We start from the raw sequence: 70473 nt of genomic DNA on the forward strand, positions 1-70473 counted from the left end.
TGCAAAGCGTGCCTGTGCTATTCAATGATAGGCCTTCATTTAGTGAGATGGTTGCAAGGGCTCGGGAGGAGCTGCACCTAGGTTGGATTGTCAGAGGAACAAGAAGTTTTTTGACTGGGAGAGGCACCACCAGTCCTACATTGAGGAATGGGAGGAGATGCACGACAACGTGGACGATAACAACGAGCCGCACACGAACCGTGAGTTCAGGCGGTACCAAGGTTGGTACCAGTGTTCGACACGGTGCAGGCTCAGGCTATAGTGGACCGAAACTGACTACGCCGACATCGAGTCCTTCGACGATGAAGACACGGCGTACGACCAGTCCACTCGTGCAGGAAGGCAGGTGGAGGCAAGACCGATCTTGGACAGAGTGGTAAGCCAATCGCCTTATTTTATTATGTTCAATTACATAACAATACATTAGGCGTTCTTGGACCGACATTAGGAGTTATCTATTGTAGTTATTGCAACCTTCGAGCCGTATAACCCTTATAATAAGTTACATTCTTGTACAAACGGAAACAAAACTAAATGTTATCTATTCAGAAGTCTTATTATTGAAAACTTTGTTGCAGGGCAATACATTGAAATGCTCAGTTAAAGAGATCGAGCGCGTTCGGCCGAGAGTCAATGACGACTACATGCTTGGCTTCCTAGACGTAAGATTTAAAATATTCTTTCAAATATATCATTAATATGTTATATTCTTTTAGTTAACATAGTTTTATACAACAGAGACTGTCACGTCATCTACGCCGTGCGGCTGGTCGTTGTGGTTGCAGGACAAACACGACGCATGACATGTACGATCCTTCTGTAGGAAGAGGAGCCTTAGGTTCCTCTAGTCAAGCAGCTACAGGGGATGGGGACGAGGACGAGGAGGACAACGACGATGATGACATGGGTAAGAGGCACGATGAGCTTGGGCCCTCTCAGCTCCATGACGCTCCATCGACTCATCCTACACCACCTCTAGGCACTAGGCGACACCGTCCGCGTGACCCTTACACTCTAGGCACCAGCGCTCTGGGCCACAAGGGTAGGGGCAAGAGTTGGAGATAGTGAGGGACATGGTAGGTGTTACTATGAACTATTGTGAATTTTGTATTTACTTTTCTGTAACTATTCGGGACTGTATGGACATTGTGGACTATTTGGACTTTGCATGACATATTATGTTGGTTGTGATATTCGTTGTGGTTGCATTATGCTCGTTGGATGATTAAATGTTTGGAATATATATTGATGTCTCTGTTTGTAACTTGGATGCTCCTAATACAAGACCGTATCTTGTGAATTTTTTACGTGAACCTTTAATCATACTACACTTGTACAAAGGCACAAATGTAGTACACAGATTAACTATAAATTTATTACGTGTATAATCCAGAAAATATTGTACATACGCTTTGTAGAAGAATCTAGGATTACCAAGCAACAGTGAACGAATCTATGCTTTTCAGACAATAAACATAGACTTTTCAGATACACGGACAACATCGAATTATCACATCACTGATATAGGCTTTTCAGATACACAGACAACATGCAAGGAAGCACAACTCCACTCTATCTCCACCATCCATCTTATGATTGTTTGATCCAAGGGCTAAGGTGAAGAGGCACACGGATCGCTGACATGGCACATTGAGAGGCCTCCATTCCTCCTCTTAACCTATAAATAACCACTCACTCTCTCTCATTCACACAAACAACAAGGAAGAAGAACACTCCTCAGCATTTGCTTTCGTTGCAGTACCAATGTCTGGAGGGTCGTTCAGAGGGAGAGGAAAGGGGAAGGAAACTACCTGGGGATGAGAGGGTCCTCTTGGTCCTGATTTCTTTGAGGAAGCTCTTTATGAGAGGTTTCCAGTTGAGAATAAAAGTGATTTCACCAAAGAGACACCACTGAGAGGATACGATGAAAGGAAAGAAGAGTGACTAAAATGCATGCATGGTGAGGACTGCCTAGTGCAGATGTTCACCGAGGGAATAGATGGTGGTCGTCGTTTCTTCAAATACCCACGAGCATGGGTAATTGCTATTACTATTTGTTTCTTTAATATGTTTGTCTTGTATATCACTTACACAACATACTTATTGTAGTCTTCCTTGGCCGAAGAAAACTATGGGTTCAGTAGGTGGGTCGATACTCGACCTATTTATCCGCATGCGGAGTACATCTACTACCTACAGGACCATATATTCGATCTAGAAAGGAAAGTTAGCAGCGATTACAAGAACGACGAACAGGACGACAACAACAATGGTGCCGATTCACAGGAGGCACTCTGCAATGATCCATATTGCACCTGCCCTAACCACAAGAAGAAGGGGCCTCCCCCGTCACCCCCGCCACCACCACCACCACCAACAACAACAACGGAAGGCTACTATGGAGAAGGTGCAACATAATTTGCTATGTGGCCACACTACTAGGATGACTTTATCTTTTTCAGATGTACCCAGGTCTAATTACCTAAGGCATGGTTTAATTACCTAAGGCATGTTAGGTTTAGTCAAAGAAAACTCTGTACCCAGGTTCGGTACATGTAGTCACATGCCATTTAATGTGTTTCATGTGTTGATTTCTATAATGCCGTACGTCGTTAAGTGTTTTTGCAGTACATGTTCAAATTTAAATATATACGTATCATTAAGCGGAATATTAAGACCATTGATAATGAAAACAACCACATAATGAAAAGTTTGATACTATGCCACATTACACAATATATTAATACTACAACTACGTGCCAACAGTAGACATAGGGGCAAATGCACTTCCAAATCCTCAGTCTGAAACGTACTAAGTAAGCAACTCATCATCCGAGTACCAGTCCTCTACTACAACCCTGTTGCTATGGCTAGGCTCAACTGCGTTGCTCTGACCTACCTATCGCTTGTAGTAAGCGGCCTCCGCTTCATGTGCGGCCGCTGCGACCTGAGTGAAGAACGCGTCGTCATCCTCATCTGCCTATAAGCCTACCTCTGCTAGAGCGATGAGCTCGCTCAGTCTGCTAGTGTCGTCCTTAGTCTCCTACGCCTGTATGCCCGCCTCTACTAGAACAATGAGCTCACTTAGTATGCTAGTGTCGTCCTCATCCTCGTCTCCGTCATCACACAACACAATCGGTGATTGAACGTGTCGGTGTTTCAGACCAGTGGGTCCTCAACCAACCAGTGAATTTGAACTGTGTGCCCCTAATCCTGGATGGTGATGCAAAGAGATACAAAGTTTATACTAGTTCAGGCAATCGATGCCCTATGTCTAGTCTGAGAGATCGATCTTGTATTCCTGGCACCAAAGTGCTTGTAGTAGGGGGTTACAAGCTAGGGGAGAGAGGGAGCTAGTACCAGATCTCAGCAAGGTGTCGTGTGGGCCGCTTGAGACATTGCTGGGCCTCGGTGGCTCGGTGCCTCCCTACGGTGGGATCCCATTCGGAGACTTCCCTGCCGGTCTTAGACACGACTTAGGACGCCCCGAGCGACTGTTCGCTCGGGCCTCGGCCATTCGTAGGCTCGCCCCGAAGTCGTCCCTGACTCTGTTGCCCTAGGGCGGCTGTCAAAACCTCTTGGAGGCCCGGCCTTTGAACCCTTGGACCGTAGCGCGGACTTAGACTGTTTGTCTTTGTCTTGGGTGTAGGAGCCCTCGAGCCTCCGCCAGGAGCAGGAGGGCGGTCAGGGGTCCCCTGGCTTTTTCATCCGACCCTCACATATCCTTTTCGTTCGGACGGAGGGTTTGTTTGCCGAGCCCATTCTAGTCTCGGTAAGGTTGCAGGAAGAGCCCCTAGCCTCTATGTGAGAGGGCCGTCAGGAGTTCCCCTGGCTTTTTATACGCCCCTCGCGCGTGAGGGTTTGTTTGCCGAGGCCCCTTTGGGCGCGAGCCTGGGTCATGGGGTCTCGGCATATTTGCAGGAAGAGTCCCCTAGCCTCTACACAGGGTGAGAGGGCTATCAGAAGCTCCCCTATCTTTTTGTATGACCCTCACGCTTCCTTTTCGCTTGGAAGGAGAGTTTGTTTTGCCGAGCCCCTTTGAGTGCGGGCCAGGGTCGCTGGGTCTCGACAAGGTTGCGGGAAGAGCCCCTTAGCCTCTGCATAGAGCGAGAAGGCCGTCGAGGGTTCCCCTAGCTTTTTATACGACCCTCACGCTTCCTTTTCGCTCGGAAGGAGGGGTGGAATGTGCCTCGCTACCCTCGGTGGGCACGAGCGGTGGCACTTCCGGTGAGCTGTTATCGGGTAGTCCAAGTGGAGGCCCAAACCCCGTTCGCTAGGGGATGGCTAGCGGTCTAGAGACACACTCCAAGAGTACCAGAGGATTTCTCTAGTGGGTGCCAAGGCCGTTCGCTGGGCCTCGATGGCTCGGTGCCTCCCTACGGTGGGATCCCATTCAAAGACCTTCCTGTCGGTCTCGGACATGACTTTGGGCGTCCCAAGCGTTTCGCTTGCTTGGGTCTCGGCCCCGTATAGGCTCGCCCATGGTGGTCCCTGACTCTGTTATCTAGGGGCGGCTGTCGAAACCCCTTGGGGCCCAGCCTTCGAACCCCTAGACCATAATAGGCTCGGAGCCTGGTTCCTTCATATGAAAGGAATAGGCCGTGGGGAATATCTTCCCTATTGGCTCGGCAACGGATGGCGTGCCTTTTGAGGCAGTTTCCTAGGGAGGCGAAACGATGCCTGCTGCCGTAGTGGCCGAGCATGACATGGTGGATGGGACGTAACTGCTCCCGCATTTAATGAGAGAGACGTGGGCGCGTGGGCCAGCAAAATCGGCTCGTGGTTAACTGCACCGGATCGGGGGGGGGGGGGAACTTCCCCAATTTCGTCGCTCAATTGTTTCGCCTCCTTCTTGCATAAATACCCAAAGAGTCTCGCCCCTCCTCGTCTTACTATGGCAGAACCTCCTAAGTTATAGGGCCCACATGCATCTGTCACTGTCCGACGACCTTTGACATTTATGCATATGTTTCCATTAACTTAAAAAGACTGTCGGGTGTCCTTGGGGAACCCCGAATCATCCACGATTTTTGAGCAGGATCACGTTACAGAGTCATTGCAGTATTACAACATTTATTCAAATATCAAAACCAGAGTAAAAACAGCAGAAGTCTTACGATAACATAGTTTACAAACCAGTTGTTTCAAACCTTATAAACTAAGTTCGATAATTATTACAAACCATAGTAGTAGTGGAGTGGCATAATTAATATAGACATATCACACAAAATAAACATCCTGCCCAAGGATCACACATTTACTTCTCATCGTCAGAATGAACGATAGTCATGCAGCACGATCCAAAACAGATCTGCCCATGAGGCTCACCTGCAACAAGGGGTCAACGAACCCTGAGTACAAAAGTACTCAACAAGACTTATCCGAAATATTAACTGATAAACTCAGTAATGCAGGCTCAGGGATTCAAGGTATAGCTTTAACAATGATCAAAGTTCTTTTACGTAAAAGCTCTTTTAACAACATTCTTTATATAGAAAACTTCTCAAGAATTATATACAAAGCTGACACGATCCGCACTGAGATCATGAAACTTCATATTCAGCACCTTCACAAGCCTTATTCTAGTTCCGATTATTAATTCTACGATGATGAACAGTGAGTTGAGTCTCCTTAACCGAGGAGCAACGACGATTCGAACCGATTAAGCCCAGCTGGGAATTCCAGACCACACGACATATGCAGGTCCCTGACCTCCATATACCAACCTACCCTCGGATCCTCTAAAACAAGAACGGGTCTGCGCCACCCGAGAACACAGTACTCCACCATTCCAGCCCATGGCCACGTGGGTACACGCTATTCCCGCCATCTCTTCACTCCTAGTGCGCGAGTAGCCATTCTCGTAATAGAATTGCCAAGTTTAGGCTTACCGGAGTATGTGGTTAGTACTACAAATTCTCACCTCATGCAATTCAACAACGGACGTGCCTTAATCGACACAGGCGAAAAGAACCCGCTCACAAGACCTCCATGTCTGGTGGCTCACACACACCGAGTCCGCCCGGTCTAGATTTATTACTCCACATTCCCATATCACATGCTAACATAATTAACCAATGTTCCATTTACAACTAGCAGGTGGCAGGTAGTCACCCGACTTTCATTGTTCTACGTATAGCTAAGTAAAACTAGGCATATACGAGTTTAAAACAGGTAATATGGTAAATATGGAATAACAAGGGTGGTAATGCACCAATTAGGCTTTTACTTAACTCTTAATCACTTAATGTAGTAACAGAAAGCAAAAGCGAAATTAATTTATAAAATACAAGGTAGGGTTGTATGCATCCGGGGCTTGCCTTCGTTGACGGAAAAGTCCGATTCCTGCGACGGTTCACAAGTATTCGATCCGACCTCAACAGACGGATAAACTTCTTCCACGACTTGATTAACTACCACGTGTTCACCTTCGTTCACTACACGTAATAGCAATGCCATGTTTAACATGATGCGGAATACGAAATATGATGCTCGATGATGGATGCAAAGTTAATAATTTGAATACAACTTTCCTTCGCGGTACAGTTGCAAGTCAAACAAACTAAATCTTTTTCGTAACACATACATCAACTGCCAAGGATCATTAACAACAAATGACCTGAGGTCATCACTCAATCCAAAAGTCAAAAAAAAACTAAATCATTAAAGGTTACTATTTGCTTTTATGAATTAATTATTTAATTCAAAATTATGAAATAAATCAACTTATTCTAATTGAGCTCAAAATTTTAGTACATGTTCATTATATGTTAACTAAGTGGCAAAACAAATTTCATAATTTTTGGATAAATAAATAAGCCTAGAAAAATCATGGAAATCCATTTATGAATTAATTGAGCAATTTTTACCACATTTAAAAATTACTGAAAAACATTATTTCATATTTTTCTTAAATACTATACCTCACAGAGAAGTCACTTAAAAATTTTCATAATTTTTGGAGCTCTAAATAAATCTACACAAAAATAACAAAAACAGACACTATTCATTCAAATCTGAAAATAGAAAAATTCATTTTGAACGTTGAGTCACTGACATGGTGACCCCACCTGTCATCTTCTACCTCCCGCGTGTTGACTATGACGACGACGGCGCTGACCGGCGCAAACTCACCGATGGTGAGATCAACGGCGACGACCAACGTACCAAAATGACCACATCATCCCGGCGCATCGACTGAAGGCGCTAGCTAGACAAATTACTATGAGTTACGAGCTTGGCGTAGGCCATGGCGGACGCGGTGGCTCGGCAGTGCTATGCCGGTGAAACAAAGCCGAAAACGGGGAAACAGAGGGCATGGGAAGGTCCAGTAGCTCACCACGAACACTACAAAGCAGAAAGCAAGGCTGGAGAAGCAGCGTAGACGCGGGTCGATGTGAACAGCAACGGCGGCGGAGCAAGGATCGTTGGTGACGGTGTGCCGGCGACTGCAGTGGATAAAACGGCCAATCAACAGCGAAATGAGCACTATGGCATCGAGACGAAGCTAAAGGTACACCAATCAAGGGCAACGGCTCACCGACGGGCTCTGGCCACGGAGATGCGCATGCGACGGTGAGGTTACCGGCCGCGAGGAAGAAGGCGATGAAACTCGAGTTCCCGGTGAAGACAAACCAAATTGGTGGGTCAGATGGACGCGCAAGGTTCAGGCGGAGCTAGGACTAGCTTATCAGCAACGGTGGAGCACGACAACAACGGCACGGGCTCGCTCGAGATGGAGCAGCGGCGACGGGAAAAACAGAGAACGAAGAAAGAAGAACGGCGGCGGCTCCAGAGCTTTATAGGGCAGCCAAGGAAGCGCAAAGAAGCCACGACGAAGCCTTCAGCGCGCCAACGCGACGCCCAGACGGCCACGCGCGCGACTGGAAGCAAGCCGAAGCTCGCCGGCGGTGTAGCGCAAGCGGAGAACACTGTTCATCGAAATTACAAGTTTGCCATTTGCCAAAATTCATAAATTACTCCCAAATTTTCATAACAACTCAAAAATCTCCAAAAATAAAAGTTGTTCAAAATCAAAAGTTCTACAACTTTGCTTTTATAACCATCTCCTAATTCGGTCTAGATTTTGAAATGAACTTTTGAATTTGAATAGGGAAATTTACCGAATTATGCCTTTTTGATTTACTCAAAAATTTTCTAAACAACTTGAAAAACTCCAAAGATAAACTTTGTATAACTTATTAAGCTCTACACTTTTGCTTTTGGGCCCAGCCCCAAAATATGCTTAGATTTTGAAATGGATTTTCAGGGTAGGGTTTAAATATTGAAAAGCGGGGTTTTCTGGAAAAATTCCAAATCCAAACAAACATTGAACTTAAGTCAAATAATACATTGCAACACATACCACATAAATATAAACTTGTATTAGTGTATGCATCTCAAAGTTTCACCAAATGCCAAATGCTTTGCAATGCATATGATGACATGTCAGATTTTAATATTTAAACACCCGAGGTGTTACACTTACCTTGCCTGCATTTGTACTGCCTCCGCCGAGCCATCGCTAGAGCAGTGGGTGCCGGGAAGAAGAGGAGAGAAGAGCGAGCCTAGGGAGAAAGCGAGAAAAAAGCGAGAGCGTGGGAGAGAGAGAAAAACTCACCGCCGTACCTGATTCCTCCATCGCACCCATGGCCGGCGACATCGTTGTTGCCGAGGTGGACCCCTGGGATCCGTCGGACATCACCGAGGAGATGCTTCAGTCGCTTGTCGACGGTGGACTCCTTCGCTCGGTGATAGACCCCACCAGGCCAGAGTGGATTGCTCCATACGATGAGCTAGAGCCGAGGCCTCACGATGGCTACGTCATGAGCTTTGTCTCCTTTCACGAGCGCGGGCCTCGGTGTCCCGGTGGATCGGTTCATGCGAGCGCTCCCGCACTACTACGGCATGGAGCTCCACAACTTCGATCCCAACTCCATCGCTCAGGCGGCTATCTTTGTTGCCGTCTGCGAGGGGTATTTGGGGATTGCTCCTCATTGGGAGTTATGGCTCCACCTATTTCGGGCGGGGCACACTACCAAGCTGACGGGCATGTCGAGTAAGAGGAAGGCGACGAGGGCCGGTGGCTGCACTCTCCAAGTGCGTCAGGACCGCCTACACCTCTACATCCCGGCCCAACTCGCGTCCTCCAATCGCTGATGGTACATGAGTTGGTTCTACCTTCGCAATGACGACAGAGGACTTCCCCCCCTACACTGGGCGGATTGTGGGGAGTTACCCGGAGAGATGGAAGTACGGCGTCCTAAAGGATGACCAACCCAAGCTGCAGCCGCTTCTGGAGGGGCTGGCGAGGCTGCGGGGCCACGGTCTCACCGTGGCTGTGGTCGTGGCCGCCTTCCACTGCCGGAGGGTGCTGCCGCTGATGGCTCGGCGGTGGTGGCTGTTCGAGATGAAGCCGGGTGAGCTCATTGAGGGCACCCGGATGTCCTTCTCTGCCCTTTCTGATGGGGAAATTCTTCGTCGAGTGGGGGACACAGTAGAGGCAAAGCTGAGGGGCAGCAACTTGACCCCTATCGCGATGCAGCCGTCGCGGGGGTTCCTCTTGCTGGTAAGTCGTGTGCCGTTGTAGCCTCCGAGCCTCCTCAATCTCCACTTACCCCTTGTTTCCTTATGTGCATCCGTCGTTCCTGTAGGGGATGAGGGACGTGTGCTCCTCTCCGCCGCCCATTCTCAAGGATGTGAGGCGGCGGGCGATCAACCACGCGCACGCCGACGCGTCGAAAAAGCGGAAAGACGCCAAGGCGGCGAAGCGCACGAAGCAAATCCTCACGCGCGAGGAGCTGGATAAGCGCCGCCGTCAACAAAGGAAGGATGGTCTCCCGCTGGAGGAATCCCTGTCGACGTCGCTGTCGATGGAGGCCTCGGACAGGGATGACGGGGGTGAGGTGGGGTGAGGTCCCCTAGACCACCTTCCTGACGTAGTGGAGGTGGTGCCTGGGGCGTTGGCAAGCAGCCCGGCACTCCCGGGAGGAGGAGGAGAAGCAGACCTAGGGTCGATAGTTGCCCACTCCGGGGCCGAGGCCGACACGCTCGAGGCGTGGGTGTTGGGCAAACACGCCATCAGCCCGGTGGGCTCGGCGGCGGTGGTTGAACAAGCGGCGGTGGAGGCGATGCCACCGCCCCCGCAGAGGACCGAAGGGGCGCCGGGGTCCATTGGGGACCGACCGGCACCGATGGAAATGGAGGCGATGCCTCTGCCGCAGCCCCCGCCATTGCGGACAAGGTTTGCCATGGCAAAGCGGTTGCCGCCCCGTTCAAGGTAAGTGTATTTTTGGCAAGGTCATAGTGCCTTCCGTTCGCTTTTTGGTCTCGCGCTGACCCTATAGGTTATTTTTCCTCAGTCGGAAGCGGCCTGCGGATGAGCTCCCCTTAGCGCCCCTTAAGGCGCTCAAGGCGAGCCCCGGCTCCTCCGCCCACTGGGTGGCGGAGGCACAAGCCGCTATCCAATATGGTGCGGCATCGGCGAGGGTCGACCCGAAGGAGCTGGCCGCCCAAGGAGGGGCTGCCGAGGCCACCCCTACATAGACGAGGGAGGGAGCGCTTCTGCCCCGCGGGGGCAAGGCTCATGAGTTAGATGGGGCCGGCGTGCCCTTGGTTGCTAAGGCCCCCGAGGTCTCCGAGGCTGAGGCGACGAAGGACAGGGCGCTCAAGACCGCTGAGACCACAGTGGCCGCGGTCGGTGTTTCTGCGTCCTCCGAGGCCACGATGGCGGAGGCTGGAGCCCCCGAGGCCATCGTAATGGTGGTGAGGCCATTTGTCCAGGAGGCGGAGATGAAGACGGCGGAGGCCTCAGTGGCGCCCTTGGTTCAGGGGTCGCCGCTGTTGCGAGAGAGCGCCCGGGAGGCGGAGGTCTATCCGGTCTCCTCCGACGATACTTCTCGAGCGCGGGAGGTGGTCGACGCCGAGGATGCCGGTGCCATGGAACAGCCGGTGCCGGTCTTGGATGATGGAAGCTCGGCCCTCGTGCGGGCGCGACCCGAGCCTCGCGGGTGGGATCACCCACGAGTACTATGGTGAAGCCGAGACGACCCTAAGGGGGAGCCTCTGTTCGCCCTTGAGGACGCAGCCAAGGGCGGGCGCTAGGGCACCTCGAGCAATACCGCTAGCTGGCGGAGCGGTCGCTATGGATGGCCCTATCCGTGGTGGCCGACGTACTACCCGGAGTCGCCCAGGTTCGCGTTTTCCTTTCTCGCGCGATGTTGTCCTTTTCTGGTTTTGTTGCAATCAATGACCCTTGTTCTGCTTCCCTAGGAGCTCGAGACCCGGTCCCTTGGGAAGTCAGTCTTTCTCCAGCGGGAGAGGGGCATCTAGGACCAGCTTTAGCGGTAGAAGGGCCTTCTTGCCGGCGCCAATGAGCTCCTGTCAGCGCGGAGCGCGGAGGTAGAGGACCTCCGCCTTTGTTGTGCCGACGCGAAGGTCAAGGCGGCCATGGCCCAGACGTAGCTCGCCCCTCTAGTGGCATGGGTGAAGGAGTTGGAGGAGGAGCTCACCCGCGTAGTCAGCGATCGGGATGCCTTCAGGGGCCAAGCCATTGAAGCTACGGCCTTGGCCGCGGCTCTCGCGGGGCAGCTGGGGGCGGAACAGGAGTCGCACCAGCTGACAAAAGGTGCCTTGGATGAGGCCCTTGCTATAGCTGAGGCCTCACGAACCGAGGCCGTGGTTTGGAGGGGGACGGTTGAGGGTGAGTTTTAGTCCCCTCATTTTGTTTTCTTTTCCTTATGTTCGCTCCCTAACTCCCTTGTGTGACGCAGAGCTGGGGAGTGAAGCTTCCAGGGCGGCCGAGGCTTCTCGGGTCGAGGCCCAGCGCTTGAAGGAGGAGGCCAAGGCTTCCCAGGCCGAGGCCCTGCGCTGGAAGGAGAAAGCCGAGGCCTGTCAGGTCGAGACCCGACGCTGGGAGCAGAAGGCCAAGGGTGAGTTCCATGGGCTTCCACCCCTAACTTAGGTTGTTTTTCCCTCGCTCGACCTCATTCCATTTTCTGCGGTGCAGAGTCAGAGGTGGAGGTTACTCGGGCCACCGAGGCTTCCAGCGCGGTGCAGACGGTGCTCGAGACCAAGATTGGGGAGCACGAGGTGCTGAAGCATGCTGCCCTTTCCGCCTGCGAGGCCCTGGAGGTTGAAGGGGTTCAGTCAGGTAGCTCCCTGGGGAGCCGTTTGATCACGCTGAGCAACCAGATGCGCGAGTAGCTCCGAGGAGCGCTACACACGGGTGTCAAGCACGCGCTGGCCATCATCTCTTCTCACTATGTCGGCGTCGACCTCCTAGCCATCAGTGATGGGTATGTCCTGCCTGATGATGACGAGGAGGCTAACGCGGCGGTCACGAAGCTGATGGAGGCGGCGGAAGGCCCTGGCATGGCGTTGGCAATGCTCTTTGAAGAGGAGGTGGTTCCTCTCCTACCATCTGCCGATGCTGAAGGCCCTGAGCCTTGATCTGGGCCCCAGGGGCTATGTAAAAATAGAGTAGGAGTTATTTTTATATCATAACGCTTGTGGCCGTTGAGGCTTTTATTTCTGAAGTATTTGTGTTTCTTAGTTGTTTTTCTTATGTTTCCGAGCCTCTGCCCTCTGTTGCTCCTGATCAGATTTCGTTTGCAAAACACCCCCTTGGGGCCTAAGCCATCCCTTGGGCGAGAGGTAGTGAGGGAGTGACATAGCCTGAGGGCGTAGGCCGTCTCGCGACTCTACTGGCCTCTTGCTTAGGAAATAGACCTTGGTCCGAGGGGTTTTTACAACTGATTTGTCAGAGCCTGCTAGAGTCTTGGCGTAGGAATTTTTGCGAAAAACAACTGAAGAACGGTGCGTGGGACCTAGGGGGAGTCCCCCATCTAGCCCCCGAGGGAGGCTTGGTTCTGCCGAGGCAGAGCCGAGTCTCCCTTGTCGTGTTACTGTATTGCCGAGCCCTACAATGGGCTTAGGGGGTTTCTCGAAAAATTAGACCAACTAAAGAACGCTTTTTAATTGTATTTCGAGAAACGACATATACAATGCTTGGAAATTTAGGGATAAAAGCGTTGTAGCTGTTCTATGTTCCAAGCGTTGGTGAAGACTTCGCCCTTCTCGTTGGCCAGCTTGTAGGTCCCAGGCTTTAGTACCTAGGCGATGATGTATGGTCCTTCCCATAGTGGGGTCAGCTTGTGGTGGCCCTTGTTGCTCTGTGCTAGCCTCAACACCAGGTCGCCTACCTTCAAGTCTCGGCCTCGAACGCGTCGGGCCTGATAGCGCCGTAGGCTCTGCTGGTATTTAGCCGAGTGTAGTAGCGCGACGTCCCGGGCTTCCTCCAGTTGATCAAGGGCGTCCTCTCGGGTGGTGCGGTTACTTTGTTCGTTATAGGCTTGTAGCCTCGGGGAACCATATTCCAAGTCGGTGGGGAGGATGGCCTCGGCCCCATAGACTAGGAAGAAAGGCGTGAACCCCGTGGCTCGGCTTGGAGTGTTCCTCAGGCTCCAGATGACTGACGGGAGTTCGGCGAGCCATTTTTTGCCAAACTTTTTCAACCAGTTGTGAATCCTTGGCTTGAGGCCTTGTAGGATCATGTCGTTGGCACGCTCTACTTGGCCGTTGGTCCTTGGGTGTCCTATGGCCGACCAGGCCACACGGATGTGGTGGTCATCGCAAAACGTCAGGAACTTTTTGCCGGTGAACTGTGTCCCATTGTCGGTGATGATGGTGTTGGGGACCCCAAATCTATGGATAATGTCAGTGAAGAACAGCACCGCTTGCTCGGATTTGATTCGATTGATCAGACGAGCCTCGATCTATTTGGAGAACTTGTCGATTGATACCAGTAGATGGGTGTCGCCCCCGGGGGCCTTCTGTAGAGGCCTGACCATGTCGAGCCCCCACACGGCGAACGACCACGTGATGGGAATGGTTTGCAGGGCCAGGGCCGGGAGATGTGTCTGCTGAGCATAGTACCGGCATCCTTGGCAGGAGCGTACTAGCTTGGTAGCGTCGGCGACCGCCGTCGGCCAGTAGAACCCTTGGCGGAAAGCGTTCCCCACGAGCGTTCGAGGCGCCGCATGGTGCCCGCAGGTGCCTGCGTGCAAGTCCCAAAGCAGGGCTCGGCCCACCTCAGCAGTGATGCATCGTTGGAGGACACCTGAGGGACTTCGCCTATACAATTCGTCATTGTAGAGGGCGTAGGTCTTGGCTCGACGCGCAAGCCGTCGTGCTTCGATTCTGTCACCAGGAAGCTCCCCCCGATCAAGCCAATCGAGGAATAGGATTCACCAATCCACGTCCTGATTAGTCTGTGGAGGCTCGGTGTTGACTTCCATGACCTCGGGCTCGGTCGAGGGGGTCTCGATAGTGGAGGGGGCGTTGAGTTTTGCCATGGTTTCCACCGGTGGGCCCTCCTCTGTTACCAAGGTGTAGTTAATGGAAGGCCTGTGGAGGTCTCTGGCAAAGACGTTCGGGGGACCGGTGCTCGTGCCGAGGCCATCTTTGCTAGCTCGTCGGCGGCCTCGTTGTACTTCCACGCGACGTAATTTAGTTCGAGATCGTCAAACTTGTCTTCTAGGCGTCGTACCAACTTGCAGTAAGCCTCCATTTTGGGGTTGAGGCAATTTGACTCCTTCATCACTTGATCTATGACGAGCCTCGAGTCGCCCTAGACATCGAGGCGCCATGCCCCAAGTTCAATGGTGACTTGCAAGCCATTGATGAGGGCCTCGTACTCGGCCACGTTGTTGGAGGCGGCGAAGTGGAGTCGCACCATGTAGCGCATGTGTACTCTGAGGGGCGAAATGGAGAGCAGACCCGCGCCTGCCTTGGTCTTCATCAGGGATCCGTCGAAGTACAGGGTCCAGCACTTCGTCTGAATTTGAGTAGGTGGCAGTTGGGTGTCTATCCACTCAGCCACGAAATCGGCCAAAACCTAAGACTTGATCACTTTTCGAGGCGCAAAAGTCAAGGTTTCCCCCATAAGCTCGACGACCCACTTGACTATCCTGCCCGAGGCCTCCTGGTTATGAACTATCTCGCCCAGGGGGAAAGATGATACCACAGTCACTGGGTGTGACTCGAAGTAGTGATGCAATTTGCGTCGGGCCAGGACCATGGCGTAGACCAGCTTCTGGATGTGAGGGTAGCGTGCTTTGGTCTCGGAGAGCACCTCGCTGATGAAATAAATAGGACGTTGGGTGGGTAGAGCATGCCCCTCTTCCTGCCTCTCTACCACTACGGCAGCGCTGACCACTTGGGTCGTTGCGGCGACATAGAGTAAGAGGGCCTTGTCCCTGGCCGGGGGGTACCAGGACAGGAGGATTTGTGAGCAGCCTCTTGAGTCTGTCAAGGGCTTCTTCGGCCTTAGGGGTCCAAGAAAAATACTCAGATTTTCTCAAGAGTCGGTACAAAGGCAAACCTTTTTCGCCGAGGCGCGAGATGAAGCGGCTTAGGGCCACAAGGCATCCCATGACCCTCTGTACTCCCTTGAGGTCTCTGATTGGTCCCATGCTGGTTATGGCTGAGACCTTCTCTGGGTTGGCTTCGATGCTGCGTTTCGAGACTATGAACCCCAAGAGCATGCCTCGAGGGACCCCCGAACACACACTTCTTGGGATTGAGCTTGATGCCCTTCTCTCTAAGGCATTTGAAGGTTATTCCTCAAGTCGTCGATGAGATCCTTGGCTTTTCTGGTCTTGACCACGATGTCATCTACGTAGGCCTCGATGGTCCGCCCAATGTTGTCGCCAAAGACCTGGGTCATGCACCGCTGGTACGTGGCACCTGCGTTTCTGAGGCCGAAAGGCATAGTCACGTAGCAGTACATGCCGAATGGTGTGATGAAAGAAGTCACGAGCTGGTCTGATTCTTTCATCTTGATTTGATGGTAACCAGAATACGCATCAAGGAAAGACAAGGTCTCGCACCCTGCACTAGAATCAACGATTTGATCAATTCGGGGTAATGAAAAGGGGACTTTTGGACAGGCTTTGTTCAAACCAATGTAGTCTATGCACATTCTCCATTTCCCATTTTTCTTCTTGACTAACACGGGGTTAGCCAACCACTCTAGGTGGGACACTTCTTTGATGAATCCGGCCGTCAAGAGTTTCTGTATCTCCTCATCGATGGCCCTACGCTTTTCCTCGTCGAAGCAGCGCAGGCATTGTCTTGCCGGTCTAGATCCTGCCCGGATGTCTAGGGCATGCTCGACGACCTCCCTCGGTATGCCCGGCATGTCTGAGGGACTCCATGCGAATATGTCGGCGTTCTGCACGGAGAAAGTCGACGAGCACGGCTTCCTATTTGATGTCGAGGGTGGCGCTGATCCTCAGCGCTCGGTCGTCGAGGGCTAGGCGGGGTCGACCGGGACTGAGTTTGATGGCTTCCGCAGGCTCGAACGCCCCCGCGCGATGCTTGGAGTCAAGCGCCTCGCCACTGAGTTGGTCGAGGTGGGCGATGAGGGTCTCGGCCTCCGCAAGAGCCTCGGCGTACTCGATGCACTCAACGTCGCAGTCGTATGCATGTTTCGTACGTGGACTCAATCGTGATGATACCGCTGGGGCCTGGCATCTTGAGCTTGAGGTAGGTATAGTTGGGGACTGCCATGAACTTGGCGTAGCATGGCCGCCCCAGGATGGCGTGGTAGGCTCCCCCGAACCCGACTACCTCGAAGGTAAGGACTTCCTTGCGGTAGTTGGAGGGGGTGCCGAAGCAGACGAGAAGGTCGATGCGCCCAATGGGTCGCGTGCGCTTCCCTAGCATGATGCCGTGGAAGGGGGCGACGTCGCCTTGGAGCCTTAACCGGTCGATCTCCAAGAGCTCCAGGGTATTGACGTAGAGGATGTTGAGGCCGCTGCCTCCGTCCATCAACACCTTGGAGAGTCGGGTGTTGCCGATGATCGGGTCGATAACCAGTGGGTACTGCCCGGGATTCGGAACATGGTCAGGGTGGTCATCTTGATCGAAGGTGATCGCCTCCCAAGACCAGTTGAGGTACTGGGGGGTGGCCACCTTGATCGAGAAGACTTCTTAGCATTCCCTCTTGTGCTGCCATGCCGTAAGGCATGTCGAGGGTCCACCGAAGATCATGAATGCGTTACGTACCTCGAGGAACCCATCATCCTTGTCCTCATCCCGGTCGTCGGCGCCCTTCTGCTTGGCGTCGTCGTCGAGGAGCCTGAGCCTAGCGTAGTAACGTCGCAGCATGGAGCAATCCTCGAGGGCGTGCTTGACCGGGCCTTGGTGGTAAGGGCAGGGTTTCTTGAGCATGTCGTCGAAAGGCCTAGGGCCTCTGGGGCCTCGGGGATTCTTGCGTTCTGCGGCCCTCGACCAGATCGGCCTCCAGGACCTCCTGCTTCCCTAGGCGCCCCTTTTTCTTTCTCTTGGGGAGGTGGGAGGCCGAGGCCTCGGGGGCCTCGTCCCTCCGCTTTCCCTTGGTGTCGCTGTCGGGGAAGATGGCTCCGACAGCCTCCTCGCCCGAGGCGAAGTTGGTGGCGATGTCGAGGAGCGCAGCAGCGGAGCGTGGTACGTTCCGACCTAACTCTCGAACCAGGTCTCGGCAGGTGGTGCCAGAGAGGAAAGCCTGGACGATCTCCGAGTCGCCGACGCTGGGCAACTCGGTGCACTGTTTGGAGAAGCGCCGGATGAAGTCTCGGAGAGACTCGTCGGCTTCTGGCGATAGCTTTTAAGGTCCTAGGAGTTCCCTAGGGCGCACGTATGTGCCTTGGAAGTTCCCGACGAAGATCCTAACCAAGTCGCGCCAGTCGTGGATTTGTGAGGGAGGAAGGTGCTCGAGCCAGGCTCGCGCCTGAGTCTGACAAAAGCAAGGGGAGGTTGTAGGATGATGAGCAGGTCATCGTCCACGCCACCTAGCTGGCAGGCCAGGCGGTAATCGGCAAGCCAGAGTTTGGGGTTGGTCTCGCCGCTATATTTTGCGAGATTGGCTGGTTGCCGAAAACGGGTCAGGAAAAGGACAGCGCGGATGGCCCTGCTGAAGACCCTGAGGGCCTGGCGATTCAGGAGAAGGACTGCGGTCCTCCTCGCTATCATAGCGACCACCTCGTGTGGGTGGTAGCCCTGAGCGGGCCCCTCATTGTCGTGGCATCGTCGCCTGCTGACCACCTCATGATCTCCCTACACCTCGCGTCGATTGCCGAGGCGGTCCAGAAGCATGGGGACCCTATGGGCTATCAGGTGCTTGAGCGGGCTTGGGACGAGCCGGGGCTTCCCTATCCTACCGAGGCGGTGCCGCGGGTAGGTTCGAGATGCCCCCGTGCCGTCGGGAGGCGGAACTCTCGGCCTGCTGAACCACGGCGGTCTCTAGGTGATCCGGAGCTCGCCGTGGACCCACCGCCCCTCCGTGGTAGAAGGCTCGAGCATTGCGTGGACCAGCATTGCCGCAGCCGCGACGTTCTGGCTAGCGCGATTGAAGGACTGGGGGGTTTGCTCACTCCCTTCGTGTCGTCATGGATGCGGTGATGCACATCGTGGGCCCTACCGTCGGGCTCCTCCACCTTCGCCGCGACCCCAGTCGCTGTTCATGTTCGATAGAGTCTCGAAGCTGCTGTAGAAGAAGTTGGTCCTTGTTGACCTTGGGCCTAGAGCTCACGGAGTTGTTCCAGGGTCTGGGCCGTTAGGTCGCGCAAGGGCGGGATCTCGTTTTGTGCGGCCGGTAGGACAATGCGTGGAGGTGTGACGGTGCCTGACCTGGGCAAAGTGGGGAGCGGCTACCTGCCCCCTCGTCCTCCTCACCTGCTCTTGGCATCCCAGAGCCCGACGTGAAAACACTCGCGAGTGGGGTCGTAGGTGCCTTCATCGTCGGAGTCAGAAGTAGCCGAAGCAGTAGTCGCTTGCGGCCAAGAACTGACGCATAGCCCTAGGGTCATAGGAGTCTAGAGAAATCCACTTCGGGCCTATGCCTCGTCCGTCCTCTGAGGAGTCGGCAGTGGGTGCTCAGGTCGAGAGCGAAGCGCTGGCGGCTGTTCTGAGGGATCCTCGTGAGCAGCAGTGTAAGCGTAGGCGTAAGAGGCGGCGGCATTTCTCAACCCAAAGGGGTATGGGGATGGTGCCGTCGCCAGACTCTGCTCCCCGGGATCGGCTCCTCAGGTAGTGGTGGAGCGGAGCTTGATGACTGGGCATCGCTGTGTGCCACCGGCGATTTTCCTTTTATCCAAGCTCAGGCTAGATAGGTCCCCAGCCAGGGACCCTGTGCCAACAGCTGATCGTAGGATATCGGCGGGGAGCGGCATGCCGCCCCAGATTTCGCGTAGCGTCAGGGTGGTCTTACTCGCGTCGTGCCTGGCGAGCGCGGCGAGAGTGGCCGCCCGGGCGCCGCCTGCGCCTGGGCTGCCGATGCGTGACTTCATCGTTGGTTGGTGGGGCTTGAGGAGTGAGGAGTACCATGTCATACTCATGCCCTAGAGACATAAACTCTAGGCTCCCAAACCAAACCATCGTGCCGAGACGCAATGGTCATACCGGGTCTGCCATTCGGAACCTGCTGGGATGACAAAACTGACACGTAGAGGCCCCTACCTGGCGCGCCAACTGTCGGTGTTTCAGACCGGGGGGTCCTCAACCAACCAGTGAATTTGAACTGTGTGCCCCTAATCTCGGATGGTGATGCAAAGAGACACAAGGTTTATACTAGTTCAGGCAATTGATGCCCTACGTCCAGTCTGAGAGATCGATCTTGTATTCCTTGCACCAAAGTGCTTGTAGTAGTGGGTTATAAGCTAGGGGAGAGAGGGAGCTAGTCCCAGGTCTTGGCAAGGTGTCGTGTGGGCCGCTTGAGACGTTGTTCTCAGGCGGCTAAGATGTGTGCGTGTGTGTGTGTGTCACAAGGTGTTCTTCTCTTCCAGTTTCTTGTCTAAGTGGCCTAAGTCCTCTCATTTTATAGTTGAAGGGAGGACAAGGACAGTACATGTGTTAACTATACGGCGTCGTGCCAATAGGGGCAGTGTGTCCAAGCCCTATGGCCTGTTCCTGTGGCAGCGTGGTCGTCAGAGTGGTCCGTCCTTGGAGCACTGGGGTGGCATGCTAGTCCCATCCAATCCTGTGCGTCGTGGGAGCCCCGGGATTGCCTCGGAGTGGGTGCAGTGGTGGACGTGCAAGCCGCTGTGGATGGACCGCTCGCGAGGCTGAGACTTGGTCGGCGCCGAGGCTGCACCGTAGTGGGGGGTCTCGGCGGACACAGACCCCGAGATAGCCGAGTCCTTGGTGCACAGTGCCGAGGCCCTAAGAGGGCGGTTGATCTGGTGCACTGGCTTGGAGGCAGTGATGACCCAGGCCAAGTTATCCGTGCGATGTTGTTTTTGAGGCGGGGATCGCGGGACACAGTCCAGTGTGGGCACTGATCGTGGGCACAGTGTCAGAACACAGTGGCCGGTAATCCCCGCCGGGCCCTGTCCTAGCCAGTATGGCGCTGATGCGATCTCAGGTCCCGTCGGCCATTCTGTAGCGTCAAGCCATCGTCCGGCTGAGATTGCGGGAGTGGTTGAAGTATTAATGAGACATGACGTGCTGTCGAGAAGACCGGCCGAGGCAAGGGCGATGGACTATGGATAAGCTGGCCTTGCGCGATACAGAGAATGAGGCCTTGCGCGAGATGGAGAGCGGAGCCTCGCGCGAGGCGGAGATCGTGTTCCCTGCCGAGGCCTTCCGTGGAGAGCCTCGCGCGAGGCGGAGATTGTGTCAGGATGCTGAGACCCCCTACGCGAGGCTCGAGGTGAGGCGGAGGGCCTGGTGGGCTCGGACATGGCGGAGAGGGGTCCATGGCTTACCTTCTAGCTTTGTTTTTTATGGGACTTTAGCGACCTATTTGATGTTCGCTCGGGGTACCCCGTTCTAAGGTACCCGACAGAACGGTACGACCAGCTCGTGATCTATGGCCATCTAACTTCTTCTCCTCATACCTTGCACGAGCCACCTCTGCAGCATGTTCCCCGCTGCAACCAATCCCTTCATGTATAAAATGCAATCAGTTAGCAACGCGATTATATTACATTTAAAACCAGGCAACAAAAAAAGGTTTTCAAGCACTCACTGGCACATAATGTAGCAACATGCTTATTCAAGACCTGCATCTGTACTCTTGTCTCCTCCCTTGCCTCATTCCTTGCCCTCTCCTCCTTTAACGTCATTCACCTCTCCAATCCCCATTTGTTAAGCCCAACATCGATCGGGTTACAAATACCGCGCTGTCTAGTAAACTCACGCATCTTTTCTTTGTGATGTTTAACGAATAGGTTGACGTAGTCAGGTCCATATCCCCTCTTCCGTGCAATTAGTTGCCTCTTCTTCAGTTCATCTAAGAACTTAGCTTGACCATCATAACATTCCCAACTGCATTTCCTAGTGCTCTGTTCAAAAAAATAGGGGCTCTTACGTTTGTACCCTTGTTTTGTATCGAAATTGTGATTTTGCCCCTATTTTTTTGACTTTGTGAATTTACCCCTACTGTGCCATCCATGAAGCATCAGTTTGCCCCTGCTCCGTCATCCACCCCTAACGGTGTTAAACTTTGTACAAAAGGACATGAATGCCTATGCGATTTTGTCCCTGTTTGTTATGCCTAATTGTGATTTTACTCTGATTTGGAATTAGAGTTTTTTATTGTATGTTGACAATTGATTAAATTTGGTCAAATATATTTGGCACAACTTGTAATTATTTGAACTCAGATTTAATATTGATAAATATTCAAAACTATTTATGCAGAGCTCATCATTTGGCATCTGGAGTACATTGTGATCAATGAACTCTCCACGCGCTAAGCCTATCAAAGCATAAATGAAGAGAACTCCTTGCCAATCCTCAGATACCCACTCCTAGCACATGCCCTGAGGCCAATCACAACAGTCATAGAATCTAGCCCCGGACCATGGCAACTCCTCATCTGCGACACCAACCTCATCACCTCGCCGTCGTTCCCCGCCTTCAAATTTCCTGCCGCAACCGCATTCCAGGTGACAATGTTCGCCCCAGGAACCCATTGTAGCGGATCCAGAAACTCATTAAATGTCTTCTTGTAGAATTCATTGTACTCAGTTTTCGCAACTTCCTTTGGATTCCTCATCTGCATGGAACAAAATAACCAACTTCCATATCTCCAACAGCAAATGGAAACCTAAGTCTGTAAATGTACTTATCTGACATACTTGACATGACTTAGCTAGGAATATTTAGATCATGGTAGCACATAAATTGGGGTCAGCTTACCCATATGGGCTTCGTTTCATTAGCCAATTCCCAGTCCCAGTATTTCTCGATTATAGTTTTCTTCTTTTTCTGCTTTTCACCCTATAACAGAAGAGGATACATGTAGGGTGATATAGCAGTAACAGAGAGACCGAACTCGAACTCAAATAACTCACACAGAACTAACCTCAGTAGCCTCTTCACCTTCTTTTGATTCTTCCTCCTCTTCAACCTGTTTAGATAAGGAATATAGGTATAGATGCAAATACAATAATTGTAGCAGAAGGAAGCAGAATTACAATAAACCATATCACGATCCTACCTCAACTGTTCTTGATTTCTCCTGCCATGTACATATGGGGAATGAGACAAACTGCGAATAGTTCTTAACTAAGCCTTGAATCCTCACAGGGTCAGCAAACTCGTATTTGTCATCATCCTGAAACAAGAAGGCAATAAGAATTCTGCTAGAGTGTAGAGATCATATAGAAAGAGTTTTAAAGTTTCTTACTCTCAAATAAAGAGTAATCTGTGTTCCACGTGTCAGCATTTTCTCAGGATCAGTTTCTTCCTTGATTACGTAACAGCTGCTGTCAGCCTCTGCTTCCCACACATACTGCTAGAGTGTAGAGTTCATCTTTAGTCATTCCAATGCCAGTATCTCTGTAGCATTCACAAAATGAGTCTGAATAATGATTTTAATCACATCTGATAAATTAAAATGGTGACTGACAATGGTTTAATGAACAACTTACGTGATAGTGACTGTCCCAGCCTCAAGTCAGGTTTAATCCTTATCACCAAGTCACCACCATCAACCAACACAAAAGGATCCATTACACTAAGGAATCTCAGCTTATCCAGTGCATCACTCGCGTTACTGGATGGCAACAAAAATTGTGTTAGAGTTCAGTTGTTCAGGAGGTGTAGAAATGCAGTTTGTGAATAGCAGCAATTCATCCTTGGTCATAAGAACAAGTCAATTCAATTGTGCACGCCAAGAAGATGACTGACCTTACAAGTTCACGGAGAAATACTTCCTTGTGGCTGTACAAACTGTGTACAATTAAGTCCAGCAAGCGGCTAACCTGCAGGGCATAGAGAAACGCTACATAAACACAGAAGCGTTCAATTGCAGATTCCATGAAGACAAGCAGAATTCTGTTAATCGCGAAACACGAATTTGGCCACAGCCCAACAGCAAAGTGCAACAGCATACTGAATGAGCGAATGTAGCACACAAGTGACAATTCATGTACCCCAATCCCAAATTCCCGAATTCAATAGCTCACCTCAGCCTGGTACTCGAACTTCTCGCCGGCCGTCTCCTCCTCGCCGGCAGGCTTCTCGGCGACGACGGCGTCGCACCTCACCCCGACCATCCTCCGCCTCGCGGCCTCCCATCTTACCCCTACCACGCACCTCGCGGCGGCGCCCCTGCCCTGCGGCACGAGCGCGGCCCGTGGAAGACTCCGGGACGACGAGCTCGGCAGTAGTGCGGCCGCCGGGACGGGAGCCTGCGTGGGGAGGAGGAGCGGAGGAAGGAGGGGAGGAGGCGGCGCGGAGACACGCTGCTAGGTGCCACCGGGAGCCGTGGCCAGGCGCCGCTGGGAGCCGCGGCAAGGCACCGGAGCCGCTCCGCCCGCCCCTGCAGCCACGAAGCCGGGCGCCTAGAGGAAGAAGACGACCCGCGGCCGGGCGCCGCCGGGACCTGCAGGCGGACGCCGCCGGTGAGCCACGGCAGGGCGCTGTCGCCGCCGCCCGGCGCGCGCACGCCGACCCGTGGGCGGGTGCTACGGCCTCCCCGCGCCCGCACCTTGGAGCCGCGACCGGGAGGCAGCCCTGCGTCTTGGAAGCAACCCCTCCCTGTGCTCGAACCTGGAGTCGTGGCCTTTGTTTGGGACGAGGAGATAAGGACGAGGGGCACTATAGTCATTTGGCCTTTGTTTTTCCGATTTATAATTTTTTTAATTCGTTTAATCCATGTCTATCTGACGGACGTCAGAAGCAGGGGCAAACGGACCTTTCAGTTCAAAATAACAGGGGTAAAAACACAAAGTTGAAAAGGAAGGACAAAATCACAATTAGCTTACTGGACAGGGGTAAGAACACCATTTTCCCCAAAAAATATTATATCATATATGTCTTAGCAAAACAAACAAAATACGATTTCATGTTTACCAGAAAAATAACGAACCTCATCATACTCAATCATATGGCCGCAATAATGGCCTATTCCAAGCTCCGAAGGGAGTAGGTCATAGTTGGATTTTATACCACATTCGCACATGATAGGAGGTGCTTTGTAGATTATCCGTTCTTTCTTCTTTTCCTTAACCATCTGCGGTTCTTCCGGCCATTGGTTCTTAGGACCATACAACCACTCCTTGAAACGACACTTCGCCATTGAATACACCTAAATAATAAGACATTAGTACATTAACACATATAGCTCAAGATTTTAACGCATATACTTTGCACTTATTTCATGCTTGTTTGGACACATAAACTCCAACGTATTCTCTGGGTTTATCACAGCTCGATCTCTGCAATCGCACAGAGGAGGTTCTTTGAGTCGTCTAATTACGGCTAGATGTTTCTCCTTAGCCGTCATTGCCGGAGGGTTAGGGGGGTGGAACCCACCGCTTGAAGCGCTCACGTGGATGTCTCCCTCTAAACCAATCGTCGAAAAAGAGGTACCTAGATTAAACTTGTCTGCACCATCAATCCACTGAAAGAAAAAGCACCTCTCATGGTACTACACAACGAGATTCCAACAAAATATTAGTACCATACTTAAACAAATAAAGAAAAATGATAGTACAAATAATTTCTTACATTAAACCGACTACATATGTAGAAGCAACGCGCGACTATGTTCGGATGTTTCGATTGAAAAACATGAGCCGGCAAACCACAGTCACAGTTAGGGACAGGAAGGTCAGGAGGAACGGGGGCATCTTTGCTAGACGCGTCGGGGTATAATTCTCGAGGACGACCCCGTTTTCGCCAAAACTCCTCCCGAAACATTTCTTGCATCTAACAAAACGGATGTAATTTAACAAACATAAATAAAAACATCACAAAAAATATCAATGAGAACCATAACTACAATACAACCAATTTCGTTCTAAGAACCAAAAGCAGTTAACATTATACCCTAAACCTAGGGTTTCTCATTTCATCCACAACAATGAATCCATAACATAACTACATGTGGCTTGGTTTGATAGCTTTTTCCACGTCTTGGAATCAATCTACGGTTGTATAATACATATATTGAGGGATACAATGAAACTATAAGTAATGACGATTCTTAGGTTCAAAAATCCGACTAATATGTACCGAATCGATGCGAAAAAATAAAGAGGTGAGCGAGTATACCTTGCTCTCAAAGATCTATGGATCAAATCAAGGTTTTCAAGGTCCAATATGTCGATTTGTGAGGTAGGGTGAAGTGGGGAGAGAAAAACCCGAGAGGGAGGAGAAAGAAGAGGAAGAACGCTCGGGGAAGAAGGTTGGGCTGGGGTTAAATGCAGGGGGCTCGACGCCAGTCACTCTGGCGCCGAGCCCCCTGGCAGGCCATTTCCCCGTGCCCAGGAGCTCGGCGCCAGAGACGGTGGCGCCGAGCCAAAGGTCCATTTCCAGAATTCTTTCCGCCAGGGATCTATTTATGAGAAACTTTAAAAAAAAAAGGGGCAAATAATAAAAAATTCGGCACAAACCGAACACACGAAAGGCCGCATCCATCAAGTCGTTTCCCAACCGCTTCCATCCAACTCCGCTGCGGTCGGGTCGAGCCATGGCGAAGCGATCGGTATCCCGAGCCCAGATACCCTCCCGTCGATCGAAGCGGCGACCGAGTGCCCTTCTCGATGCACCTCGCCCCTGCTCAGCCGCCCAGATATCATCCTGGTCTGCTAACCTCTCGTGGGGGATGAAACGCAGGCGCACCGCGCGTCCAGACAGGTATGTGGGACAATTGGAATAACGTTTTAAAAAAAAAAAAAATCTAATCCGTTCAGTAGCAGCGAAAGAAGGGACTGGGCGAACCTTGGAGATGGACCGGCCGGCCTGATCGCGGAGCTCGTCCTAGCAAAAGACGTGGCTGACTACGTCCGCTTCCGCGCGGCGTGCCGCGCGTGGCGGCTGTGCTCACCGGATCCGCGATCGCAGCGCTGCTTCGGTGATAGCCGCTACCACCCCCGCTGCCGCCGCTGCCGCCGCTTCCTTAACCTCACCACCGGCGAGTGTATCCGGATGGACCTCCCGGAGCTGGAGGAGCACGCGTTGCTCGCGCTCACCCCCGAGGGCCTCATCCTGCTGCTCAACGAGCCCACTCGTGTTGTCCGCCTGCTTAACCCGCTCACACGCCAGCTCATCGATCTGCCGCCGGTGACCGCACTGCTGACACCGGAGTGGCAGCTTGACGGGCATCTAGGAAAGACTATTGAGGTCCATGGCGCTAGCATTGTCGATGCCTCCACGGTGGTAGTCAGCTTCAAGTGGCCCGAAGTATTCGTTGTCGCTAAGCCCGGCGACGAGGGCTGGACCTTGGTTGACAACAGGAGCTTCGAATCAGTTTTACCATCTGCAGGTCGCTTATATTGTGCCACCCGCAGGGGTGTCGAGGTTCTGAACGCCAACACAGATGAGGGGGAGACGCCAAGGCTGCTGACGGCCATCGACTGGGGCAGGTCATTACATATGAATGCAATGACGAATGATAGTCTTTACCTGGTGGATAACGCTGGGGACTTGATGATGGTGCACCGCATGATGCGATGGGATACCCATGAAGATGACTACAAGAGGAAGTGGGCGGTGTACAAGGTGGATCTGGACAGCGGCGTCCTTATTCCGGCCAAGAGTTTCTGTGGACGGGCGGTGTTCATGGGCTGATACCGCGGGTCTGTATACACAGAGGGTCGGGTGTTTGCGAGACATGTCTCACCCGAGTGTCACGGCGTCTTAAAACACTCGAATCCTAACAACAAAGTAATCGGGTGACACATCCTAGCTAATCACTCGATTCCTATAGCCGTTGGATCCAAATCTAACGATGCAGAATCAAATAATAAAATAACAAAAAATTGCCAGATAATTACTATGGAATGCAAATTGTCAGAAATTCAAAAGAAAAAGCAGATAAAACATACCGACAACAAATAAAAAAGGCAGAAAAATAACCAGATAATTTCGATGGAAACCAAATTTGAAGATTTCAAAGAGAAACAAATAAATCAAAAAGTTGTTGTGAAAAAATAAATCATACAGACAAACAAAAATGAGCAAAAAAAAGATCAGAGAAGTGTTCAAGTAATCCAAATGGACATTGTCATTTACAAATAATAAATTTACACCAATTAAACATAGAATTTACATCATACACATGTAGCAAAATATGGTCTAATAAAATATAATATGCAACTAATATCAGGAACAATGGCCACCCCTGCCCATTCTTCTCTTTCTCTCTGCTGAATGGTGGGCTCAGCAGTTGTTGCTTTTAAGGCACAGGGTCACGATCTCCAACACCGGTGCAGGGGTGATGCTTGTGTGTCGGATGGTTTCAACGGTTGGAGTCCCGTTCGTTCAACGAATTTTAGAAGAATCTAGATAAATTTTAAAGAATTTGTAAAAAAAAAATATTATTTCGAATGAAAAAAATAGATTAAATCATATTTAAGAACACACAAACACGGCCTAAAGAGATGCGGCGCGTGGGCCCAGGCAGGGCGCTGCACTCCCTCACGCGCCCAGGCGTGAGCATCCATGGTGGATCTGACGTGCAGGACGAAATCGAGTGAGCGCGGATCAAAAAAACACTCGAACAAGTATAAGTATAATCAGCCTGTTCGTTTTGTCGTAAATGATCGTGAATTATTTACTACTAGCTAGTTTAGTTAGTTTGGTGTAAAAGAAAAATACTATTCTAACTTATAATCCACGATTGTATACGACCGTATAAGTCCAACCGATTGCTGTATACCGCACGGTTTCTGTACCACTAGACGCCTTTGATATCGCTGCCGATACTCTCTACTTCAGGTACGAGTGTCGTGGTGATGCCACGTACACTCTTGGGAGCGGAGAAACCACTTACTACCGCGATTTCATCGTGGAAGCCTGCGAGTGCGATGAAACTGACGAACCTTGCAACCACAGCATGGACTATGAATGACAGGGGCCTTTGGACATCGCCCCGTTTGCTCGAAGGAATTTTGGAGGGATTTGAAAGAATTTATGAGAGAAAAACACTGTTCCGGATAAAAAAAGAAGTGGATCAAGCCAGACTTAAGAGCACGCGAACGGCGACATCGTGAGCTGCCTATGCGACTGTATTCAAGGTATAGGCAAGGAACTTGCTTGAGCGACGATGCGCGCTCAGTTATTTATTGGGATAATTGTCTATTGGACATCTAAAGTGATGATTATTTGTTGGCGGACACCTACTTTGGAGCATTTTACCAGAAGACACTCTAGTTCGGTGAAATTAGGCCACAGGACACCGCGGACCGGTTGCAGCCGGTTAAGGAGAGAGAACAGCGGTGAAATGACATTCTTGCCCCTGTTGTTTTTTCTTCCCCTCTCCCTTTCTCTTTTTTTCTGTTTCCTGTCCCCGCCACCCTCTCTGCCTCCCGCACCCGCCGTCACGCATCACGCCGTCGCGACGCCTGTGCCTCCGGCGGCCCGCTTCGGCGCCGCGCCCCAGCCTCGCGCCTCCGGTGGGCCGCACCTCTGCCGACATGGACGGCAGACGCTTGTACACCCTAGACCCGAGGTGCTACAGCTTCTTCTGCTGTGTCTTCACGGTCTTGCTGATGATTATGTAGTTCCATCGCTGCTGCACGTACACGGCGGTAGCTAGAGCGACGGCCACGAGCTGGATCGCCACGTCGCCGAACCGGGAGTAGAAGTCCAGATCGTGTTCACGAACTCGTACTCCTCGGTGAAGTAGGGGTTGATGGCCAGCGCCTTGATGTAGTCATACAGGTGCGGCAGCAGCCGCACCACCGTCATGCCGACGTAGTAGCTCTTCTTCAGCGGCCTGCAGTTGATCCGCCACACCACGTTGCCGATCACCTGCAGGAGCAGGAAGAAGTCCTGCGCCATGCCGATGTACTCCTCCAGCGTCACCGCCCACTCCCGCAGCGCGTGCGTCTTCCTGCGCGCGTCCATGTACGACCCGTCGTCCCGCACCGGCCGGCTGTACACGTTCACGTATTGCGCCGCCAGGACCACCACGAAGCCCACCAGGTGCACGCCGAGGCTGTAGACGAGCACCTTTCGGTCGCTCGGCACGCGGCCGAGCTCCAGCGGCAACCGTGTCAGCCGCTGGATGCGCGACCGCCACCTTCTGCGCCAGCCGGAGCGTCAGTAGGAACACGGCGAGGATGAGGATCTTGACGATGCAGTCGATGGTCCAATACAGACTGCTCTTGTCCACCTCCTACCACGGCGGCACGACGACGTCGTCGGAGCCCGTGGCGATGCGGGCGAACAGGGCCTCGGCGCCGGTGATCAGTGGCACGCTGTATCCGACCGCCTGCACGCCCAGCATCAGTAGCGTCATGTACGGCATCACATCCGTGTTCACCTTGATGTACATTAGTTGACTCAGCTCCACGACGATGGCCGCCACCAGAGCATCAGCGACGGTGGGTGCGGGAGGCGGAGAGGGTGGCGGGGACGGGAAACAGAAAAAACCAGAGAAAGGGAGAGAGGAAGAAGAAAGCGGCAGGGGCAAGAATGTCATTTCACCGCTGTTCTCTCTCCTCAACCGGCTGCAACCGGTCCGCGGTGTCCTGTGGCATAATTTCACCGAACCAGAGCGTCTTCTGGCAAAATGCTCCAAAGTGGGTGTCCACCAGCAAAGGGCCATCACTTTGGATGTCCAACAGACAATTATCCCTTATTTATTTGTACCGTGTGGCGTGCCGCCAATAAGGGGGTTTTGTGAATTATGATATTGTAATCTTTTTTTTTCTGTGATGTAATCTTTTTTTTTCCTGTGATATTATAATCTGTCTTTTTTATGTGATGTTGTAGTCTATGTTTTTTTCCTGAAAATTCTCGCTTGGGACTAATAATGCTGTTTTGAAGACAGGCGCTCCTTATTTTTTCTTTGGGTTGTGAGAAACCAAATCATATCAGCTTGAAACCATGAATATTACATGATTAAAATCCTCCTCAACGTTGAGATTTTGGGCTTCACGAAACGTGATCAAAACCCTCCACGTTGAGACTTTGGGCCGTGCCGGCCCGTAGCTCAAGAGAAGCCCAGCTGGAGGTGCCTAGCCAGTTCGAACCGGATTGCAGCTTTCTGGCTGGGAATAGACGGCGACCACTGCCTCGACGGCGACGGCAGCGACGGCCACCATTCCCTTCCAATCCCCCGCACACCGGTCCATGGCGTCGTGCGTAGCCGCGATGACGCTCGCCGGCTCCCGACCTGCGTCTCACGCCCCTGGCCCCGTGGCGGCCAGCTACAGTGGCCACGAGCAGCTTAGCTTCCATCGCCGCGGCGCTCGCGCTCGGGTCATCAGCGCCTCTCACCGCCGGACGCACCATCCCTCTTTCGTGGCTGAGGTGGGCATATCACATAGCTCTCGAGTTTGCAGCGTTTGTTGCCTTACTGGCACGGTGGGTTTCATGTAGGATGAGGGGGTTCTGGAGTGGCTGAGGGGCGCGGCCGCGGCGCTCGCCATCGTAGCCCAGATTTCCGTGTCGCTGCCGGTGAATGCGGTGCTTTACTCACCTGACACGAAGGTGCCGAGGACCGGGGAGCTGGCCCTGAGGAGGGCGATCCCCGCTAACCCGAACATGAAGGCTATACAGGTTTACCTGCTCCTCAGGATTTGCATGTAGGTTTGCTTATTCGATTCTTCCGTCTGGGCGTTGCCTTACATTGCTGCATTTGGCAGGAATCGCTGGAGGATATTTCCTATTTGTTGAGGATACCACAGAGGAAGCCATACGGTTCCATGGAGAGCGATGTGAAGAAGTCCATGAAAGTAAATTGTCTGTCTCCATGGCATGTTATTATTTTTTTCCTGGTTGCTCTTCAGAGTTCAGAGTAACTAATTCCTGGAGCTATCCAGACTGATGGCACATGCTTGATCTGGGCATTGGCCTTTTGCAGTGCACTTGCCAGTTCCACTTGATAGGATTGCACTTCATACATATACCACTCTGTGCTCTTGTGCAGATAGCAATGGACAACAAGGAGGCGATCCTGGGAAGCATTCCTGCAGAGCATAAGGAGGAGGGTGCCAAGCTATATACTTCACTACTCGAAGAGAAGGTAACTAAAAAATGCTAAGGGTGCAAAATGTAGTTCACGGAACAAACATGAACCCATTTTTTTTACCTGTATTTAGCCATGATCTTTATTCTTGTTGCATGATCTAAGCTATTTCACATCATCTGCAGGGTGGTTTTCAGACTCTCTTGAAATATATTAAGGAGAATGACCCTGACAAACTTTCTATAGCACTTGCTTCGTCACTTGATACTGTTGCTGAATTGGAGCTGCTACAGGTACCTCCGTGAACCCATAGACTGTTTGATAGAATTTAGACATTGCTTAGAATAAGGAATTCGGTTCCAGTGACCATTCTGATTACTTGAAACGTTATTTCCCCCCTTTGAATAGGCTCCTGGTCTGTCCTTTCTCCTGCCCCAACAGTACTTAGAATATCCAAGGTGACACTTTCTTGATTTTCTCTTAAGCTCTAAATTCTATTTCTGTCATGCTTGCAATTTTTTTTTCATAATTGTTTTTCTTTTTCCAACTAAACTAGCACAGGTTCTGGATCATAACTTTGCTGAATGTAGTTGATATGGAATTCGATCATGCAGGGCATAGTTATATACATATGTTCAGTGCAGGGGTTAAGCATGAGAATACCAACTGCTTGAGCTGCTTGATGTTAGTGATAAGGGATCGAGGCTGCCCTATAGAAATTTAATTTGAAATCTACACGTGCGTTGCAAAACCTCATCTAATTCTATATTGCAGTGTTCAATGATAATAACAACATCAATTTACCACTATTTTCACACTGTTCTGATATCAAGTCTGCTAGTGCAAAACACTTGCTAGTTATTTTATAACCATGTCCATTGAACATAGATTGTCTGTGAGTTGCTAAAAATTTTGTTGCCGTCATATAGGATTTGAAATGGTTGAAGTTCAGTTAGTGGTTGGTAGAATGGGTGACAACATCGTTCCTTTTGAATTTCTCAGTATCAGTGTTAAATCCTTATCACAGTTAATTTTGAGTACATTAAGAATAAACTGCACAACATGTTTCGCAAAAAATGTAGATGTAGGATCTAATGTCAATTGAAATGTTCAGCTTCTGGGGGTGTTTGCGTAAATTGAGCATGCAGTTCTACAATGTCTGACAAACGATTTTTTATGAAATTTAGTTTAAACAGCTTGCTATTAATAGGCTAACAGGAAGAGGAGTTGTTGAATTCACAGTTGAAAAAGGTGATGGTTCAACATTCTTTCCAACTGGTGGCGGTGAACCGAAAAGTGTTGCTACGATTCAGGTAGATAACAGTGGCATCACAAAGTTGTAGTCCATGGAAAGCTATTAATCTGCAGTTTTTACTCAAAACTTTTCTAGCATTTTTTCCCCACACCGTTTGTTCTGAGAATAATCTGTTGTACTTTTGTAAGTGTTGTAATGGATCTAATAGTTGTGCATAAACTTCACTCTTCTGATGCGTTAATTATAAGACCTATAGACATAGTAGTTGCTGCTACAATTTGTCATGCCATCTGGAGAATTATGATGGGTGCTGGTTGTTTACTAATGTAGGTCATTATTGATGGGTACTCTGCCCCACTGACTGCTGGAAACTTTGCAAAATTGGTAAGGTAGCTTGACTCTGACCCCATCTTATTGTTTGCTCCTGGTTGTTTTGGGGAAATTCCCAAATTGTAAACTTTTATTCTCACTCCTTTCTTGGAACAATAATGGTACTTACTTTGACCACTATAAAACACAAAAGTACTAAGTTTGTCAAGCAAAAATGATATTAGCATATGAAGATCTCTTCAGTAGCTTTTAGTAGCAAATGTTTAGAAAAAATAAACAAAAGACGTGTATTAAAGACGATGTCCAAAACAACAGGTAAAAGAACGGCGGGTGTGAACAAAAAAATATCTTTATTGAAGAGGGGTTTTCCAGAATCTTACTGTAACGTATTTACAATTCTTGAAGTTTTACTTTACGAGTTCTTTGTTCTTATTACCAGTTCTCATTCAATGTAGCAACCTTCCTTCAGGTCTTGGATGGGGCATATGACGGGGTAACACTTAAATGTGCAAGCCAGGCAATTATTGCTGATAATGAGACTGGAAAAAACGGGTATACTGTTCCATTAGAGGTCAAGCCAGCAGGACAATTCGAACCATTGTACAGAACTCCACTAAGCATTCAGGTCAGTCACTCTCCTAGACTGGTTTAGTGGCGATGGAAGTTTAAGCATATATCTCTGTTCTTTAGGTGAAGGTCTCCTCTGCTGTAATTCATTTCTTTTGCTTCATCTATTCTAGGATGGAGAATTGCCAGTCCTGCCGATGTCGGTCTATGGTGCTGTTGCCATGGCACATAGTGTGGATTCAGATGAATACTCCTCACCAACACAGTTCTTTTTCTATCTTTATGACAAGAGAAACGTGAGTAACAAAATGGCCAGAATTATATATTTTTACAATCCAATTTAAAGATCAAATTTGAGTGTACTTTGTTGAATAGTGTACCTACTTTAAACCATATTTGCTTTTCTTTAAACATAAAGCTGAATATAGGTATTCAGATAACAGATCAGACTCTGCCAGGTCATACAAAGGGTTTGAATGCCCAGTCTACTAATATAATAAGTAACAAGTCGCTTCTCCAGCCTGTAATAATCTGTAGAAGCATGAATTGTGTATAGATATGTGAGTTAATATGTTTCTCTTTCTTTTCTGTAGTCTGGCTTAGGAGGAATATCGTTTGATGAGGGACAATTTTCAGTTTTCGGGTAAGTCGTGACTGATTTCATTACGTGAACATTGAGTAGCAAAATTGATCTATTCCATTGTGAATAAGGACGCTGTAAGAAATTTTATGCTTATATCCAAACAATTGCAGGTATACCACGGATGGAAGAGATGTTCTGTCCCAGATTAAGACCGGAGATAAAATTCGTTCTGCCAAGCTTGTACAGGGCAGAGAACGCCTTGTGCTGCCATCGATAGCCCCCGAAGAGAGCTGATATTATCGACCCCAAGTATTTGCAGCATTCTTTTACACTGATCAGGCAACCAACATTTTGTATATCCAAGCCACTAAACTTGACCAGACAGTTTATAGTCAAATACGGAGTATATATAGCATATATAAGAATCGTTGTACATGGAACCATTTTTCTTGTGTAATCGATACATCGGATTCTGAACAGCCTGGAATGCTTATTCGACAGGTATGTCACGGTGCCAGGGAGTTGCCGGCGGTGTGCATCTCTCGTTGAGCCAGGCCAGGATGTCGCCACGGACACGCTCGATGTTCTCGTCCGGTTCCCCAAATAGCAAGGAGTGGAGCATCCCGTCGTATATCTTGATAGTCTTGTCCTTGCTGGCGGCGGCGGCGTACAGGGCGCGGCTGACTTCCGGGTCGGTAACCTCGTCGGCGCTGCCGTGCACGACAAGGAACGGGATGCTGACCTCGCCGAGGCGCTTGGCCAGCTCGTCGGTGGCACGCAACAGCTCGACGACGGTGCCGAGCCTGGGGCGGCCGTTGTAGCGCACAGGGTTGCGCGCTGCAATGATGCGCTTGGCGGGCACCTTGACGGACTTCTCGATGAGGTCGGCGGTGGGAACGATGGCGGCCGTGGGCGCGAACCGCGCGACGAAGGTGAGAATTTCCGGCAGCGGCCACGGCGGGCGGATCCGGTCGGAGATCCTGCACATGGGCGCGACGAGGACCGCCCCCGCCCACTCCTCCGGCCGCGTGCGGAGGTGGATGAGCAAGCAGATGGCCCCGCCCATGGACTCCCCGAAGAGGAAGCAGGGCAGGCCCGCGTGCTCCTCCCTCGCCTTGACGGCGCGGAAGAAGGCGAGGAGGTCGGCGACGGCGGCGTCGAGGTCGGGCACGAAGGCGCGGAGGCCGTGGGAGCGGCCGTGGCCCGGGAGGTCGGCCGCGAAGCAGGCGAACCCGGACCGCGCGAGGAAGACCGCCGTGGACTGAAACGTCCAGCTGACGTCGTTGCCGTAGCCGTGGACCATGAAGACGAGCGCCCTGGGCCGCTCGGGCGCGCGGGGCCTCCACGCGCGCGTGAAGAGCCGCCGGGCGCCCGCCTCGGGCGTGCTGAAGTAGGAGGGCTCGCCCTCCGCGCCGTGCGCCGCGTAGAACTCCGCCTCCGTGGCCGGGTGCTCGCCCCAGAAGTGGACGGCCGGCGCCGGCGCGTCCCCCTCCGCCTGCATGGTGGAGATCAGAGTTTGGTCCCGGACGTTGGCGTGGGGGGGTTGGTGTGCGGCGGTGTGTGTGTGTGGATGGGGAAGCAAGGAACTACTGGTGGCCGGCGAGTGGGGGAGTCGCTGGTCGCTGCTAGGCTGCCAGTTGCGTCGGGGCAGGGGAAGGGGGGGCGTTTGGATGCGGGACGGGGAAATCGCTCGGTTCGTTGCGGGTAGGTGGAACGGCTCGTGCCGCGGCCCACGGGTCCACGTGGTATACTATTCGTTCATAGCTGGCCCATGCAGGGAACATTAACTCGTGTACCGACATTAGGGCCAATAAACCTTTTGATTTTTGGTCTATGATGAAAAACATTGATTCTAGGAATAGATAGAGCATATAAGAGCCATGTCGCTCCATCACCTGATTCTCAGTATCTGCGTTATTTTCTTTTGATGAAGGAGTGGCAGAATTTAGCAGAAAACAAGTTCCATTAAACGGAGCGTTTTCAAAGTGTGAAAATGGGTAGGATAGGACCGAAGCTGTAGATAATACAGTCACAAAAAAAAGGGTGTAGATAATACTATAGCCGCAACAAAGAGCCCAATTAGCAATGGATGGCCGTATGAATAGATAATAGTGTAGCTACAAACAAGAGCCCAATTAGCAACGACCTATCACCTATTCGTGGGCTGCACATGACACCGGTGCTTAGGCCGCCTATCTCGGATCAGTTTTCTTTGCGCAGCATGCAAATTGCAGTGCATGTTGCTCGATCATGCTGGATATAAAAAGTTAACGAAATGATCAAGTGATCATAGTACCATGTCTCCTAACATTAAAAACACATCGTTAAATTCTAAAGAAGGTCATGTTTGGCTTACCCCATATTCGGCTTGTTCGGCTTCTTTTTTCAGCCGGAACAGTATTTTTCTCTCACACCAATTCAGACGAAACAGTGTTTTCCAGCCAAGTTTCGGACCAGCGAACGGGGTCTTTGACATGGTGGATAGGTTTCACTTGCTGAGCTAGGCTCAATTTGCAATCCGGGACAGGTGCTATTGGGCTGCAGCATCCCCAGTGCCCATGTATCTTGAAGCAATCCATCCATGTGTTTGCAACATATTTATGAACAGCTATGGAACCAAAATTTTCACTTCATCTGCCCTGGATAAATCAATTTCTATAGCTGTCTTAAGTAAAAAAAATAAGTTTGACTAAATCATAAATTTATAGAAAAGAGTGTCAATATTTATGACACTAAATTGGTATCATTAGATACACCACAATATATTTTGTACAATATGATCATTTGGTGTCATAAATATTTATGTTCTATTTTATAAATTCGGGTAAACATTAAAAAAAGATAATTTTAGAAATTTATTTATTTAGGAATGGAGAGGGAGTACATTATGGCACCGGTCTAGTTAGTAGTTACATAGGTACCCATATGATCCAACATGTATGAGCTACATGATCTTCATAGTCATGCTTTGGACGAAAATCTTAGCGTTAGTGGTAATTAATTCGGCTGGACGGTGTCGGACTAGAACAGGCATGGCCGCAGTGGCGCACCCATCTTTTTTTGCTCACCCGACAGGTGGTCCATCCGGTGGATCGGCAGGTACATCTACCTCTCGTATCTGATCCAATCCCCTCCGCTCGCTCTTTATTCATCCAACCCCTTTTGTCACACAAAGAAATTAATTAAAGCTGAAGAAAATTAAGGCCACCAGAAGGCCAGAACAGGACGGAGATGAGTACAGGGCACGTCCTTCGTCCCCAAATTAAAAGGAGTACAGTTTACAGTGCTGCTTACCTGAACTTCAGGCGTGCTGCTGCTACCCATATGGTTTTGGTGCACCGCATACACTGTTTCACGTTAAAGAAGCATGGCAATGCACAGTTGACAGCGATAGATAATGATAACTACATCCAGCAAACTTTATTTGTAATAATAATAATAGTGACCGTGAAACAAGCTGCTAATAATAAGTACTCCCAAGACCAGCTGGGCCAAAGATCTGATGCTTCCTACGCATCGCGCGTGCACACTTCACTGGAGCACAAACTGCAGAGAGTCATGGGACGGACCACACAAATCCATGCGTGGATGCAGCAAGGCAAGCACGGCTAGCTATACGTAGCAGAGTATTATTCAAAGGGCGGCGCGAGACGAGACGACTGATCGAGCTACTAGAGCCACCTTCGCCGGCGCGTGGGGGGGTACGTGTTCAGGGAGTGGCCGCGCCGGGGAGGGAGGGGTTGGGGACCTCGAAGCCGGGGTTGGGCACCCAGGTGTCGTCGGCGCCGGGCATGAACTGCCCGTGGACGGCGGCGGGGATGCTGTGGTCCAGCCCGCCGATATCCGGGATGTAGTGGCTGCCGATCTCGTAGCGCCCCAGCCCCGGGATCAGCACCGTCCCCTCGTGCAGCGTGTCCGGCCGCTTCACGTCCTCCGCCGCCGCCGACACGGCCTGCTGCTGCGTGGGGACGGGGCGCGTCGCGGAGCACGCCACTGCTGCGGCCAGAACCACGAGGACGACGACCAGAACTGACGACGACCTGGCCATGCTGACGATCTGCTGGCTGCTGCTGCTGCTGCTAGTGCTAGCTACCTGCTGGCGACTATCGCTAGTCGATCGATCTACCGATCGTAGGTTGCTGACTTGCTGTAGCTTTCGTGGTGTGAGTGTGACACTGCCGGGTGACGCCGCGCCCGGGCTTACATATATAGGCCGAGCGGACGAGCGGGAGCACGATGACGCGACCGGTGGAGGCGTCAGGCGTGGAGCGAGAGCGATCGAGCGGGCGGCCGGGGCGGGAAAAGGCGGTGCGTTTAATTCGTGCCCGGCCGCCTCTTGGCACGCCTCACTCCCGCTCCCGGGCTAGGCGACATGCGTTCATTACGCTGCCACACTTTGCCAGCGGCGTTCGTTGGCCGTGCGATCGAGCTGGGTCGATCGATCGGATCGGCGTTGGATGATCCGTGATTCCGTGCGTGTTAGTGGACGTGTAGGTGAGTCGTCGTCGGCGTGTTGTTGGCTACTTACCGTTCGACGGCGACGGATCCGCATCGACCGGGGCCCCGGCCTGGCCGCGCTCCCCTTCCGCTTCCGTGGCTATTGATTGGGAGGTGGCAGTCACGGTCGCGCGGCCTAGTTTCCAACCACTCTACGGCTCTACGCTGCTCTTTATTGTGGCGCCGGCGGCGACGGCGTCCATATGGGGTGGCTACTTATTTCGGCCTGATGCCCAGGATTGAGGATTCCAATAATCGGCCGGTACTGATGGGCTGATTAGCGTACGTAGACGTAGCTCCGCTGGTACTGACCATCACCCAGGCGCTCATACTGTCTAGCATTGATACAATCCAAACACAGAGATGATCAGATGACGTCCACTCTTTCGGTTCGGTTCAGTTGTCTCATCAGGAAACATGATTACTGTTGTGCTGTACACTGTACTAGCTGCAGTGTCTGCTGCACCGAGGATTATCATTAGCTACGACATGCATGTAATGTAAGCTTCAAAACTGTCTTTTAGAGCAACTACCTGGACAGGACTGTCACTCTCTAATCTAGACACTCCACCGAGTCCAGCTCGCGGTGGAACGGACTCCACCTAATTTTGGGGTCTCGGCAGTGAATTTTTTTAACACTTTGTAAACAAATTTTAAATCTAACACTGTTTTTTTTCTTCAAAACTAACACTTTTGGCCGCGCCTATTGCTATGGCGCGGCGAAAAGTCTGTGCCGCGCCATGCACGGTGGCACGACGGGTGGCTGACGTGGCGACGACCATAAATGCTGACCGGTGACGTGGCAGGGCCTGCCGCGCCACCGATCTTGGCACGGCAGTGCCGCGCGCACGGAGAATGGCGCGACAGGGCCAGATAAATATCGTGAGCGAGCGAGCCCGCCCGCCTGCCCGCCCGCCAGCCCGCCCGCCCGCACGCCGCGCAGCGCCCCGCCGCCAGCGCCCGCACGCGCCCGCCCACTCCCGCCGCGCCACGAACGCCGGCGCGTCACGGCTGCCCGCTCATATCAAGGTACTTCCCTCTCGATTTCATGTTATTATGATTATTATTGATTTAGGATAGTTAGTGATTTAGGATAGTTAGGTTAGTGATTTAGGATAGTTAGGGTTTTATGATTGTTATTGATTTAGGATTGTTAGTGATTTGGGATAGTTAGGGTTAGTGATTTAAGATAGTTAGGTTAGTGAATTTGTTTGTTCAGGTAGGTAGTTTTTAGGTTTGAGGTTGTGTGTTGTAGTATAGTTAAGATTTGGTTAGGTAGTTAGGGTTTAGGTTACTGTTAGTTAGGATTTTGGGTTTAGGGATTGATTATGTATTTATTATTTAGTTTATAGTTAGTTATTTAGTTAGGGATTTTAGGTATAGATACTAGTTTTCAAGTGTCGGTACTTAGTAGTGCGTGATACGTCGATTTGGATGACTTGATGAAGTTTTGTCAAATGCTTATTTTCTTAGTGAAGTTGTTTAATATGTTTGTTAATGTTACTTTGAATATATACATGTGCTTTCATATTGTGTTCGTATTGCATAACAAGTAGTTCAAATTTTGCAATGCTACATAATGTTAATTTGAATATTGTTAATTTGAATACTCTAACCTTTTGTTTATCAATTTGTAACAGTATGGCCCCTCCCACGCAACACTCATTGTATCCCATTCTTGAGGTGGAGTACGATAACCAGCACCGAGCACACATCTTGAGTAATTCCGACGCAGAGGTGGCCTTGCCTCCTTTGAGGCCCCGCACGCACACCACGGCGCACTAGTGGGACGAGCGTTACGCGTCGTATATACGGCGTGCCGACTTCCTCGAGCTTGTTTGTGTTGTCAACCATGGTCTTTCGCTCCTTGACCCAGCACTACTTAGTGCAGCTGTAGACAGGTGCGAGTGTCTTTTTTTTACATAAACATTCTTATAACAAATTTGAGTCAACTAACAATCGTTATATTCTTATAATAGGTGGAGGCTTGAGACCCAAACATTTCACCTACCTTGCGGCGGGATGACCTTGACCATGCAGGACGTGAAGGCTATCTTTGGCCTTCGGTTGGAAGGACTTCCAGTGACGGGTATAGTTGACAACGATCACTGGAGGGAGCTGGTGGCTCAGTTCACTGGCTTTCTTCCACTGGACGACGATGTTTCAAAGAAAAATAAGTGAGCAATTCAAGCCTATTTAATACTAGCATTGCTTTCCTGCAGCCATCGGATCTTATTTTCTTTGATGAATTTCAGGAAAAGTTCTGGTGTTTCGTCGTCCTGGATCACAGAGCGCTTTGATTACTTGGACCCACAGGTTGAGGAGGCTTAGATCGACAGGTTCGCTAGAGTGTGGCTCTAGCACTTCCTCGGTGCTTTCCTCTTCCCAGATGCCTCGGGCAACACCATCAGCTGGATCTTCCTTGACATACTACGCCAGCCGTGGGAGAACATAGCGGAGTACAGCTGGGGCAACGTAGTCCTAGCATGGACATATCAGCAGCTATGTGTTGCCTGCCGTCGCACCTCAGGGTATGCGAACCTTGGAGGTTGCTCCTACCTACTCCAGGTTTGGTGTTGGGAACGACGGCCCGTTGGGAGGCCCCTTAATACCGGTTTACCAGTAAGTACTTCGATTCACTATATTCTTCGAGGCAGTTACATATAATGAAATTATTAATGGCTAATTCATTATCGTGTTCAATGCAGCAATGAAACGGGCATGATACACTCCCTACAGCTCTATATATCTAGACGGAAGTAGAGTTAGTTAGAGGAAATACGAGGCATAAGTATAGGGAGTACACGAACGGTCTCGATGTCCTGACACAGCACTAGGTTACGCTCTCTTTACTATCATGCATGTGTCTTGTTCGATGTACACTATATCACAAACCTAACTCAATTACGAAATGTTCAGATGCATTGGTGTCCTTGGGATGCTCCGAAGCTCGAGTACTATCTGAGTCCTGTCACTAGGGATGAGTCAGACAAGTATGTGTACTAAAATTATCCAACCACGTTTCTATACCCAGGCGACACAATTGTCAAGGATGTCCAATGAAGCAGCGTTCCAGCTTCATGAGTCTAGAGGGCAGGGGACAGGCGTTCTCGAGGCTTTTGTGGAGGTAAACATAAACTTGTCCGTTTCGAAAATATTTTTTTAGTGTATATGCATTTGGAAAATGTACCAACTTTAACGTCTATTTATGTAGAAGGTGAAGAAGAGCTGCAGGAAGCTAGCTCAGAAGCTGAGCTGCATGGACACTCCTTGGGTGGAACCGCCACTCCCGACGCGGTCGGGTGGTAGGTCTTCAGCCTTTTTGAGGACACCGGCTGGCTCTTCTCAGCCGGTGATAGGTGCCACTTCCGCAGTGCGTACACCACCACATCATAGCGCTAGGAAGGATCCTGCAACCGAGGACAACGACGACCCCCCGGGCTTTCGCAGACAGCATGACCAGTGGGACAATTGGCCGCAGGATGAGATCGACATGTCTCAGCTAGGTGGTGCCCCGCTTGGTACCCAAGAAGCCTCACATATACTAACAAAGGTAGTTTCTTTAAATACGTAGGCTCTATGAACTAACGATCATAAAGATTATAAGTAATCATGCATATCATATACTTGTAGGGTACGAGCCGTACGTACCGGCAACGCAACCACACCGACGTTGGCTACACTCCTAATGGGTTGCCAACAAATCCGAAGAGACAGAGGCGTTCGAGGGATCCTTACACTCCTAGGTCTTAGTTTGTTAGGTCGAACGAATATTGGCGTCCGAAACTTGCAGGCTTAGTTGGTTATGTTATGTCAAACTTATGTCAAACCAATGAAAATGTTATGTGGCAGCTTATCAACTTGCGCACGGACTTCATTTATTTGCTTCATATTCGTTTCAATACGTCGCGGCAGCACTACCGGTGAGATTAAGTAGCAACTAATTTGGGAACCGGTAGTCCCGGCGTATCTCGACGTCTTGACCCCGATCCTCCCGAGCTTGGTCATCGCCGCCACGAAATCGCTGAAGAAGGCACCCTCGTTAGATGAGCAGTAGTCGACCGTGCTGCGCGACCTCATGTCGGACTAGAGCACCTGGTCGGAGCCCACCGGCGAGGGGTAAAAAAGTGTTAGTTTTAAAAAAAATAGTGTTAGATTTAAAATTAGTTTACAAAAAGTGTTAAAAAATTTCACGGGGTCCATGGTCGCGTCGCTGTCGATCCTCACCGACAGCAACCGATCTTCTGTCTACGTCCAGGTACTACCGCGCCATGCTCCATGGCGCGGCCCTGCCATGTCACCGGTCTGCATTTGTGGTCGTCGCCACGTCAGCCACCCGCAGTGCCACCATGCATGGCGCGGCACAGGCTTTCCGCCGCGCCATGGTAATAGGCGCGGCCAAAAGTGTTAGTTTTGAAAAAACAACAACGTTAGATTTAAAATTAGTTTACAAAAAGTGTTAAAAATAAAATAAAAATTCTCGGCAGTCGGCACTAATCACAGATGATCGTCGAGCCGTGCAATGGTCAATCCATCGATCTAGCGACAACCATGCAAGATCACCCGTCCTTGCGCACAAGAACCTCATGTATCTTTGTTCATACTTCTTACCGGTCAATATATAAAGTCTTGTTTGGATATCTATGTATTCACCTCAATCCATATTTAAATTCTACATCAAACACTCTAATACATATGGATTGACACTGATACACATGCATGGGAGTAAATAGCTGCTCGATAATTCCAAGTGATGGCTTAAGGGAAAAAACAATTACATAGCTATGACATTTAATTAAGAAGATATATGATAGATCGACCTTTTTCTCTGATCTGTAGTATAAATGAAATTGACACAATCTTATGCTAGTTGGTTTGGTTGAGCTTTTGGAGGATAAAGTTAAATGGAACGAGGTGTGAGACCATCTATATTAAGTGTTTGGTTGTCAGGATGGAATAAGCTAGATTTTTTTTTGTTTGGGTGATGGATCATGGATGCGGCGGTGGATGGGACGAGAATTCATTTATTTTTATTAGTCTTGATCTAATCAACACTAATTAACAATAAATAAACTATTGATCCATAATCAACACTAATATCGACGCTAATCTTGCATAGTAATTACTACTAACTATAAATTGGACTAATTGTCACTAATCAATAACTAATGATAAAGGTTAGCAAAGGTATAGCCTTGTCCAATCATTTTTTTTTGTATATGCTCATCCAGTATCTCGCAAAATATTCTCTAGGCATGATTCATGCCGTCTACACTGCCCATGAACCAACAAACAACTTCAAAAGCTGGACCGTGATCATCTCCCATCCAACTTCATCCAATTAACTGAACACAACCAACCATGGGCCCTGTTCGCTTCAACTTATCAGTAGTACCATTTCAACGAAATAACAATGTTTTTCTCTCATAACAATTAGGATCAGCATCAGCCGTTTTTCCAGCTAGCTGAACAGGACCTGTCGGTGCAGAAAGTGACCAACTAGTGAATATTTGTAGTTTTGCCGTACGTTGTGATCGGAGGTGGCATAGCACTCAATGACACATGATTTATACTGGTTCAAGAAATGTACCCTATGTCCAGTTTGGGTCGGTTAGTGACTTTATTCCTGAGCCCAGGTGCTCGAAGTTTACAGTGGGGTTACAAATGAGAAGGAGGAAGAAGGGGTGTACAGGAGGTCCGGTCGGCTCTGGTCGGAAGGGCCGGGAGAGATGGGAGCTACGCTATGAGTAAGTGTTCAAATGTGTGCTTGGAGTCCGAACCTGGCGGTTCTGTGGTCGTGAGCTAGTGAACTTGATCGGTGCTTGTTATCTTCAAGAAGGGCTCTCCTTTTTGTTGGAGGGGGCGCGTCCCCTTTTATAGATAAAGGGGATGGCTTTACAAGTGAGAGGGTGAGGGTACATATGCTACCGAGCCTTGTTGCCCACGCCTACCAAGCCTTGTTGCCCACGCTGGCATGTACAAGATAATGGTAGGCGCCTACAACACTGTTGATGTCACTGTAGAATGTCAGATGCATGCGGGAGGTCGTGCTGCCTTTTTTTAGGGATGGTAGACGTCGGTACCTGCAAATACTGTTTGATACCTAGAGGCATGTGAGGAGTCTCACTATGTTCACCCGGTACAGTAAATCCCGACGCCCATACCGCTATCGATGCGTAGAGGTACTTGGGGGGCCTTACCGTATGAGAGTTTTAGTGATGCCTACAATACTGTAGAGGGAGATGTCAGCGCCTACAATACTATTTGTGTTAGGGTGGCTGCAGAGTAGTGTTTCGTGTAGGGTATGGTCCCTAGTACAGTGGTTTTGACTTGTGAGCCTTGCCTTGCTTTTCTCCGCACGTCTCTTGGTTCCTACCGAGCGGGCGTCCCCGGTCGGATGGCTCCGGTCGATTCTGAGTGCACGGGTTGGAGAAGAGCGATGAGCAAGGTTCCTGTGAACCTAGGTCAGAGACACAGGGTCAGAGTCGGAAGTAGTGTTTTGGGCCAGACCTTCCGATCAGAGAGGCCATCCGGAGGTGGCTGGAACCGAAGCGAACGCTCCGGTCGGAGAGGTGGGTCGACGTAGCCGATGAGCGGGCACTGTTCCTCTTTGGCCAGACCTTCTGGTCGATGACTGGGCCACCCTTCTAGCCTATCATTTTGGACTCTTGGGCCAAGCCTTGGCGTGGGAGCCGATCCCCGAGGGACCCTGGGTTTTATGAACCCGACAGGAGCCCCTAGGTGATTCGGGTAGAATTGTCCGAGTGATTTTTGTCTTGCTGGTGGGTGCACGCGAGCACACCCGTGGGTGTAGCCCCTGAGCCCCTAGGCGGTTCGGGTAGAACCGTCTAGGGGGTTTCCTGTGTTGTTAGTGGGGTAGTTTTTTCGTTTGAGATGGAGTTTTGTCGACCAAGGCGTCGTTGTGCAGCCGAGGCGGTTTTTAGTCGTTTTGAGAGATTGGGTGAGAGGGAGCTCATGGATCCTGGCATCGGTGCGCGCCATGGATCGAGCGAGGGAGTTGGTCAAGGGTTTTGGACGAGACAGAGCTCACTGATCTTGGCATCGATGCGCACCGTGGGATCAGGTGATGCAGTTAGATTTGGATAAGACAGAGCTCACTGATCCTGGCGTTGATGCGCAGCATGGGATCTGGTGAGGCAGTTAGATTTGGATGAGATAGAGCTCACTGATCCTGGTGTCGATGCGTGCTATGGGATTGGGTAGGGCAGTTAGTTTTGGACGAGATAGGGCTCACTGATCCTAACGTCGATGCGTGTCGTGGGATCGGGTGCAGCAGTTAGTTTTGGATGAGACAGGGATCACTGATCCTAGCATCGATGCATGCTGTGGGATTGAGCGAGGGAGTCAATCAAGGGATTTGGACGAGACAGAGCTCACTGATCTTAGCATCGATGCACGTCGTGGGATCGAGCGAGGGAGTCAGTCTTGGACGAGACAGAGCTCACTGATCCTAGCGTTGATGCGTGCCGTGGAATCGAGCAAGGGAGTCAGTCTTGGACAAGACAGAGCTCACTGATCCTAGCATCAATGCGCGTCGTGGGTTCAAGCGAGGGAGTTAGTCTTGGATGAGATAGAGCTCACTGATCCTGGCGTCGATGCATGCCATGGGATCGGGTGAGTCAGAGTCGTGGGGCAAGATTGGGGTCGCAGACCTAGGTTTTTGGAGCGTAGTCAGAAGCGTAGCCGGATGGGGCGAGATCGGGGTCGCAAACCTAGGTTTTTGAAGCGCAGTCAGAAGCGTAGCCGGATGGGGCGAGATCAGGGTCACAAACCTAGGTTTTTAGAGCACAGTCGAAAGCGTAGCCGGATAGGGCGAGATCGGGGTCACAAACCTAGGTTTTTGGAGCATAGTCAAAAGCATAGCCAGATGGGGTGAGATCAGGGTTGCAAACCTAGGTTTTTAGAGCACAGTCGGAAGCGTAGCCGGATGGGGCAAGATCGGGGTCACAAACCTAGGTTTTTGGAACGCAGTCAGAAGGGGCGAGTTTAGGGTCGCAGTCCTAGGCTTTTTGTCTTAAGCCCCCGAGCCCTGTTGGGCCTTAGTAGGGGTTGGTGTGAGTTGTGTGTGTTACCCAATCCTCGGTTCCTCACAACCGGAGGGGTTGAGTTTTGTTGCTTGTCCCGATCTCTCGGGCTCGAGTGACGCGCTCGGTAAGTTCGCTAACAGGTGTGATCGAGTGGAATCTGGGTCCGTCGTTCGTGACGGGGTCGACATAGCCCTCTTGTGACATTCCACTACTCCTTTACCTACAACCCGGTAGATGTCTGGGTCATTTCGAAGACCGACCCGGGTGGCCTAACGGCCTCCCCTCGATGGAGCTTCTATGGGTTTAGCGAGAGGTTCAGGATCAAATGAGAAGGTTGAGATGACCCGGTCTACCAAATTGGGTGAGGGCCACATGGAGCTCATCTATGTTTTTCTCCCCTAGCTCTATTGGTTGCTCATGTAAAATGAGGCAACCACCGCTTCGTGATGCAACACGGAATGTTGTGATGCATTTTGCTACACGTGCAATGCTTAGTTCCCGAGCCCCCGGGCGGTTCAGGGCCTGAATCATCCGGGAGGTTCGGGCGTATGGAATGAATGTGCATATGGATGTATGAAATGATTGTAAGGAAATAGAGGGGGTTGGTAGTGCTCACCTTGATGGCTTGAGTGACGGGGTTCAGAGAGCTTCAGTTGGAAATGTTTGACCAGGACCCATGCTCGTCGTTCGTGACAGAGTCGGCGTGGCCTATATGGGGCATCCATTTGCTCCTTACCTATCTCTCGGTGTCAATCCTGAGTGATTCGATCAACTCAGGGGGCCCGATGATTTTTCTCGACGAAGATCTCGCTTTGGGTCTTTCCAGGTCTGGCCTGGGGAAGCAGGGGGCCACCCGCGTATGGTGGCGCTTTGGTTCCTGTGCCTAGCGTGCGGTAGTGGTTGGTCATGCGGTAGTGGTGGGCCATGCCCATGCCCCATCCCATCTGATCAGGAGTCTTTCCATCGGGCAGGGCACGCCTCATCGGTCAGGGTGCGTCTCATCTGCATTAAATGGGAAAGAGAGAGAGAGAGAGTTCCTCGCTTCGTCGCTTTGCCTTCTCCTGATCAGCGCGCCCTTCCCTAACTATTGTTCCCTTTTCCTTAAGTAGGAGAGGGGAAAGGGTTTTCGACCCGTCCTTTTGCCTGTTCCTCATCTGTCATCGTCTTTCCTCTTCCTTCTTGTGGTGAGTGTTCTCGAGAGCTGCGGTGGTTTCTAGGAAAGAAAGGGGAGAGAGCGAGGGAGAAGAAGGAAGAACTCACCGATCCTTCTGCGATCCTAGAGCGAAATGTCAGACTGGAAGTTATCCACCATGATGGAGTCGGTGTTGAAGGCCTTCTGCCACCGAAGGAGATGGCGCACTAGAGGGTTCCCGCAACCCCGGCCCGACGAGGTGGTTTCGTTTCTCACCTTCCATGAGCATGGGTTAGGGTACCCCATGCACTGGTTCCTGCGTGGGCTCCTCAATGAGTGGGGTCTAGAGCTATAGCACGTTAATCCGATGGGGTGCTGCACATTGCCAATTTCGTTACCGTCTACGAGGCTTTCCTCGGGATGGAGCCACACGCGGATTTCTTCCGGTGGCTCTTCTCTGGGAGGGCCTTGACGGTGGGGAACTCGGCCGAGATCGCATTGGTGGGGGGTTTTGCCCTGTAGAGGAAGCCGAGCATGGGAGGCTCGTATCCCACGTACCTCCCCTGTGACTCCAACTGGGGGTGGCATGGAGAGTGGTTTTATTATAGGAATCCGGCGGTGGCGCCGTTCCTGGTGTTCACCGCGTGGGAGGCCAGAGAAGTGGGATAGCTAGTTGTGGGGTTGTGCCCGTACAGAGAAGCATAAGGTGAGGGTCATCGAGGAGGAGCTTTGAAAGCTCGTGAAGCATGGCCTTAATGGGGTGTGGGTGTTCCACACCCTGTACCATCGCCGGGTCGCGTCGTTGGTGGAGAGGACGCGACTAATGTGGTTGTATAGCGGCCCGTCGGACATGGACCGTGCGTCATTGGAGGATCTACCGGACGATGAGGTCTCGAGTCGCCTTGGCCGGGTGCTGCAGCTGAATCCTAAAGAGAGGGTCGAAGGGAAGCCCACGCCTTTCAACTCCTCGATCGTGTCCAGCCTGGTATGCTCCCTTCTCTTTAGTCCGCACTTCTTCCTCTGATTTTCCTATTTTTTTTATTGGGAGCCACGCGTTCCGTAGGGGCTTGAAAACTACAAGTCCCTGCCGCACCTCCCCAAGGGTTCAGAGGGCGTGGCCCGGTAGGCCGCTCAGAAGGAGGTGTGTAACACCCCGGTGTTACGATCTCGTTTAGCACCGCGATTTAGGCCTAAGAAAATTTCTAAAACGATTTTTCTCGGATTTTAAAATTTGACTTATGTATGTTTGATCGCAAATAAAAGGGCGAATGGCTTGTTTATTTGATTAAGTGTGAAAAACCATTTTTATAAACAATTCGCTGTTCACATCCGAGTCACGTTGTCGGACCACGTCACCATGTACGCGGGCTTGCTTGATATCACCAACGGAACTGTACCGCAGTCTGATTCCATTGTCTCATCGCGTTATTGTCTTTGTCGCAGCGCCGTTGCCTGCCTTCACGTCCCGCCAAGTTGAGTCATCTCGGACTGCGCTGTGTTCCTGCTGCCTCTCCCTCTCTAGCTTCGTTTGTTGATCTAGCTACCTCTGCTTAGCTCTGGACGTACGTGCATGCATGCTTAGCTCTCTAATCGATCTTCTTAGGTCTGCATGCACCTGCTTTGATCAGTTCATTGGTTTGTTCATATATATATACATATATGCCAGAAAACATATCGATATAGCACGTGCTGCAAAAATAGTCAAAAAGCGTTTACGTGGATGGTTCAATGAATTCAACAGCACCCATTCAAGGATAGCTTATCTATACATCACTAAGATATTTAATGTCGTCAGGACTTTGGAAGAATTAACAAGGAGGTCACAGTTCACCATTCTTTGTGGCTGCTGTGCCGAGTTCAATACTTGCAGGTGTCGTCTTTTCAATGTCCTTCCGTTTCTGCAGTGTGCAGTGCTGCAATTTCTAGCCCATGTTTAGTTCAAAAAAAACTTCCCAAAAAGTGCTACAATAGCCATCACATCGAATCTTGCGATACATGCATGGAGCATTAAATGTAGACGAAAAAAACTAATTGCACAGTTTGGTTGGAAATCGTGAGACGAACGTTTTGAGCCTAATTAGTCCATGATTGAACACTAATTGCCAAATAAAAATGAAAGTGCTACAGTAGCCAACTTCCAACTTTCCCCCCAACTAAACAGGCTGCTAGTATGTGTAGCGCTCGAGTTTTACTTTCTAGTAGTCAGTACTCTGGCGTGTGTATGATGTGTCCCTCCTTCGTGCTACCTTCGCTGCCTGCGCCGGCCTCGGTCTTGTCTGTCTCTGGTGTTGTGTGTCCTTGCCTGCCTCTACGTGTTTGTTTCTCTGCTTGGTACTGCTGCTGTTGTACTAGACATGTAGATGACCACGCGAGCTTGCTTCCTCGTTGGCCTGCTCTCGTCCTTCAGACATGGCCGGCTGACCCGCTGTCAAGGTCGACTACAGTGTCGTGCCATCCGCGCACCGTGCCTAGCACGTCCAAGGACATCATCGCACTGTTGTGCTCATTGCCCATCCGTGCTGGCCTCATGCGGCTGCCCGTGCCGCGTCCTTGCCACGCGCTGCCCCCTAACTGTGCTGCCCATGCCTTGCCATGCTTAAGTGGAACACCTCGCCCTCCCCATCCACATCTTGCTCGCGCTACAGCTCGCGGCCGCAGACGCTGCCATGGCCGCTATGGTCGAGCAGAGCTCCGAGCTGCCACGCCTCCCTCCAATTACTTGCATCCACGATGGGTCCTTAGCTAGCCTCTAGATCAAGCCCTACGAGTTATCGTTGAGCGGTGAGCAAATGCGAGCCGTCTTCCCTGTCGCCGGCCACCGAGCTCGCCGAACCGAGCGCCGCCTTGGTCACACCCTCTTCGATCACTTTATCCTTGATCTTGACCTCGTTTGGGTCCTCCTTGATGTCCCTCACATTCCATCTTCATAGTTTTTCTGGTGGTGGCTCCGCCGGTCGGGAACGTCGCTGCCGCCACCACCATGGACACTGTTATCATCATGCAAGTGGACGGGAACCTCCCAAGCTTTCGCTAGGCCACCCAACCTCGTCAGCCATCTCATGGTGAGCTCCTCTCTGTTTTGTGCTATGTTCCGCCGTCTGCCGTGCCCTGTGGCTCGAAGTCGCTTTTGCGTCGGCCAACTCTCGCCGTAATGTCCATGGCGCCGCAGCCATCACCGGGTCCCAAGTCTGCTGCCCTGCTGCCCGGCACGCACGCATGCAAATGTGCGACTCTGGCGAGCAAGCAGCCGACCGTGCTCGCTTGTTAGCTTTGGCTTGTTAGCTTGATGATGTCACTCCGACATCATGCGCGATTTATGGCTGTTTTCCTTTAGAAAAAGAATTCCAGAAATACAATGGAAATACACCAATACTAACCTCTTCACATATGGACTGGGTCCACGGTGGACTGCTCGCACCCACTTCCACCGGTCCACGCCCTGCAGACTCGATCCACAGCATAGTGCATGCGTACTTTGTCGCACCGGTTTTAAAGACAAAACCGACTGGGCCACGCCGCTTGGGCCGACCTGTGGCCCGTGCCTGGTTTGCTGGGCCACGTGCACGCCCTCGGTCCAGGCTAGTTGCCAATCATGGGTCATGATTGGGGCCACACGTCCGTTGGGCTATTTTAATGACTGGCCACCTTCTTTAGTTTCTAGAGTATTTGTTAATTTAGTTCGTAAATAAAATTGTGAAATCAATATAAAATTGCATAGGTATCCAAAAATGATGAAACTAGTTTTGTCGAGTTCCTAAAATCATGATCTACCTAGGGGTGTATTTTATTCACATAGTGTGATAATATTCTCGGAAGCTATGTAATTAATTTAAGGTACTTAATATTGTAAAAATATAAATTTATAGGAATTGTTGTGATAAATTGGTAATAGTGTTGAATCTGAAATCTATATGGTAGGCTCCTAGCAATATTAGGTACTCACTGTAATTTTTGTAGCTCTGGAATAATTAGTTTGCTAAATAGATAATGATGCCCTATTTCAAATAATGATTAAATTGATAGAATAAAATAAAGAAACACCTTGGTTTATATAACTAAAATTATTGTTGAGAAATAACACCTTATCCGACAACGTGTATATGTAGCCTAAGTATGGTCGTCATTAGAACTAGCCCGTTAACTCGAGAGGCGTACGATGTATTTTACGAGTCACGATTGCAGTCGATTAATTATGTCTTTGCATTGCATCGCATTGCATATCATATAGGTAACATGATGGATCAACGGATCAATTGAAGGATGATTGGGAATCCAAAGATGGTGTAATGGTGTGCTCTGTAGGAGCTGATGCAATGGGCCTTCTATTTAGTTGATGGTGGATGATCTGGAGATGTAAATACTAACTTTTGGTTATATCTTACCCAGGCAAGCCCCGGTGCATAACCCCTACTTTTCTACAGTTTAAATTATAATTGTGCATTAAGTTTTAAGGAGTTGAATGAAACCCACTTGTGTGTGTGTGTGTGTGTGTATATATATATATATATATATATATATATATATATATATATATATATATATATATATATATATATATATATATATATATATATATATATATATATATGGCGGAGCCGCCGGTGTCGTCGCGGGAGCTGGCGGTGGTCCGGTTAGAGGTTGGGCCCTCCGGCAGGCCACCAGAGGGTGATATGGAGTGGCCCTGCCCTGAGGACCCAGCAAAGGTGCGGTTCGTCCTCTGGGATTCCCAGGAGTGTTAGCTCTAGGACATTCTTGGGGAGCAAGGGCACGCTGCAGTGTCCAAACTCGCCAACCTGTACACGAAGCTCGGAGACGTCTAGGAGCAGGTTAAGTCCGCTCAGCAGTTAGTTGAGGTCGACCTGCAGCTCGCCATGGAGGTGAGTTTCACGTGCTTGTCCTTGACCTCTGAATCTTTTGTTGGTTGCCTTAGCATGCTTGTTTTTTGTAGAGTCTGAAGGGGATGTTGTCCCACAAGTCCCGCTTTCTCCGAACAAAGCATGCCCGGATGGCTAACCTCAAGAGTCAGCTAGCGTTCGCTCGTCGCGAATCCTAGGATCAGGCGGCCAAGGCAACCACAGTGTGGGTGGAAGGGTAGCGTGTAGCCGAGCGGGCGACTACCGCCGAGCAAGGGCTCGAGGTGGCGAAGGCCTGCCAGGCGGAGGCTGAGGTGGAGTTGTGGACATCCCTAGCGAAGACCGAGGTGGTGCTCCAGAAATCCTTGGAGACCCTTGAGCTGGAGCGGAACGTCTTGGCATCGGAGCGGATCGCCCTAGAGGCAGAGCGAAAGGCTTGGTCAGAGGTGGACTGGGAGGTGCTCACGCTCTGGGGCCGGGTGATGGGGATGGAGGATGTGAGCGCCCAGCTGCGCAAGTAGGTGGCCCGACAAGCGGAGGATCTCTCCACCCTTGAGAACTTTCGTGTCGGTACATACCTTTTCTATTTTTTGTTGTGTTGGTTCTCCCTTCAGCCTATTTCTAAGCTTGTCGCTCTTCTTTCAGAGCTGGGTGGAAGGGTGAAGGCGCTGGAGCGGGACCTAGAGACGATCAAGGCGACCTTCAGTCGAAATGTAGAGGAGCTAGCCAAGTCCCATGAAGAGCGTCATGCTCTCAAGGGGGATCTTGACCAGATCTGCAACATTGCCTAGCTCATTGTCTCGGAAGTCTCTGGGTCGGTGCCGAGCACTAGCGCGGCTGCCGTCCAGCTAGCGGAGGTCCTAGATGCGGTTTGGGATCTTATTAGGAGCGGGCTATTCTATGGAGCGTCGGGGGTGCTGACTTCGGTGGTGACACACCAACCAAACCTAGACTTCGCTGCCATCTGTAGTGGGTATGCTGAAGGCCTGAGCATGGAGGACATCCAATCAATCACAGAGAGCTTGCTGCCGCATGCAAGGTTGGTGGCGGAGCAAGTCTCTGCCCAGTGGGTGATGGACGTCTGTGGGGGTATTAACCCCTATACCCTTATGGCTAGGCTTGGGCTGGCCTGGACCACGGGGTTTGGCCCACTAGAAGACGACGCGTGGCCTAGCCAATCTGCTCGGAGTCCCACGCAAGGAATCAAGGTAGACTTGGAGATCAAGTAAGATCCTGGTCGGTTAGAATAGGAATCCTTACCCGGCCACTTATGGCAATTGTAACTGGTTAGGATTAGTTTCTAGATCTATAACCCTGCTCCCTAGACTATATAAGGCGAGCAGGGGACCCCTCTCAAAACATCTCTCATTGACATACAGTAATATAATCAGACATAGGACATAGGTATTACGCCTTCACGGCGGCCGAACCTGGATAAAACCTCGTGTCTATCTTGCGTCACCATCTTGTTTGTAGCTTGCGCATCTGTCTGCCGATAATCTACTACCTTGGGTATACCCCTAGGTAGAATGCCGACCATATTTTGTCGACAGTGGCATGCTAGGTAGGGGGTGTGTGTGCTCTCTAGACAAACAAGATGGTCATCATCCCTGGTTCCATGGCTACACCAAATGGCCTCATGTTCACCATTGGCCAGATCACCTAGACCATTGGCTTCGACAACTTCATCGCCATGACCACGGAGGAGGCGTGGATTCAATCTGCGTCAACCACTGCTTCACTTGCATTGGCTACAGCTCTGACCATGGTGGATCTAGCTTCGGCCACACCAGCATCGTCTTCAGCCACGCTGACAACCTGTCGTCCGCTTCCTCGCTACAAAGGGAGGCAGATCGACAACACCGACCTACTCGATTCCATCGATCGGGTCGGCACTAAGCTTACTGAAACCCTAGCTCTGGTAAGTTCGATTCAAAATCAACCTAATGAGCAGGTAACCAGTACCCACAATAGATCTACATGACCAGCTCAGGCCAGTCGTCCTGCACGACTCAGTATGGATCTCGTGGTCATGTCTACTCCTAAAGGGCGCTCTGTTCGTCGCCGACCAGCCCCCGTGATGGGTCTCCGGCTCTCTGAGTGCGAAGCCTTGATGGAGAACTACCAGGCTCAGCCCTATGGCCTGCGCAACTTTGTCAACATGGTCTGAATTGAGGGGTATCAAGAAGGATCAGTCCACATAGTTCAAGAGGGCGGCTCAAGCCCCCCATCCGGCATCGCATCTAATGGCTCTGTCCACACCGAGCTCCAGCATCATGACAATGAAGGAGTTGAATACGATCTGGATATCCCAGACCATACCCTGGGGTTCCCACAATTCCCATCCTTCCCACCAAGGCAAGAAGACTTGATCAATGTCATCAGTAATGACGAGCCACCGGCAGTTGGCGAAATAGAACAAGAAAGGCTAGCACGCAAAGCACGCAATATTGACTGGTTTAATCGGCGACAAGCCAAAGCCGAGGCAGAAGAGGAGGCATGACGCATAAGGGTCTAGCCACGCGATCTTAACAATGCCTTTGATAGGGTAGGGGACAAGTAGGTCTTCAGGACTCCAAGCACCAACGTAGCTGTTGCTATGGCAACAATGCAACGACTACCTAATACCCCAGAAATCCAGGCAGTTCGTGATGATATACAAGCTTACCTGATAGTTGCTATGGCCCAGACTATAGAGATTACAAACCAAGCCCGGGCTCCGTCCGTCTCAGTCAAATCAAGCCGTAGTCGCCAGCACTCAAGTCGCCCATAGTCACCCAACCAACATGGCTCGCGCAACAACGACCCATTAGACAACCGTCAAGGTGGAAATGGTGGTCATGATGGTGGTTGGGATGACAACCGCCACAACTACCGGGACGACAATCAACGAGACAACCGTGACAATCGCCGTGATAACCAAGGTCGTAGGGTCAACCAGCGTGGCAATCGGGATCACCATGACGGCAATAACAATCTCCACCATTCCCTCGGAGAATGTGATCTACATGATCGCATTAACCAAAGAGCCAACGATTGTGCATCCCACGAAAGATATTGCTGTATGGAATATGATACTACCCACGGCCCTCCAGGTTTGAAGCAGTTTACTCCTCACCTTTGCCAAGTCATATGGCCCAAAAACTTCAAGCTCCAAAAACTCTAGAAGTACGACGGCAAGGAAAACCTCGAGTTATGGGTCATGCTCTACGAAGCCATGTGCAGATCAGCCATGGCTGACGAGCACGTCATGTCTAATTACTTCCTAGTCGCTGTCAGCCATGCAGACCATCAATGGCTGGTCAGCTTGCCGGTGAACTACTTTGATTCTTGACAAGAGCTCAATTAAGCATTCATCAACAACTTTATTGCTACTTGTGAACAACCCGGCAACAAATATGATCTGCAGCGGATTCGAGATCACAAAGATGAGCCGCTGTGCGAGTACATCCGACGCTTCTCGGAGATGCGCATCAAGGTCCCGTCAATCTCCAACAATGAGGCAATCAAAGCTTTCATCACTGGTCTCTGCTTCCACAATGCCCTAAGGGACAAGCTCCTCTGCAAAAGACCTGAATCGATCACAGCGCTCCTAGCCACTGCTAAAAAATATGCGGATACCGATGATGCTAAAAAGATAATCATCAAAGAAGTAGCAAGGGTTCCACGCTTCGACCACCCCCCACACCACGACGACTACCGCGACAACCATGGTTAGAATGACAATTTTGATCGCCGCAACCAGCGCAACGATTCCCATGGCCACCACGACCAGTGTAATCAGCGGCGTAATCACCATGACGATTATAGGGGCAAGCGTGCTCAGGAAGATGACAGCGAAGTCAACACCGTTAAAAAAGGTGGCGGACATCGCAGCTATGAAGAAGACTATGCCAAAGCATTGAAAGGACCCTGCCAACTCCATCCCAAGTCAAACCATACCATGGAGAATTGTCGTGTTCTCAAATCTATCTACACATGCCAACAGGCTCCGGATACATCCGACAAGCCTAACGATGTAGGGGAGCAGCGTAACGAGGACAACAATGATGAAGACGTAGATCCCAATCACAAGTACGTTAAGACAACTAATCACATCCACACCATCATTGGGGGCAAAGTGTCTATCGAGACCAAATGAGAACGCAAGCTGCTTGCCCATGCTTGCTTGAATGTGGCAAATGCCGACAACCTCATCACTGATCTGTGGCTCCCTCCTTGGTCTCACCGTGAGATCTCCTTCAGCAGAAAGGACCAATGGGCTGCAATACCTAAGCCAGGGCATTTTCCTCTAGTTCTCGATCCTTGTATCAACAAGGTTCAGTTCGATAGAGTGCTGATTAATGGCGGTAGTTCCATCGATATACTATTCAAGAACAGTTTGCCAGCCCTAAAGATAACTTAGGCTGATCTCAAGCCATATGAGGCACAGTTCTGGGGTGTTCTCCCTAGACAGAGCTCCACACCTCTCGGGCAGATCACGCTACCTATGCAATTTGGTACCCTAGTCCACTTCCACACCGACTACGTCAACTTCATGGTTGCCAACTTTGAAGGCACCTACCATGCTATCCTTGGCCGACCAGCACTCACCAAGTTCTTGGCCATACCTCACTATAGGTATTTGGTGCTCAAGATGCCTACTGAGAAGGGGGTTCTAACTCTCAGGGGCAACGTATACGTAGCTTACACCTGCGAGGCCAAACCTATCAAGCAGAAGCTATGATGGCTCACTAGTGACAAAAATGAGGCTATTAGGGTATAAGTTACACAGCTTTTGGTAGCCAGATTTATCAAAGAAGTGTATCATCTGGAGTGGTTAGCCAACCCGGTTCTTATATGCAAAAAGAATAATGAATGGAGAATGTGCGTTGATTACACTGATCTCAACAAACATTACCCTAAAGACCCCTTCAACTTACCTCGCATAGATGAGGTCATAGATTCAACTGCCGGTTGCGAGTTGCTTTCCTTTCTCGATTGCTACTCTAGTTATCACTAGATCGCTCTAAAAAAGGATGACCAGATCAAGACATCCTTCATCACACCCTTCGGCGCCTACTGCTACACGACCATGTCGTTCGGGCTCAAGAACGCCGTGACTACCTACCAACGCGCCATATAGGCCTACCTCAAAGACGAGATAAAAGACGACCTCATCGAGGCTTATGTTGATGATGTAGTTGTTAAAACCAAGGAAGCATACACCCTTGTTGGCAACTTGGAACGTATATTTGCAGCCCTTAACACATTCCAATGGAAATTAAACCCAAGGAAGTGCATCTTTGGTATTCCATATGGTATATTGCTCGGCAATGTCGTCAGTCATGACAGCATACACCCTAACCCAGAGAAGATAAAAGCTATCTTAGACATGAAGCCGCCCAAAAAGGTGAAGGATGTTCAGAAGCTTACTGAATGCATGGCTGCCCTCAGTCATTTCATATCAAGATTAGGCGAAAAAGGACTACCATTTTTCAAGCTGCTCAAAGCATCCGAGAAGTTTGAGTGGTCAGAGGAAGCAGACGCTACCTTTACACAGCTGAAACAATTCCTTACATCACCTCCGGTCCTCACTGCTCCCAAAGAAGACAAAACCCTCCTGCTTTACATTGCGGCAACTAATCGAGTGGTCTCCACTACCATAGTGGTCGAGCGTGACGAGCCCGATCACATTTACAAGGTGCAGCGACCAATTTATTTCATTAGTGAGGTGCTCAATGAATCCAAGACTAGTTACCCATAGATTTAGAAACTGATCTACGCCATACTAATTACATCCCGAAAGTTGAAACACTACTTCGATGGATATCATGTGGTGGTCATGACTAAGTACCCTCTGGGAGACATCATTCGCAACAAGGATGCAAACGGGCGCATCGTTAAATGGGCAATGGAGCTATGCCCTTTCTCCTTGGAATTTGCAAGCCGCACTACAATCAAGTCTTAGGCACTTGTCGATTTCATCGTCGAGTGGATAGACTTAAGCACACCTGCATCTCAGGGGCCACCGAGTATTGGAAAATATACTTCGACGGCTCTCTCAACATCGATGGTGTAGGAGCAGGAGTCCTTTTCATATCACCATCCAAGGAACAGCTTCAATATGTCCTCAGGATTCATTTCCCAGTGTCTAATAACGCCACCGAGTATGAAGCATGCCTACATGGTCTGCGCATTGCGGTCAAACTCGGTGTCAAACGTCTCTATGTCTACGGAGACTCGGCTCTGGTCATCAACCAACTCAACAAGGGCTGGGATACGACCAGTGAAAAGATGGACGCATACTACAAAGCGACCAAAAAGCTAGAAGGCAAGTTCTACGGCATCGAGTACACACATGTGGTCCGAGACAAAAACCAAGCAGCAGATGCGCTGTCAAAGTTAGGATCATCCCGAGTCAAAGTACCACATGGTGTATTTGTTCAAGCCCTGCTTACGCCCTCCATCAAAGAAGAGGATCCTGTGGTCGACAAGCCTCCAGACCAGCTATTGGTGGCTATGGTTTCGGCGTTAAACACCACCAAATCACCTCCGACCACTAAGGAGCCCGACTAGAGAGCACCTTTCATCAAATACCTAACAGATGACAGCGGTTATATTGATTAGACAGAAAACGAACGCCTGATGCGTCGCAGTAAGCAGTATCTGCTTATCGATGGCAAATTGTGGCGCAAGAACGTGAAGGATGAAATCTTGATGAAGTGTATAACCTAGGAGGATGGTGAACATCTCCTAGACAAAATCCACTCTAGCTCTTGTGGCAATCACACGGCCTCAAGAACGCTGGTGGGCAAGGCTTTCCGAGCAGAGTTCTATTGGCCGTCAGTAGTAGCCAATGCAGAGAGGCTAGTCCGCCATTGTGAAGGTTGTTAGTTCTTCACCAAGAGAATCCACGTACCAGCACACGAGATTCAGACTATACCAGCCTCTTGGCCCATCACATGCTGGGACCTAGATATGATCGGGACTTTCAAACCAGCCCCTAGGAAATTCACATGCATCTTTGTGCTGATCGACAAATTCTCCAAGTGGATAGAGTACATGCCCCTAGTCAAGGCATCTTCAGAAAAGGCTGTCGTGTTCCTCGACCAGGTCATCCATCGCTTTGGCATACCCAATAGCATCATCACTGATCTGGGTACTCAGTTCACCAGGAACATTTTTTGGGACTTCTACGATGAAAGGAGCATAGTAGTAAAATACGTCTCGGTGGCACATCCTAGAGCTAATGGACAGGTCGAGCGGGCAAATGGTATGATCCTAGACGCACTTAAGAAGAGGATGTATAGAGAGAATGATAAAGCTCCCAGAAGATGGCTCAAAGAGTTACCGGCCATAGTCTGGGGTCTCAGAACCTAGCCTAGTCGCAATACCGGTGTATCACCATACTTTATGGTTTATGGCACTGAGGTAGTGCTCCTAGCAGATATAGCCTTCAGATCAACACAGGTAGAGAACTTCAATGAAGACAAGGCCAATGAAGTATAGGAGCTAGAAGTGAATAGTGTAGAAGAGAAGCGGCTCAATTCTTATGTACGTATAGCCAAATACCTTGCTGTGTTGCGCAGATACTACAACAAGAACATCAAGGAGCGTTTCTTCGTCGTTGGGGACCTAGTCCTAAAGTGGAAGATGAATCAAGCACTAATCGAGCTAAAGAAGATGGCCCCGCCGATGCTTGGCTGGTCAAGACCACAGGCTTCGCCGGTTGGCTTAAAGATGACGGTGCTCCCAGCTGACTTGTTGAAGGCGCACCTTGTACGGGTGGTGTCGCACCTCCACACAAGTTAATATCGCCAATTATTTTCGCCGACAAGTCCAGCTAGGTGATCCGTAGCTCCTCGGCCTTGTCTGGATCTACCTCCTTCGGGTATCTAGCCTCCAGACGCTTAAGATCGATCAAGGGATAGTGAGCACGTACCATGCTTAGCACATGTGCGCCTATGTACTCTCCCGCCTCCTTCACGAACTCCTAGAACCATCCCCATGCCTTTTGGCATCTCTCGATCAATCCTGACTGCAGCATTCTTGGCACATCTTCTGCTAGCATCGGATCGATGAGGTTAAGGACTAGCAAAATGCCCTTTGCCACCTGCTGGCACCGGTTTCTCCAAGTGTCATAGTCTTTGGTGATCTCTTGGCATTGCGCCTTCCAGCCGTCATGGTCTTTCATCATGGCCTCCAAATGCTTCTTTGCATTGATTTTTATAACTACAAACCGCAAATGCTGTTAAGGTGCTATACTATGCCAAACTATGGTAGGCAACAAAGATGAGCAAAGGTGGTTGGACAACTTACCTTTCAGCTCCTCTGTCATCTTTGTCGAGTGGTCTTGAAGCTGCGACTGGTCTTGCGCTAGTTTGTTGTTGTCCTCGTTTAGGTGATCACACTCCCCGACCACATGACTATTCTCCTCTCGGAGATGGATCACTTCAGCTTCTAAGCCTGCACTACAGCTATTACTACCAACAATGCAGCAGCACTTGCCAGTAGTAGGTATGATAAAATGGCTACTTGTTCTTTTCCACTCTTTATTACTGAACTGGATGATCAAGTTCTGGTTCTGGGACTCTTGCAATGTCTTTTCATGATTGGCGGCTTCAAGTCGCTCACGCAAGCATTCTACCTTTGCTGTCAACTCCTTGTTGCTTGCAGCGATCCCCTTGATCTGGTTGAAGCATTTCTTATGGTACCTTGTGGTCTTCATTAAGTCCTATGTGTAGATAGCTAAGTAAGACAACTACGACTAGACAACAAGATTAGGGGGGAAGCAAAGCTTACCTACACCTCTGTCATAAGTCGTTTCGCCGCTCGTTCAACTTTCTGGGTTTCTTCGACGTCTGGGATTTCCTCATGGACAACCCATTGGTCATTCTGCCAACACAACACATACACATGTTGTCACTTGTCTTGCAGATGGCCTAGGACCTCCTCCACTTCGTCCTCTTCGCACTCTTCTTTGGGTCCCAGTGCTGGTCTGGCGTTAGCAGCATCTGTGATCACCACAGCCTTCCCATGGGCTGCAGCGTCGATAAACATGGTCTGTGCTATCACCTCCGACTGCTTCTCCTCGATCTGTTCTGTTACCCTCGACGCTAAGGTGTTGCCCTCAGCAGGTTTAGTGCTCGGAGCACTCGTGCCCGGCTCAGCTCTTCCCTCGACTACCTGCTCAGGGACTATTGTCTGACTATTTGCTTGCTGAGGCCCTGACAGATCTTCTACTATGGGTTCCTCGATGGTTGATCGCTGGGCAGTCTGCTCCGCACTTATTGGTGGCGCCACGCCACTTCCGGCTAGCTGGTCTGGACTTTCGGTGGACATCGAGCTAGTACATCCGAGATAAGTTCAGAAAGCAACCATATTAAATGCAAATTGCTAACTTATAATAAGGTTACAAATACTTACATGTTGGAAGCATGGAATGATGTAGAGAAGGCGTGTCTCTTCGACCGTACTTGCTCCACGTGCTATGCGGGTGACTCCTAGCCTCTTTCTACATCCAGCACTGTCGCTGGGCCTTGGTGCTTGACCTCTTCGCCGCTTGCCCTTTGTGATGCAGTGGTCGGTGGTGTGCTTGGCCGAGTTGTCGCTTCCATCGCCGGTCGCATTCCTTACCCAAGTACTCTCGAGGTTGACCCGGCTGCATCTTTCACCGCCATCGGCGATGTGGGTCCCATAGGTGTGGAAGAGACACCTTGCTCCATTGACTCTAGTTGCTTCCTCCTCTTTTGAGGGACAAGTCAAAAGGTGTCTGCATCCTCTCCCTCCTCTGCGTCATCGTCCGACCAAGCAAAAATCATCTATCGATGCTTGCTGTCCAGGTTCTCCTCTGGGCCCCCTCGGGCTCATTGATATTTAGCGACCCCCCGGTGAGCAGGGTTGTCAGTGTTTTGGACCGAGGGGTCCTCAACCAACTAGTGAATTTATCCTACGTGTTCCCAATTCTAGATGGTGATACAAAGAGACACAAGATTTATACTGGTTCGGGCAATTTGGGCCCTACGTCTAGTCTGGGAGATCAATCTTGTATTCCTTGCACCGAAATGCTTGTCGTAGGGGGTTACAAGCTAGGTGAGAGAGGGAGTTAGTCCTAGGTCTCAGCGAGGTGTGGTGTGGGCCGCTTGAGACGTTGCTCTTAGGCAGCTAGGATGTGTGTGTGTGTTATAGGGTGTTCTTCTCTGTGAGCCCTTAGAAATAACCCAAGTCCTCTCCTTTTATAGTTTGAAGGGGGGACAAGGATAGTACATGAGCTAACTATACGGCGTCGTGCAAATAGGGGCGGTGTGTCCGAGCCCTGTGGCCTGTTCCTATGGCGGCGTAGTCGTCGGAGTGGTCCGTCCTTAGAGCACTGGGGCGGCGTGCTGGTCACATCTGATCCTATGCGTCATGGGAGCTCCTAGGCTGTCTCAGAGTGGGTGCGGCGGTCAGCGTGCGAGTCGCTGTGGACTAACTGTGCACGGGGCCGAGGCTCGGTCGGTGCCGAGGCCGCACCGCAGAGGGGGGTCTCGGCGGACATGAATCCCAAGATGGCTGAGACCTTGGTGCATAGTGCTGAGGCCCTGAGAGAGCGGTTGATCTGGTGCGCTGGCTCAGAGGCGGTGATGACCCGGGCCAGGCTGTCTGTGTAGTGTTGTTTTCGAGGTGGGGATCATGGGGCATAGTGTAGTGCGGGCGCTGATCGTGGGCACAGTGTCAGAATACAGTGACCGGTAATCCTCGACATGCCCTGTCTCAGCCGGTATGGCACCGATGCGACCTCATGTCCCGTCAGCCATTCCGTGGTGTCGAGCCATTGTCCGGCTGAGATTGTGGGAGTGGTTGACGTATTAATGAGACATGACGTGCTGTTGAGAAGATCGGTCGAGGCGGGGGGCGATAGGCTATGGACAAGCCGGCCTCGAGCGATATGGAGAATGAGGCCTCGCATGGGACGGAGATTGCACTCTTTGCCGAGGCCTTCCGTGCGAGGCCTCACGCGAGTCAAAGATTGCGCCCGGACGCCGAGACCTCCTGTGTGAGGCTCGAGGCGAGGCAGAGAGCTCAGGGGGCTCGGACGTGGCCGGTGATGAGTCCATGGCTTACCTTCTAGCTTTGTTTTTTGATGGGGATTTAAGTGACCCTTTTGATGTATGCTCGGGGTACCCCGTCCTACGGTACCCGACAGTAGCCCCTGAGCCTCCGGGGGAGTGCGTGCACTCTCCCTGAGGGTTTGTTGAGGCTTGGTTTATAGCCGCTCCCATAGGAATTGGTTTTGTTTCTTGAGGTTTCAGTGGGTACACGTGAGCGCACCCGCCGGGTGTAGCCCTCGAGGCCCTAGAAGAGTGGAGTTACTCCTCCAGGGGCTTTTTTCATTTTCGTGTTTGAGTGAGGAGTTTTTATCGTATTTGCCGAGCCCACAAGTGCGAGTTTGGGTCGCGGGGGTCTCGGTGAGGTTGCAGGAAGAGCCCTCTAGCCTCCGCACAGAGCGAGAGGTCCGTCAGGGGTCCCCTTGGATTTTGGTACGACCCTCATGCTTCCTTTTCACTCGGAAGGACGGGTGGAATGTGCCAGGCTACCCTCGGTGGGCACGAGCGTTGGCACTTTCGATGAGCTATTGTCGGGTGAGTCCGAGTGGAGGCCCATGCCCCGTTCGCTAGGGGACGGCTAGCGGTCTAGGGACACACTCCAAGAGTACCAGAGAGTTTCTCTAGTGGGTGCCGAGGCTGTTCGCTGGGCCTCGGTGGCTCGGTGCCTCCCTACGGTGGGATCCCATTCAGAGACTTCCCTACCGGTCTCGGACACAACTTAGGATGCCCCAAGCGATTGTTCGCTCGGGCCTCGGCCATTCGTAGGCTCGCCCCGAAGTCGTCCCTAACTCTGTTGCCCTAGGGCGGCTGTCGAAACCTCTGGGGGCCCAGCCTTCGAACCCCTAGACCGTAACGGGCTTAGTGCCCTTTATCGTATTTGTAACAAAACTCCTAGCATGGACTTAGACCATTTGTCTTTGTCTTGGGTGCAGGAGGAGCCCCCGAGCCTCTACCTAGAGCAAGAGGGCGGTCAGGGGTCCCCTAGCTTTTTTATTTGGTCCTCACATGTCCTTTTCATTCAGACGGAGGGTTTGTTTGCTGAGCCCATTCGGGTGCGAGCCAGAGCCACTGGGTCTCTGCATGGTTGCAGGAAGAGCCCCTAGCCTCTGCACAGAGCGAGAGGGCCATTGGAAGCTCCCCTAGCTTTTTATACGCCCCTCGTGCATGAGGGTTTGTTTGCCGAGGCCCCTTTGGGCGCGATCCTGGGTCGCGGGGTCTCGGCATATCTGCAGGAAGAGCCCCCTAGCCTCTGCTTAGGGCGAGAGGGCCGTCAGGAGCTCCCCTGTCTTTTTGTTCGACCCTCACGCTTCCTTTTCGCTCAGAAGGAGGGTTTATTTTGCCGAGCCCCTTCGAGTGTGAGCCGGGGTCGCTGGGTCTCGGCAAGGTTGCAGGAAGAGCCCCTTAGCCTCTACATAGAGCGAGAAGGCTGTCAGAGGCTCCCCTGACTTTTTGTACGACCCTCATGCTTCCTTTTCGCTTGGAAGGAGGGGTGGAATGTGCCTCGCTACCCTCAGTGGGTACGAGCGGTGGCACTTCCGGGGAGCTGTTATCGGGTAGTCCGAGTGGAGGCCCAAACCCCATTCGCTAAGGGTCGGCTAGCGGTCCGGAGATGCGCTCCAAGAGTACTGGAGGGTTTCTCTAGTGGGTGCCAAGGCCGGTCGCTGGGCCTCGGTGGCTCGGTGCCTCCCTACGGTGGGATCCCAATCAGAGACTTCCCTGCCGGTCTCGGACATGACTTAGGGCATCCCAAGTGTTTCGCTTGCTTGGGCCTCAGCCCCGTATAGGCTCGCTCACGGTCGTCCCTGACTCTGCTGTCCTAGGGCGGCTGTCGAAACCCCTTGGGGCCCAGCCTTCAAACCCCTAGACTATAATAGGCTCAGAGCCTGGTTCCTTCATCTGAAAGGAATAGGTCAGGGGGAATACCTTCCCTATTGGCTCAGCAACGGGTGGCATGCCTTTTGAGGCAGTTTCCTGGGGAGGCGAAACGACGTCTGCTGCCGTAGTGGTCGAGCGTGATGTGGTTGATGGGACGTAACTGTTCCCGCAATTAATGAGAAGGAAGTGGGCACATGGGCGGCAAAATCGGCTCGTGGTTAACCGCGCCGGATCGAGGGGAAGCTTCCCTGATTTCCTCACCCGTTCGTTTCACCTTCCCCCTACATAAATACTCGAAGAGTGTCGCCCCTCCTCACCTTACCTTGCCTGCATTAGCTCTACCTCCGTCGAGCCATCGCTAGGGCAGCGGGTGCTAGGAAGAAGAAGGGAGAAGATCGGGGCTAGGGAGAAAGCGAGAAAAAGCGAGAGCGTGGGAGAGAGAGAAAAACTCACCACCACATCCGATCCCTCCATCACACTCATGTCCGGCGACATCGTCGTTGTCGAGGTGGATCCCTAGGATCCTTCTGATGTTACCATGGAGACACTCCAGTCGCTCGTCAACAGTGGACTCCTTCACCCGGTGATGGACCCCACCAGGCCAGAGTGGATTGCTCCATACAGCGAGCCAGAGCCGAGGCCTCGCGATAGCTATGTCGTGAGCTTCGTCTCCTTTCACGAGCACGGCCTTGGCATCCCAGCAGATCGGTTCATGCAGGCGCTCCCACACTACTACGGCGTGGAGCTCCACAACTTCTATCCCAACTCCATCGCTCAGGCGGCTATCTTTGTTGCCGTCTGTGAGGGGTACTTGGGGATTGCTCCCCATTGGGAGTTGTGGCTCCATCTATTCCGGGCGGGGCACACCACCAAGCCGATGGGCACGTCGGGTACGAGGAAGGCGACGAGGGCCGGCGACTGCACTCTCCATGTGCGCCAGGACCGCCAGCACCTCTACATCCTGGCCCAGCTTGCATCCTCCAACCGTCGGTGGTACACGAGCTAGTTCTACCTTTGTAACGACGACGGAGGACTTCCCCCTACACTGGGCAGATTGTGGGGAGCTGCTCGGAGAGATGGAAGTACGACGTCCTGAAGGACGACCAACCCAAGTTGCAGCCGCTTTTGGAGGGGCTGGAGAGGCTATGGGGCTGTGGCCTTACTGTGGCTGTGGTCGTGGCTGCCTTCCACCGCTGGAGGGTGCTGCCGCTGATGGCTCGACAGTGGCGGCTATACGAGATGAAGCCAGGTGAGCCTATTGAGGGCATCCGGATGTCCTCCTCCGCCCTCTCCGACGAGGAAATTGTTCGTCGGGTGGGGGAGACGGTAGAGGCGAAGCGGAGTGGTGGCAACCTGACCCCCATCGTGATGCGACCGTTGCGGGGGTTCCTCTCGCTGGTAAGTCATGTGCCGCTGTAGCCCCCGAGCCTCCTCCATTTCTCCTACCTTCTCATGCGCGTTCACCGTTCCTGTAGGGGATGAGGGACGTGCGCGCCTCTCCGCCGCCCGTCCCCGAGGATGCGAGGCGGTGGGCGATCAACCGGGCGCATGCCGATGTGCAGAAAAAGAGGAAGGATGCCGAAGCAGTGAAGCGCACAAAGAAGATCCTCACGCGCGAGGAGCGAGACAAGTGCCGCCGTCAACAAAGGAAGGATGGCCTCCCGTTGGAGGAATCCCCATCGTCATCGCTATTGACGGAGGTCTCAAATGGGGATAATGAGGGCGAGGTGGGGCTAGGTTTTCTGGACCATCTCCCTGACATAGTGGAGGTGGTGCCCGGGGCATTGGCAAGCAGCCTGGCACTCCCGGGAGGAGGGGGAGAAGCAGACCTAGGGTCGGCGATTGCCCGCTCTGGGGCTAAGGCCGACACGCCCGGGGCACGAGCGTTGGGCAAACACGCTGTTAGCCCAGTGGGCTCGACGGTGATGGTGGAACAAGTGTCGGCGGAGGCGACGCAACCGCCCCCGTAGAGGACCAACGGGGTGCCGGGGTCCTTTGAGGACCGGTCGACGCCGATGGACACGGAGGTGATGCCTCTGCCGCTGCCACCACCTTTGCGGATGAGGGTTGCCATGGCGAAGCGATTGCTGCCCCATTCGAGGTAGGTGTATTTTTGGTGGGGTCGTAGTGCCTTCCGTTTGCCTTTTGGTCTCGTGCTGACCCTGTAGGTTATTTTTCCTTAGTCAAAAGTGGCCTGCGGACAAGCTTCCCTTGGCGCCCCTTAAGGCACTCAAGGCGAGCCCCAGCTCCTCCACCCACTGGGTGGCGAAGGCACAAGCCGCTATACAACGTGGCACGGCATCGGCGAGGGCCGACCCGAAGGAGCCGGCTGCCCAAGGAGGGGCCGCCGAGGCGACCCCTACACAGATGGGGGAGGGAGTGCTTCCACCCCACAAGGGCGAGGCTCATGAGTCAGATGGGGCCGGCGTGCCCTTGGTTGCCGAGGCCCCCGGGGTCTCCAAGGCTGAGGCGATGAAGGTCGAGGCGCCCAAGACCGCAGAGACCGCAATGGCCGCGGTCGGTGTTTCTGCGACCACCAAGGCCACGATGGCGGAGGCCAGAGCCCCCGAGACCGTCGAGGCCATAATTACAGAGGCCGGAGCCCCCAAGATCACCAAGGCCGACATGATGGCGGTGAGGCCGTCTGTCCAGGAGTCAGAGATGAAGGCGGTGGAGGCCTCGGTGGCGCCCTTGGTTTAGGCCCGCCATTGTTGCGAGAGAGCGCCCGGGAGGCGGAGGTCTATCCGATCTCCTCCGACGATACTTCCCGGGCATGGGAGGTGGTCGACACCGAGGAGACCGGTGCTATGGAACAGCCAGCTCCGATCTTGGGCAAGGGAAGCTCGGCCCTCGTGCAGGCGCGACCCGAGCCTCGCGGGTGGGATCACCCACGGGTACTATGGCAGAGCTAGGACAACCCTAAGGGGGAGCCTCTATTTGCCCTTGAGGACATAACCAAGGGTGGGCACTGGGGCACCTTTGAGTAATATCGCTAGCTAGTAGAGCGGTCGCTACGGACGGCGCTGTCTGTGGCGGCCGATGAACTGCCCGAAGTCGCCCAGGTTTGCGTTTTCTTTTCTCGCACGACATTGTCTTTTTCTGGGTTTTGTTGCAATCAATGACCCCTGTTCTGCTTCCCTAGGAGCTTGAGACCTAGTCCCTTGGGAAGTCAGTCTTTCTCCAACTAGAGAGGGGCGTCTGGGACCAGCTTCAGTGGCAGAAGGGCCTTCTTGTCGGCGCCAATGAGCTCCTATCGGCGCGGAGCGCGGAGGTAGAGGACCTCTGCCTTCGTTGTGCCGATGCGAAGGTCGAGGTGGCCACGGCCTAGACGCAGCTCGCCCCTCTGGCGGCGTGGGTCAATGAGTTGGAGGAGGAGCTCACCCGCATAGTCAGCGATCGGGATGCCTTCAGGGGCTGAGCCGTTGAAGCTATGGCCTCGGCCACGGCTCTCGCGGGGCAGCTAGGGGTGGAACAGAATGCGCACCGGCTGACGAAGGGTGCTTTGGATGAGGCCCTTACAGCGGCCGAGGCCTCGCGAACCAAAGCTATGTTTTGGAGGGGGACGGTCGAGGGTGAGCCCTAGTCCCCTCGTTTTATTTTCTTTTCCTTGTGTTCGTTCCCTAACTTCCTTGTGTGACGCAGAGCTAGGGAGTGAAGCTTCCAGGGCGGTCGAGGCTTCTCGGGTTGAGGCCTAGTGCTTGAAACAGAAGGCCGAGGCTTCTTGGGCCGAGGCCCTGTGCTGGAAGGAGAAAGCCGAGGCCTGTTAGGTCAAGACCCGACGCTGGGAGCAGAAGGCTAAGGGTGAGTTCCGTGGGCTTCTACCCCTAGTTTAGGTTGTTTTTTCCCTCGCTCAACCTCATTCTATTTTCTATGGTGTAGAGTCAGAGGCCAAGGTTACTTGGGCAGCCGAGGCTTCCAGCGTAGTGCAGACGGTGCTCAAGATCAAGATCGGGGAGCACGAGGCGCTGAAATGTGCCGCCCTTTCCACCTATGAGGCCTTGGAGGTTGAAGGGGTTCAGTCAGGCAGCTCCCTTGGGAGCCGTTTGATCACGCTGAGCAGCCAGATGCGCGAGCGGCTCCGAGGAGCGCTGCACACGGGTGTCAAGCGCACGTTGGCCGTCATCTCCTGTCACTACGTTGGCGTCGACCTCCCAGCCATCAGTGATGAGTATGTCCTGCCTGATGATGACGAGGAGGCCGACGCGGCAGTCATGAAGCTGATGCAGGTGGCGGAAGGCCCTGGCACGGCGTTGGCGATGCTCTTCGAAGAGGAGGTGGTTCCTCCCCTACCATCTGCTGATGCTGAAGGCCCTAAGCCTTGACCTGGCCCCAGGGGCCATGTAAAAATAGAGTATGAATTATCTTTGTATCATAACGCTTATGGCCGTCGAGGCCTTTCTTTTTGAAGTATTTGTGTTTCTTAGTTGTTTTTCTCATGTTTCTGAGCCTCTGCCCTCTATTGCTCCTAATCAGATTTCGTTTGCAAGACACCTCCTTGGGGCCTAAGCCGTCCCTTGGGCGAGAGGTAGTGAGGGAGTGCCATAGCCCGGAGGCATAGGCCGTCTCGCGACTCTACCGGCCTCTTGCTTAGGAAACAGACTTTGGTCTGAGGGGTTTTTACAACCGATTCGTCAGAGCATGCTAGAGTCTTGGCGTAGGAATTTTTTCGAAAAACGTCTGAAGAATGGTGCGTGGGACCTAGGGGGAGTCCCTCATCTAGCCCCCGAGGGAGGCTAGGTTCTACCGAGGCAGAGCCGAGTCTCCCTTGCCGTGTTATTGTATTGCCGAGACCCACGATGGGCTCGGGGGGTTTCTCAAAAAATTAGACCAACTAAAGAACGCTTTTTAAT

At 51.5% G+C, this 70473-nt stretch overlaps 3 protein-coding genes and 2 pseudogenes across 5 annotated transcripts; 2 read left to right on the forward strand and 3 right to left on the reverse strand.

The window, feature by feature from the left end:
• Positions 1-21745: 21745 nt before the first annotated feature.
• LOC136549055 (heat shock protein 90-5, chloroplastic-like) lies at positions 21746-23805 on the reverse strand (annotated as a pseudogene).
• Positions 23806-26101: 2296 nt separating this feature from the next.
• On the forward strand, positions 26102-28348 carry LOC136549056 (uncharacterized; annotated as a pseudogene).
• A 2116-nt stretch (positions 28349-30464) lies between these two features.
• Positions 30465-34628, forward strand: LOC136550289 (peptidyl-prolyl cis-trans isomerase CYP37, chloroplastic-like). The gene is made up of 12 exons (XM_066541814.1): positions 30465-30756; positions 30826-31005; positions 31092-31181; positions 31376-31471; positions 31600-31707; positions 31823-31872; positions 32625-32727; positions 33000-33053; positions 33469-33624; positions 33740-33862; positions 34160-34209; positions 34320-34628. Exons 1-12 carry the CDS (start codon positions 30577-30579, stop codon positions 34441-34443), a joined length of 1314 nt encoding a protein of 437 aa, XP_066397911.1. The 5' UTR covers positions 30465-30576; the 3' UTR covers positions 34444-34628.
• An 11-nt stretch (positions 34629-34639) lies between these two features.
• LOC136550290 (caffeoylshikimate esterase-like) lies at positions 34640-37576 on the reverse strand. 3 transcript variants are annotated; one of them, XM_066541815.1, is made up of 3 exons: positions 37444-37576; positions 37218-37308; positions 34640-35644 (listed from the first exon to the last, which is right to left on the reverse strand). In XM_066541815.1, the coding sequence occupies exons 1-3, from the start codon at positions 37491-37493 to the stop codon at positions 34640-34642; spliced, it is 1146 nt and encodes a 381-aa protein (XP_066397912.1). In that variant the 5' UTR covers positions 37494-37576. The 3 variants fall into 3 exon arrangements, with proteins under 3 accessions (XP_066397912.1, XP_066397914.1, XP_066397913.1); XM_066541817.1 differs by having other exon boundaries at positions 36506-37308; positions 37444-37486; XM_066541816.1 differs by lacking the exon at positions 37444-37576 and having other exon boundaries at positions 36506-37400.
• On the reverse strand, positions 37545-38324 carry LOC136550291 (putative cell wall protein). Its single transcript, XM_066541818.1, has one exon. It carries the CDS (start codon positions 38195-38197, stop codon positions 37859-37861), a length of 339 nt encoding a protein of 112 aa, XP_066397915.1. The 5' UTR covers positions 38198-38324; the 3' UTR covers positions 37545-37858.
• Between the last annotated feature and the right edge of the window lie 32149 nt (positions 38325-70473).

This window comes from Miscanthus floridulus, chromosome 4, assembly GCF_019320115.1.
Source record: "Miscanthus floridulus cultivar M001 chromosome 4, ASM1932011v1, whole genome shotgun sequence".
Classification (NCBI taxonomy): domain Eukaryota; kingdom Viridiplantae; phylum Streptophyta; class Magnoliopsida; order Poales; family Poaceae; genus Miscanthus; species Miscanthus floridulus.

Bases quoted from the DNA above. Each gene is read 5' to 3' on its own strand.
- LOC136550289 (XM_066541814.1), top strand. From the start codon at position 30,577: ATGGCGTCGTGCGTAGCCGCGATGACGCTCGCCGGCTCCCGACCTGCG. The intron at 31,708-31,822 runs GTACCTCCGTGA...CCCTTTGAATAG, and splicing joins CTGAATTGGAGCTGCTACAG to GCTCCTGGTCTGTCCTTTCT. The intron at 34,210-34,319 runs GTAAGTCGTGAC...AAACAATTGCAG, and splicing joins GGACAATTTTCAGTTTTCGG to GTATACCACGGATGGAAGAG.
- LOC136550290 (XM_066541815.1), bottom strand. From the start codon at position 37,493: ATGCGGTGCACCAAAACCATATGGGTAGCAGCAGCACGCCTGAAGTTC. The intron at 37,309-37,443 runs GTAAGCAGCACT...GTGTGACAAAAG, and splicing joins GCAGCACGCCTGAAGTTCAG to GGGTTGGATGAATAAAGAGC. The intron at 35,645-37,217 runs GTGAGCAAAAAA...TCCACCATGCAG, and splicing joins CCGGATGGACCACCTGTCGG to GCGGAGGGGGACGCGCCGGC.
- LOC136550291 (XM_066541818.1), bottom strand. From the start codon at position 38,197: ATGGCCAGGTCGTCGTCAGTTCTGGTCGTCGTCCTCGTGGTTCTGGCC.